Raw genomic sequence first — 60,948 nt, 5'->3', positions numbered from 1 at the left:
AAAAGAAACTGGATTAATTACCTTCCTCTACAGGAAGTGAGCAAGAAAAAACTCCAGCTTATGAGATAAATTAGCTCCTAAGCTTCACCATACTTCTCATTTCTATCTCCCCCTCTCTCTCTTGTCTCTCCTCTGTTGGTAAAATTAGAAAACCGTCGGCAGGAGTATTGCGTGAGATTGCGTACCGAAATATCTCGCAAGCAGGAAGGAAACTTGGGCATTTTTTTTCTTGGGCTAATCCCGCTGTGATAGGACTCAAAGTCAACTCTTCCTGGTCTGGGCTGAAAGAATTCCTGACGCTATCATCAAGCGGGTATTATCACCTCAACGAGGTCCCGTGCAAAACCCAATTTTCAGAGCGACAGCAGCCACTTTATAATGAATTTGCTGCTATGATGACAAACAGATAAATTTCATTGACAGTTAATGGCTCATCCAGCAATGAGTGATCTTCCAAACTCTTCCTCTTTAATTTTCAATCTGATTTCCACTCTTTTCCCACCTTACTTTTAATAGCTCACTACCACACTGGCCTTTTTCTTTTCTTCTGACATATCTGTGCACATACACATGGGTTAACGTAATATTAATTTAAGCCAAAACAAGCACTCGAAAGCAAAACAAAAACTAATATCCCTTTATCCCTTATGAAATCTGTACGGCAGTGAAAGTACTGATGCTGTATAAAAGTAATTGATTCCAAAAAAATATATATATACATTGTAAATACACTGTACAACAAAATTAGTAATTTGAGCACATACAAAAAAATCTCAATGAATACATAAGCTTGATTATTCTCTTTTTCATTTGTGAACATGTAAACAAAAGTTTATCTTGAATTTTTTATCAAAAATAAACAAATCAACATAAAGTAAGCATTTAATCAAGAGTATTTTTTTAACAGTACAGTAGTACACAGTAAGAAAAGTGCCAAGTTTCATGCCTACATTACACATATATATGCAAACATGAACTTGTATGCACTTGTACAAATTTTCACAACCCATTCTTTATTGTATTCAAATACATGTATATATGTACATATGTGAAAATATGATTATTTTTATACATCCAATTTTAAAGGTCAAGTCCACCTAAAAAAATGTTGATTTGAATCAACAGATAAAAATCAGCCAAGCATAATGCTGAAATTTTCATCAAAATAAGATGTAAAATAAGAAAGTTATGACACTTTAAAGTTTCGCTTTTTTTTTCAAAAAATAGTTATATGCACAATTTAGTCACATGCAAATGAGAGAATCGATGATGTCCCTCATTCACCATTTTTGTTTTTTATTGTTTGAATTATACAATATTTCAATTTTTACAGATTTGACAATAAGGACCAACTTGACTGAACCATATTTTAAACAATGCTAATTCCACACGTTCATGGAGAAATAAAACTTTGTTTCACAGGACAATAAGGAGAAAATTAGACTATTCCATATAATAAAATACAAAGAAGAAGTGAGTGAATGTCAGTGATGTCATCAGTTTCCTCATTTGCATACTGACTGGGATGCGTATATTAACTATGTACATGTATACTGTGAAATTAAGCGAAACTTTATTAAAATGTCATAACTTTCTTATTTTACAGCAAATTTTGATGGAATTTTCAGTGTTATGCTCATTGGATTTTTCTCTTTTTATTCAAATCAACTTTTTGTTGGGGTGGCTTGTCCTTTAAAGGCTATGCCTCATTGAATTTATTGACCAAGAACTTTGACCTTGATTTTGTGACCCTGAAATTGTGTCAAAGGTTGCTTGTTTTATTGGATACTCCTTACAAAATTAATAGAAATTAGAATAAAAGAATTTAGATTAAATTTAAATACATTTTCAAAATAACATAACGTATGTATTTTGCTAAAAATTGTAAGTTTGTTTATTGATGACCTCAAATGACCTTTGACCTTGTTAAATAGTAAAATGTTATTCATGACATGTGACTTAGTCCTTCCTTTTCGCAGTGGATTTGTAAAAAATTATTTTTGAAATGATAAATTGGCCTTCTTGTCTTACGTAATAGTCATATCCAAAATGAACCTAAAATAACCTTGAAAAAGTGACCAGAAATTATACTTCAATGATTGGTGTTAAACTGATGTCAGTACCCATGGGGTAGGAACTCATAATTTCAAAATATGCAAAATCTTATCAATAACCCTGCTGCATCAAATTACAGTATCACATTTAACGATGCACAAGCAACTAGAGTAAAAGGGAATTAGATAAAAAATCATGCCGTATAAAGTCCTTACCTGAATCTTTGACACGTTTTGACGGCGGGGGGTTTCCTTTGTTGGTTGAAGGATCGAGTAGACCAGTAGCAGCAGCAGCGGGCTCTGAGCCTTCCCGTCTGGGCTGAGGACTGGATTGCTTGCGTTTCCTGCTGTGCGAGGAAGCCAGGCTGTCTCCGCTTGCCAGCCCGTGGGGAGGAGGGGAGGAAGGGGCACTCATGGGATTGCCACTGCTGAATTCACCTTCGCCGGAGGTTGATGGTTCTGTGCCTTCCTCTGCACCTTCGTCCTGTGCACCACCGCTCCCGTACGCTTGCTGTAACTGCAGGAATAATGAGAATTATAAAATGAAAATGAGACAACCAACCAAAACATGTACATTTCACAAAACACATTGATACATGTACATAAAAGCTTCAGGGCCTACACATATTGGTGGCTACAGTGTACATGATTGTACAAATTTCTGAATATTTTGACAACATATTAAACAAAACAGTGTAAAAACAAAAAAATAACAAATAATTTGATTCAATGAACTATGTGAATATAGTTATTCAAATAATACTGCCATTTTCTATACAATTTGACAACAAAATCCCCAATGTACATGTAGTTACTAGGAGCATAACATCCCATAATAATCAACACTTTGATTGTGGGCATCAAAGACAAGACAATCCCAAGATAGTCTCCTCCCTGTCCCCCCCCCCCCCCTCCCCCAACACAAACCTGGCCTAAAATATACTTCATGTATGGTTATGGAATTGAAAAATTTACAGTTCTATACACAAGTTACCACAAGCCATGAAGCCAATGTGACTTCTTAAGAAAGAAATGAAATTAAACAAAAGAAAAGCAACTTTGCATGAGACCATTGCTTTCGTATTAGTTGCTGATTTAAATCTTCATAAAATTTGGCTTTGCAGAGTATAGGCTAAAGACAAATATCCTTCATAAAATAATATGAAAAAATTCCAAAATTCATAACACTCTCCCCAAACCCAAAATGTATGTATGCATACAATACTATACATGTACATGTTCCCCAACATTTGGCAGGGGGTAAATGTAGTTACTTGAGTTTAGTTGAGGGATATCACATTTTAACAAATTATTGTATTTCAGATGAAAAGGAATTTACAGTACCGGTAATTCAATTCAATTTCAGAGACATTAGACCTGCATACAGTACATGCTCTAGACTATTAATATAAACTTATGCATACTTTTTTTCCTCACTTATTAAAAGGAAAAGTCCACCCTAACAAAAAGTTAAATTGAATGAAAAATTTAAAAAATTCAACAAGCACAACGCTGAAAATTTCATCAAAAATTGGATGTAAAATAAGTTATTATGACATTTTAAAGTTTCGCTTAATTTCCCAAACAGTTACAAATTTTCACAAAGATAAATGACAAGTCTAGTCATTTATACAAACTCTGAAAGTTTGAAGAGAAGAAAAAGAAAAGACGAAGTTTAAAGTTGAACCATCAACACCAAGTGATTACCAAAGGAACCCCGAGTCCAGGCCCTGGCTTCAATATGCCCATAACAAAACAAAAAAAAAATTAAAGGAAGAAAAGGAAGAAGAATAAAAATAAGAGAGGGGTGGAACTCATGGAAGGCTGAGAAGATGAAGGGAAGAAAAAAAATTTGAGAGGGAAGAAGGGATAGAAAATAGTGAGAGAGAGAGAAGAAAGAAGTCAGTTGGGGGGGGGAAGAAATAATATACAACTCACAAGGGTGTAATAATTTTCAAAGAAAAAGAAGATCAAATGTATTTTTATAGGAAGAAGAAAAGAGGTAAAGAGCAAGAGCAAAAAGAATTGAGAGGGAAAAGAAGGAGAAGTAAAAGGAGATGAAAGGGAAGGAGAAAGAGGAATAAGAAGAAAAATAAGGAGGAAAAGAGGAGCCAAGGTAGGCAGAGGGGGAGAAAAATGAAGATAAGAAGAAGGGGGAGGAGGAGAATTAGGAGGAAGACAAAGAAGAAAAGAAGGAGGAGGATAAGAGGGGGAGGAGAGGGAGAAGGAGGGAACCAAACCTACTGAATTATACCTGGAGAAGGAAGCATATGGGGGGGGGGGTGGAAAAGGGTAAACCAAAATCATATTACAAACTGAAAAAAGAAATGCACAAAACCAAAACATAACTACAGCTGTAATGAAAACATTATTAAAAAATTAATTACCAAATGAAATATGCAGTCTTAACTGAAAGAGCACTGCTAAAAAGTGCTCAAAATATAACTTAGTGTCAGAATGAACACTGATATAATGATAAAAAAACTGCCTAAAAATATTAATAAAGAACATTTCATTGGTTAGAAAATAATACGTAGTTTAATTTCAGTCTCCCCAGTCAAAAAGGGATGTATAATTAACACATTCAAAACATGTTCATGTATACAATTCAACACGCAACTATTCCGTTTCAGACAAATCTAGCCCAATCCCAATTGTAACTAGGCGGCCAGCCCCGGCGCTATACCTGCCTTTGATATGGGGTTGCTCTTCCTCGGAGCTAATGTAAAATAATCATATTCTAGCTCTTCAGGAATTCAGACTTGATGAGCCATTATTTTTCCGTCGTTTATAATATGAAGATTACTTAAATCGTAAATTCACCTTCAAATTTGTTTGTAAGAGCCAACAAGATAATCTGAGAGATACACCTTTTTCTTTACCTGAGTTCGGCTAAAACTTGTGTCGGTATTTGCTGCCACCCATGCCTCCGCGAGATCTTGCACGGTTTGCTGCAGATCCATTGCATTAGGCTTAGCTGTCTGGCAAGATTATCGGAAACATACAAAATGTGTAGCTCGTTTTGCAACAGAATACTTCTCAGTGGACAACTCCAGATGAGCTCCTGTAAAACGGAGAATTCAAGTTCACAGGCAGTCGACAGCTCCTCGTGTGAAAATGAGCACAAACAGCGAATTTGTAGCTTCAAATTCAGGCTCTCGGCGGTGAATCCACGGCTTTGTTCGGTGATCAGCTAAGCTAAAGGTCGCTGAGATTACGGATTAACGCGTAGCACAGTCGATGCAAATGCGCGAAGAATATAGTCCAAAATAAAACTTCCAAATTCGGGAATTGGACGTATCAAGATGGAAATAATTGTTTCTATTTGAGACAATATTTTTTATGTACTCATTTAGAGCAATTGAATTCCATTATCGGTATATTGATCTTAATCATAAATAACCAGACGAAGTTATTTCATTGGTAGACTAATCTCACAAAGATGCATGGACATCAGCAGCAGCGGTGCTGGAAGTGCACCTGAGCCAGCCAACTCCCGAGCGCAATGTACGACCGATGCGATGGCCATGGCTTGGCTTGATGAATTGAAAACAACACGAAAGGAAAGGGATTATCTGTGATAAGATAATGTTCAATAAAACAAATATACTATACCACTATAAAATCTTTAAAAATATGGAGTTGCAAAATTATTGTCATTTAACTTGCGAATATTCCTTTTTAGAGTAAAAAAGAACGATTTCCCAGCTTAACATAACTCAATATGCACGATCGAGGTTGTAATATCACAAAATGGAGACTGTCGTGTTGGCCAAAATTGTCGCTTTGGCGACACTTTTTGAACTTGTTTCGTGTTCCGGGAATCATTTCAAGGATGGTGACAGGGTATATTTTGATGTTCATTATCACATATTTGTAATTTGCGTGAGGGATCCGTTTGGTCAACAGTTTTCATGCATTTTCCACCAGGATTCCGAAGTCGGCTCAAGAAGTTGTTGAAGAATTGTCAAATGTCAACACACGTCAAGTGAATTGAGCAGTGTTAAAAAAAATCAATGTTGGATTTGACTTGAGACTGAGTGAGATTGAGAATTGTCGATTGAGAATGAGATGATTATTTGAAGTGAAATCTGACTTGGTTGTTAATGTTTGGGGCCTTATCGTGAAATTTGTCACCTCTCTTCTTGTGTGTGTGTGCGCTCCTTGTGTTACAAAAAGTCAATGGGAGTGGAAAGAAGTCACCGCCGTTGACGAAATAAACGGCAGTGAATGGACTGGTGACAAAAAAATCCAATTATTGGCTGCAAAAAAAGAAGAATGAAATTAGGTCAATTTTCAGCATTTCTCTGCCATAGACTGTGTAGTTAAGAAATGGACACACACAAATCCAAATTTTTAGCTTCCGAGAGCTGTTATAAATTTATTATTAATATTAATGCCAAAAACTTGTCCATAAAGAGTCCAATAGGATTTTTTATGCTCTATCTGATGGTATGATTTTTATAAAGATTTGGAAACCAGATCACAATGAAAAATTGCGACAAAGTGAAAAAAATTGTGCAAAACAGAAATTTCATTTTCCCATAGAAAACGCATGGAGAAATGGCAATCTCAACACACACAAAAATAAGGGTTTGCAATTTATCTCTAAATCATTATTTGAAATGATCATATAAACTTGTCCTTACTGTCAAAAGAAGCCCCTGAATTTTCTCTTTCCATACATGCCAATCACAAGTTAATAATCAATTCAGATCACATTTTTCTAGTAGCCTGAACTTCCCCGAAAAAATGTGCCATATTTTCCCCTAAATCAGCCTGTTTTATGCTGACACTTTTCAGTGTGGCTTCAGACACCCTACTACATGTACGGACTATTTTTTTAAACAATTTTGTACCCGGTACTCTTTTGAGCTGAGTCTGACTCTGAGACTGAGTGACTGGCTGTGCAGTGTGAGACTAATGTGAGACTCAGACTGGTGTTTGACTTTTTGTCTTTTGACATTTTTTTTAAGGCTTTGAATTCTCTATCGCTGGTCGCCCATACTATATACACCAACAATACACCAGTCAGTGGACTGTACTTTATCAGAATAAGAAGAAGAAGAAGACTATCATAGTTCCATAGACATAGTGGTGTGTGTATAGTTTATTATAAAATTAAAAGCTCAAAGTCAAGTGTGGTTTTAACAATTTTGAGCAATTTGTGAAGTCACAAACGAACAGTATCAGGACAAATTACTAAAACAAGAAAAAGGGCAAAGTCCAATTTCAACATGCAATGCAGCATGCAGAGAAGTTTTTAACTGTCAGATCACTGAATATGATCTTGCAGAATTAAGTACAGTGTAGAAAATTCTTACTTAGAATGTCCAAGTACAAGTCCACCTAACATAAGAGAAGATTTTAATGTTGTAGATACAAATTGTTATTATTACATGTACATGTATTAAGAATCGTAAGACGAGCTACATGTAGATTAACACTAAAAATTTGATCAAAGATGGAGAAAGATAAAACATTTTGGAATCTTGCTTATGATTCTCAAAACAGTTTTTGTGGAATGAAGCAAAACTTTAAAATGTCATAACTATCTAAAGTTTACATGTACATCTGATTTTATTGAAATTTTCATTCAATAACTCACAGTGACAGTCCAGACTCTCACACTCACTTCAGCCCTTACGGCTTACACTACACTCACTCTCCTGAAACGACAGGCATGCTTGCCGCCCAAGTGCAATACTAGCAGTGACCAACTTGCCTGAGATGTAGTTGGATCCAAAATGAGCTCCAAATTGATGGGAATAAATATCATACGTATTTTTCGCAGGATGGTCATTTGAATTGGTATTCTATGCTGATATAACGATTGTGAGAAAAATTTGTGGAATATGAGTTATGTCAATGTTTGAGAATTAATCCTGATATGATTGATAGTCCATTATTAGACACAGGACAATTGCAGAGCACTGACTCGATAATAATAAATACGAATGTCTCAAATCGAGTTCTAAATTTATATTAATGATTATAGACAGGGCTCGACACTAGCGCCGGTCCGACGGTCCCAGACCGGTAAAAATCGCTGCCGGGCCAGTAGATTTTCAGAAATAGCAAGATTTACTGGTCCGACATGACCAGTAAAAAATATCATTTTCGGGCCAGTAATTTTTCCAAAAATAGCAAGATTTATGGGTCTGACATGACCAGTAATAAAAACCATTGTTGGGCCAGTAACTTTTCCAGAAATGGTCAAATTCACTGGTCCAACACAAACATAAAATATATTCCATGACTCAAATTGCAAACCATTTTCCTCCCGTTAAATTCTGCCATTCACACACAGAATACACACAGAATGAATCGCATGCAATTTTTACTAGGGTAACATACAGTGTACATGTATACCTAGCCGGCCAGCCACACAGCCCACATGGTAAATTTTCTACTGGCTGCACGAACGAAGCTTGGCTAACCTCTGGCAGAAATCTCTAACAGAACTGTCAAAATTAACATTTCACAGTAATGAAAAGCTCTTATAATGTCCATATTTCCTAAAAAGTGAGGTAACAGTAACTATGTCATTTGTAAGCAGTAAAAGGAGAAATTTTCACTTCCGTTTTAGTTCAAACAGATCGGGTTTCGAGTGATATCGTCTGAAAACATGATAGCCCCACATATGCATTTGTGTGTGTGTTGATACACTGGGTTCCTTCGTAGCTATATTTTGATTATAATAATAATAATAATACAGGTATATTTACCCAGGGAAGCCGCTTCAGTTCCGAAAACTGTTCTCCCAGCGGGCCCTGCTATTATTATTACCCCGGCTTTGAGCCAAAAAGAAACTGATTATTTATGATGATAGTTTTAGCTTTCTTCCTCTGTTTTCTTTCTATCTTTCTATCCTTTATTTCTTTGTTTCTTCCCTCTAATCTTTCAATTTTTTACTGTCTTTCTTTTATAATTTTCCCTATTTTCTTTGTCTTTCATTCTTTCTGTCCTTTAAAAAAATATTTTTCTCTATTTTTTTTTTTTTCTTTCTTTCTTTCTTTCTTTCTTCCCTTCCTTCTTTTTACCCTTTCTTTCCTTCATTCTTTATTACTTTCTTTGTTTTCTTCCATCCATCCTTTCTTTACCCTTTCTTGTTTTTTATTTCTTCCTTCTTTCAGCCCTTTCTCTTTTTCTTTTAGTTTCATTCCTTCCTTCCTTTCTTCTTTCTGTCTTTTGTTCTTTCTTTCTTTTTCCCCTTCGTTCCATCTATCCTTTTACCTTTTCTTTCTTTCTTATTTTACTGCTTGCTTCCTTTCTTTCATTTCTTCTTTCTTTCCTTCCTTTCTTTGTCTTTCGGTCTTCCTTTCATCTATTCTTTTACCTTTTCTTTCTTTTTTTATATTGCTTGCTTGCTTGCTTCCATCTTTCCTTCCTTCATTTCTTTCCTTCATTCTTTTTTCCTTCTATCATTTTTGTCTCACCTGCATAGCAGAGTGAGACTATAGGCGCCGCTTTTCCGACGGCGACGGCGGCGGCGGCGTCAACACCAAATCTTAACCTGAGGTTAAGTTTTTGAAATGACAGCATAACTTAGAAAGTATATGGACCTAGTTCATGAAACTTGGCCATAATGTTAATCAAGTATTACTGAACATCCTGCCTGAGTTTCATGTCACATGACCAAGGTCAAAGGTCATTTAGGGTCAATGAACTTAGACCATGTTGGGGGAATCAACATCAAAATCTTAACCTAAGGTTAAGTTTTTGAAATGTCATCATAACTTAGAAAATATATGGACCTAGTTCATGAAACTTATACATAAGGTTAATCAAGTATCACTGAACATCCTGCATGAGTTTCACGTCACATGACCAAGGTCAAAGGTCATTTAGGGTCAATGAACTTTGGCCGAATTGGGGGTATCTGTTGAATTACCATCATAACTTTGAAAGTTTATGGATCTGATTCATGAAACTTGGACATAATAGTAATCAAGTATTACTGAACATCCTGTGCAAGTTTCAGGTCACATGATCAAGGTCAAAGGTCATTTAGGGTCAATGAACTTTGGCCAAATTGGGGTATTTGTTGAATTACAGCCATAAATTTGAAAGTGTGTTGGTCTAGTTCATAAAACTTGTACATAATAGTAATCAAGTATCACTGAACATCCTGTGCGAGTTTCAGGTCACATGATCAAGGTCAAAGGTCATGTAAGGTCAAAGAACTTTGGCCACGTTGGGGGTATTTGTTGAATTGCCATCATATCTCTATAAGTGTATTGGTCTAGTTCATAAAACGTGGAAATAAGAGTAACCAAGTATCACTGAACATCTTGTGCGAGTTATAGTAGTTTTCAAAATCAGCACTGCTGCTATATTGAATCGCGTGATGCAGGTGAGACGGCCAGAGGCATTCCACTTGTTCCTTTTCTTTATTTCTTCCTTAATTCCTCTCTTCCTTCTTTCAATCCTTTGTTCCTTCCTTTCTTTCTTTTTCTTTTTTCCTTCTTTCCATCTCTCCTTTTGCCCTTTCTTTTTTCATTGCTTTTTTCTTTTTTTCTTTCATTACTTTCTGTCTTGTTCTTTCTTTCTTTATTGCTTGCTTCATTTCTTTCCTTCTTTTTTTCTTTCTTTCCTTCATTCCTTTATTTCTTTTGTTCTTTCTTTCTTATTTTGTTTTTCTTTCCTTCCTTCCTTTCCTTCTTTCTTTAGTTCTTTCTTTTTCCTTCCTTCACAGCTATCCTTTCTTTACCTTTTATTTTTTCTTCCTTTCTTTTATTCTTTGTTTCTTTCTGTCTTGCTTTCTTTTTTTACTTTCATTCCTTCATTTTTTTTTTTTTTTTTGGGGGGGGGTAACAAGAAAGGACAGCAAAATAAACTTGCGCCTTTTTTAAATGTTTTCTTTATTTTTTGGGACCAGTAGATTTTAGGTTCGGACCAGTAAAAAATGGAAAAACTGGGTATCTACTGGTCCGACATGAATAGGTTGGACCAGTAGAAAAAAAGGGTTAGTGTGGAGCCCTGTTATAGATGTAAATCATTGTAGAATTATTACGATTTAATAACATTCTATGGCCATGCTAAAAATATTGGTAATGTCCGTGCAAAGTTATGTTATGTGTGAGTACTCTGGACATCTCCGAGATAAAGAAGCACATCACGCAGGCGCGATTGATGAAATAGTTTTCCATTCATCAATTCAGAGCTCTAATTTCTAATGCGGAGTTGGGCACAAACAAGCTTCAAATTGATGGAAATGAATATCAAATGTAATTTTCTCTGCTTTGTCATGTAAGATTGTATTCTATGGTGATATTACGATCTTGAGAAGAGTTTCTGCAACGACGATGTTTGAAAATCAATCCTGACATGATTTAATATTTTTAGACAAGTGCACCCATCAGTCATTGAGGAATTTGTGATGTCTACATTAAAAATGGAAACAAAATACAATGTTTCATATCAAGCTCAAAATTTTCATTTGCAAATTATTGTTAAAATATTAAGATTAAATAATGTTCTGTGGTCATAATAAGAAATATTTTTAATGAAAGCAAGATTTATTTTACCTTGATTGCATCATGATTTTCCTTTCCGATCAATTTCGATCTGGTTTGATTAAAGCACAATGCGCATGCGCGATCAATGACGATAAATTCCATTCATGAATTAATCGTGCATAAATTATCTCAGCACGAACAGAGGGGGGGGGTCTAACTAGGATCAAAATAAACTTCAAATGGTGGATAGGCATCATAATTACAGAACAGGTTTCATTTTGAGGAAATATAAATATAGTTTTAAAGTAGTAGTTAAGTACTACGAAGGCGCGGCAAAAAGCTCATAGCCCATTGGTTTATCAAGCATAACGTCACTGTCTCTATGGTATGTTAACTTCATGCACGCTGCCTGTGCCCCAGGCCGGCCAAAGACAGATTTCAATATTTCATTCATAAAAACATTGTGAGGGAGCGCTGTGGCTTCTTGCGCAATACAGAACTTCAAGGGTGGGTATGAAAGTGGAATTTTAGTGATTAAATTTTAAAACTTGTGCAGCATCTGGGAACTTAGAATTAATGTGAGGCTGTGAGCATGGTAATAGAATTGTATTCAATTAAATAATTGTTCACTTGTTTACAACTCCCACGCAAGTTTTATACAGATGCTACCGTGTGCACGGTCATGGAATTCAGTACACGTGCTCTGACTTGACCGGGCGTGTACACGTTTACCCAAAACGGGCCTACAAAACTGGAATAGAAATTGGGTCATTCCTGTGCTGTGGAGTGGGATTATGCCTGTAATAATGTCATTGGTGTGTGTTGGGATGTAAATCAAGTGGTCATAAAGACTTTAAAGGGGAATCCAACCCAAATAAAAACTTGTTTTTATAAGGAAAAGAAAAATCAGACAAGTTGATAGGTGAAAGTTTGAACAATATTGGACAAACATCAAGAAAGTTATGAATTTTTAAAAGTTGTAAATATTGGTTATCACTATATCCATGGAGACTTCAAATTGGCCGCATATGGGATGTCATAGAGATGTAAGGCAAGGACTACTCTTCCATGTACTCCAATACATATTATGGCTAAAATGTCATTTTTCCCAAAAGTTTTATTCCAAATTATATTTTTCTTTCATGAGGACATAAAACAATATATACTACATGGGTTATATTTTTATTACTGCCCCAGGGGAATGGGTACTTAGGAGAAAACCACAAATCCCTGATAATAAAGTACATGGCCTATGGGAAAGTTGTCCTTGCCCCTTGTCATAATTTACTTACCCAGTTGCCAATTTGAAATCTACATAGTATTAATGATCTCAATTTTAAAGCAGCTATAACTTTCGTATTGCTTGTCCGATTTCTTTCAAAGTTTCACCATTCTGTTTCATTTATTTTTCTCCTTCCCCACACAGCATTTTATGGCCAAGGCTGGATTCCCCTTTAAGTTTAAGTCGAATTACTCATTGACCATTCAAAATATGGACACATTGCTGTACAGCTAGTACAGTGAGCAGTATATATTAAGAGCACTTTTTATGTTTTTTCCCTCCAGGTTCCTTTGTATGTCAACAAGGTGGGACCGTACTTCAACCCTCATGAAACATATCACTACTACCAGCTGCCAGTATGCAGACCAGAAAAGGTACCACATCATGAATGCTCTTTAGACTGGGGGTGACGGTATAGTTGTGCATAAGGTGCAAATGCACATTTGGTATTTGACTAATTGTTGACAATGCAGAAAGAAGCTTTCCTTGAATATAATCTGGCTGATTCAGTGATTTCTTAAATATTACACGTACAATCATGCAACGTTTTGCTTTTTGAGAAAACTCCTGGAAATGCATCTATTAACCATGAGCATGGCATTGTTAATAATGAAACCTTTTTGCTATTTTAAGAATATGAGCATGGTTTAATATTTTAAAAATTAAATTAAATTTTTGATGGAAATATGTATTGTAGGGCCAGATATGATTATCTTGCAATAATTCTGGTATTCTAGAGAACGGTACATGTAGATATGGAGCAGAGGCACACTTTCCAACTTTGTGAATCTGTAGGATTGATGAAATATATGATATGACTTTATTTGTCTTCAAATATTTCTAAATATAGCAATAGATAACTTGTCATGTGAATACCTACAACTTAAAGGAAATATTTGAATTATTTGACTCACATGTAGTCCATCTATGCAGGATGGACTCTGAATAAATACATTTTCTATATCATACATGTACATGTAGCATATCATAGCATTGGGGATACTTCTAAACAGTAATGTTGTGCAGTTTTCATTATTCACATCTTCATGATGCTACAAAAAGTACATGTACATGTAGGTATTAAGCTCTGTATTGATAATTTGTATTAATTGGAACATAGATTTCGTAGTGAAATTAATTTTGTCACCTCTATATCACAGGTTGAAACCAAAAGTCTTACACTTGGAGAGATTTTAGATGGAGATCGTATGGCAGAATCTATGTACCAGATGAAATTCAAAGGTTTGAATTCTTTTTTTATACAGTGAAATACTAAAATGTTGTGATAGGTCTTTGAAAATGTTATATTCACTTCTATATTTATACTGTAATTTGATTTTCAGTATGTGAAGAGTTGTAGACAATGTTTTTTTTTTTCATGCATTTATTATGAGATTGAGTGAAATATAAATATATCTTACAAAACAACTTGCATTGGAAGATAAATAATATTTGACAAAAATGTGCCTTAATGCTGTTTAATTTGAGTGAAAAAAAGCTTCAGAAAATTTAAAGGTCTAAATGTGTCTGTTGTTTTATGTTTTACCATGTAATGAACATTGGACAATCTACTCTTACAAATATTTGCAAAAGATGCATGTTAAAAGCAATGGCAAAATCCAACTTTGATATCTTGTGCAGGAATCCATGTGGTTCACAAAACTTGGTCAGTGTCAGTTGTTACCAGAGTGAGCTAAAGGTTCGTTCGTGAGAAATGTTTTTGGACCAACCATACACGAATAACAACTCTTTTGAGCACCTGTAAAAATTTGGCAAACTTATTGAAAAAGAAATTAGGTGTGTGATTTCGCCATTTTTGCGTATATGGAAATTTGCATTCTTCGCTAAAGATGTCTGGGAAAGCACACCCTCAATGTTTATGGAATATCTTTCATGTAATTGAACCCCTTTTCATCCAACTAATGATTTATTTTGTGTGTGTTTATGACAGAGAACACAAATAGTGAGGTGCTATGTGATATGAAGCTCTCGGAAGCAGATCTGAAGCAGCTTAGAGAGGCCATTGAAGAATTGTATTATTTTGAGTTTGTTGTAGGTGAGTTATACTGCATCCGGAAGTCTACATACAAATGTATATCAGGAACTATGTACACTGTACTTTCAGATATTGATTCATCCTATGTGTGAACTGTCACAAAGGCCCGTATTCTGAAGTCGGGTTTAACTTAAACTCAGGTTTAAAGTTGTGGTTTAAGTATGGATAGCCAATTGTTACATAAATCACTAACGGTAGAGATATGATATTTCACCTCATTTGGCTCTCAAATCATTCATAATTGTGTAGGAAGTATAAATAGATGATTGTTTTCACCATCGATGAATCAGGAAAGATCACAGTAAACATAAGAAACATACAACTTAATAAAAATTTTGACCCTTTTGGCTTCCCATAATTTTAGCACAGAGTTAGACCATGGTCTAAGTTGAACCCGACTTCAGAATACGGGCCAAAGAGTTTAGTGAGTGCATCATCGATATGTAACATGTATTTGCTTTTTTGTAAAGAGCAATTATGAAATTACATACATGTATGATCGTATGAATAAAAGTCACATTTATATTTTGTGCATTGCATTGAAATTTCACTGTACTGAACAATAAATAAAATACATCTGAATTATCAGTATACATTCATACAATATATAAATAGTTATGAATTTACTTACAAATGCATTGGTTTTTATATTACATTCAATTCAAATTCCAATGAAATATTGGGAAACAACTGTCTACATGTACACTTGATTACTTATATATTGATTAGTCCCAGATTACATAGATTTTAATAGATAATAATGTTTTTAAAAAATAATAAAAAACAGGGTTCCCACAGTCATGGAAATCCTCGAAAAATTTGTGGTCATTGAAAGTCAGGGAATTTGGAAAATTTGTGAAAAGTCATGGAATTGCATTTACCTCTTGGCTATGGCAGATTTCCAGTTTGTTGTGTCTTGCAACTCACATACTGTGTGATCATACTCTTCTATTATAATTGGTGTTCATGACTTCCATTTTTCCCAGTTTTGTGACATCCCAAATTCTACATAACTCCCGGGACCTCACGGGAAGTTATGGAAAGCAGCAATTTAGTCATGGAAAAGTCATGGAATTCTGTTTTCAAATTTCTGTGGGAACCCTGAAAAAAAAAAACATGTCCCAATTTTCACTGCATAGCAAAGGCTTTTTATTGTAACTCTGTAGATGAATCTTTTGTTCACTTACAGTTTGCATCAATTTGCTTGTTTCACTCTTGACCTGTGTTTTCTTTTCTTCCAGATGAAATACCCATCCGAGGCTTTGTGGGTCACTTCCAAGAGAGCGGTTTCATACCCCATACTCACAAGATATACCTGTGGGTTCACCATCATTTTCACATAGAATACAATGCAGATCAGGTAACATTCTCGCACTATAGTTTCAATATGCAGTACTAGTGAAGTGTATTACAGGGCCCCGTCATACAAAGAGTTACGATTGATCCAATTAATCTAAATTGTAGGGAAATCCATCCATATCATAATTTTTTTCTACAGGAAATTTGCTCAATATCCTAGTAAACAAAGAGTATCACACTGAATCTTTAAGAGAATAATGAATGTATGAATATACATCATACCTAGAAAATATTTGGAACAAACATGCATTTTAGATGTTGATGTTGCTAGCTTTCCATAGTTGAGATTGATAGGATCAATCGCAACTCTTTGTAACACTGGTCCCTGGTGGTTCTGCCTAAATGGTATCTCTAGGGATGACAGAAAATATCTGTTTGACTTCGGCGACATTCAACTGAGAAGATGTTATTAACACATGTTCTGCATATTCTGGTTTGAAGTGATGCCTCAGGTTAGGTGACTATTCGACCTATGGAATGTCGACTTGGGCAGTCTTCTGTAATCAATATACTCTTTCTGTATTTCATTGCTGATTACATTAAGTTATTGTTAAAAGACAAGCCTACCGAGGTTAATAAGTTATGTGGATCAGAAACATTGATTTTCTCTCAACATTTCTACATCTACCTTAGATATCAGCGGCTTCCCACAAGAAGGGACTTAGTGCGCATTTGTGCAAAATATACATTTTTGAGAAAAGGCAAATTATGTTTTGACCGTATTTTTGTGCTTTTAGCATCTAGTGTATTATTTTCTGACAAAGCAAGATTTGTTCTTAATTGATATTATGTGATTTTATTTAAAACACTCTAAACACCTTTTAATCTTAAGAATGAATACCTACGCCCATTTTCCAGGAATGAAAATACGCAATCCACTGATCAAGTTCCCAGAAAAATGTCGCTAACGCGAATGCACAATCCATTTCCCGGAAAAACATGGTTAGCGCGAATCGGTCTATGCGCTTAAGTACGTTGAACGAAGAATGTCTGGGAACAAAGTGCGCGATTCAGTTACCAGAAAAAGGATGCATCTATGCGCGTAAAGCACGTTAGAATGTTTTTGCTTATTACACCTTAATGAAGTCACATTTAGGTTCGAGAAAGGTACCAGAAGAAAGTTCATGACATGCTTTTTCCATTTCAACAATAAAAAAAAAAGATTTTTTAAAAGAAACTTTCGATAGGTCCCTTCTTGCGGGAAGCTGACGAGTAATCATTACAAATTGTTTCTAACATGTTTCTCTTTGAATTCCTTGAATTCTTTGAATTTCTTTGAATAATATTTGTGACCTGCCACCCCAAACCAACAATAATTCACCAAAAATGAACAATGACATTGAAATTTGAGCTTGAAAAAGCATATCCTTAGCTTTAAAATGATATATTATATAACTTGTGAAAATTGATCAGCAATAATCCACATGAGTATTTGAATTGAATGCAGAAGAAATTCACTGGGCTGCAAAGAATTTTGGAGAAAACAAGGTTTGAAGTTCGGGGTTCACTCAAGCATAAGATGTGCACATGGTGCAATCTTCTTGTGTGTAATTCATATCTTGGAATTGAAACCGGAAGTGTCCCAAATGACTGAAAAACGGACCAATATCCTCATTGGACAAACACAAAAAATCATTCGGCTTTCTCGATTTACTCCAAATGATCTATCATGGATCTGGGTCTTTCTTATACTCAATCAAAGTTTCAACTAAGAAATTTATTTTATGGGCCTGCCGTATGATGCTTGCTAACAGGTCTGTATATGTAGTGATAGGATAGTTGTTAACAATAAGCCAGTTCGTAGTTCCTTTCTGCGCATGATCAAAAGATTCTACGCATGATCAGAGGAAGGTAATTTGTACTAAAGTGACACGGTGGTTTAAAATCTAATGAGATAAGCACCAACTTTGATGTCTTGATTATTCATATATTCTTTTGAATTGTGGTTTTCATTTACATCCACCAAAAACAACAACGCGTCCACGAACGACTGGTTTTCACAGTTTGCCAAGTACATTGTGCAACATGCTATGATATGCATTCAAAGTAGGAATGCACCAAATACCTTCATAAAGTGTTCATTGGTGTGCTATTCTAGTCACCTGGTCTGTTCAATTTCTTCATCCTGATATGTAAGGCAAGCTTACGTAATATTTTGCTTTGAAATCTGCCTATCATAATGAAAGAAATAAAAGGTCATTTGACCAAAAATTGTCCATGAGTAACTACGAACTGGTCTATAGCCTTGGCCACAATATAGTCTTCCATTATTAAAACTTTTCTAACTTCATGTGTACATTTTTCTGGTTTTTCTTTCAGATCATATTTGTGAATGTTACAACGAGAGACAAGCAGCCCCAGAGCCTTGACGATGTCTCCCCACCTCTCCAGATAAAATTCACCTATGCTGTCACATGGCATGAATCCAAGATGAAGTACAGTGACAGAGGTCTCAAGCAGGTCAAGAACAACAGCTTCTTCCCAAGAACTCTGGAGGTGGGTTGAGCACTTATGGGGTGGTATTCTGACATCATGGTTTAGTTAATCCTGGGTTAATTTAGACAACTTTTATGGAATCACCAAGTAAAAATCATGGCAAAACTACTATATTTCCCTCGGGGCTTCGCCCCTTGGGAAAAATAGTAATTGCCAGACCAACCTTGGATGAATAATTCCACTATACTTCCTCAAAGCCTGATATATTTGTTTGATGTATTCATGAGTAATGCTCTTGAATACTACTTGGGAGATCTTAGGGCATCTTTTGAAAAGATGGACACCCAAAAGCATTCCAATTTGCAATTGTTAGAGGCGATTTTGGCTGTCATTACGGAGGAATCACTCGCTGCCCTAATGCATATCCTACTATTCTGTATTCAATATGAAGATCTGTTACAATATCAAATGACCAAATATTACATCATGTCTAGAGCAAATTTCCAAAACTGAGCAATCTGCTCAGTGGACTTGCGCTTGCATTTTAATGAGGTGTTACTGCAATAGTCCAGCAGAACCCGAACCTAATTATCAACTCGGGTTTCTATTCTGGTTTTAGATCTCCTGCCTTTCTTACTTTCGAAGTATATATAATTGTTTGTTTTACTTTTCCCAGGTTCATTGGTTATCTATCATTAATTCCATGGTGCTAGTATTCCTTCTACTTGGTTTTGTGGTCATTATTTTGGTAAGTATGACATTCTTATTGTACCAATATATTTGAATTTGTAAGGTTGTATTCCTAAGCTAGCAAGATTTGTTCAGAATATTCTTATATGACTTTTATGATCATATTAATACTTGCCAGGCAGTATTTATTTCAAGTTGTCAGCACTGACTGACTATATTGTCAGTTCCGTCAAATTTAGTAAAATCCTTGGTTTTGATTGTCCAAGAAGCAATGGTCTGTCTGTTGCTATGTCAGCAATGATGACAAGTGACAAGCTTCATTGAATGGTACCCAGGGGCCCATTTATAAAACTTGTAATAAAAATATTACAATAACGGTTAAAAGCTACTGAAATTCTTAAATCTGAATGGTTGATAGTGAATTTATCATAGAAATTGTGCATTTGTTATGATAACAAGTCTTTATGAAACGAGGGTAATTGTATGACAGTTTGATCCTCAACGCATAATCAATCATTAAAAATATCAGCAAATGTACAATTTTTCTTATTTCCAATTAGATATTATTTAAAATCCAAACATCTGAAAGATGACCATGAAAAAAAAAGATTGCCCAACAAAAAATGCAAGTTATTCAAAACCTGTCATTTAATCTTAATTGCGACGTCTTTGACTAATATGGTATTTGAGTTTCATTCCTGATGTTGTTTTGACCATGTGGATTTTTTATCAAATTGAAATATAAATTAGGATTAAACGTAAATATTTTTAGTCTCTTGTATGATTATTTATCATTTTGAAACTGTTAATGGTATTGTTCACCAATATGTTTTATCCTTCACTTCAGATGCGTGTACTGAAGAACGACTTTGCCAGATACAATCTTGATGATGATGAAGCCGATGAGTTAGACCAGGAAGAAAATGGCTGGAAGATTGTGCACACAGATGTTTTTAGATTCCCTCCATACAAGAGCCTGCTGTGCTCAATATTAGGTATACAGAGGCTCTGAGGAGGAGGAGGAGGATGGTGATGATGATGATGATGATGGTGATGGTGGTGGTGGTGGTGGTGGTGGTGGTGGTGGTGGTGGTGGTGATGATGATGGTGATGGTGGTGGTGGTGGTGGTGGTGATGATGATGGTGGTGGTGGTGGTGGTGATGACGGTGATGGTGGTGGTGGTGGTGGTGGTGGTGGTGATGGTGGTGGTGGTGATGATGATGATGATGATGATGAGGATGACCATGATGATGAAAATGATGATAAGTCTTAAAAATTAACTACTTTAATTGCATATTGCTAAACAGCTATTTTTGTGTGAAATATTTAAGGGCACAAAACCCTTGAAATGGTCATTAGATTCAGTCACACAGTCACATTTGTTTTAATTCTAGGGGTCTTTTAGAACTGATTTCAATCTTAAAGGTAACAATTATATCAAGTTCGGGGGGGGGAGATAAGCTGCAAAGTAAAGCCTGGTAATGATGGATCTTCAATATATATCTCCATTTTTTTTTTGGGGGGGGTCAGTATATTGTAATTGAGAGACTGCTATTCATCAAACCCATCCCAAATTTATACATTGAAAGTAAGAAAATTTACAAGCTTATAGCTCTTTTCTAGTTTTAGTAGCAAACATTGATAATGATCTGAAATGGAAAAAAGTATATGTTATATTGTCACCTGGTTTACTTGCAATATCTAATATTCTTTTCATGATATCCGGAGAAATTTAAAGTCAATGTGTAACAGAGATTCCTTTGACCTATGGTATGTGATTGCACAGCAATCCGTGCAATGACTGCATTAAAGGACAAGTCCACCACAACAAAAAGTGGATTTGAATAAAAAGAGAAAAATCCAACAAATAAAACACTGAAAATTTCGTCAAAATCGGATGTAAAATAATCTCACAAAACAGTTATATGCACATCCTGGTTGGTATGCAAATGAGGGGACTGATGACATCACCCACTCACTATTTCTTTTATATTCTACTATAAGAAATATGAAATATTTTGATTTTCTCCCCCTTGTCATGTGAAATCGAGTTTTATTCCTCCTGGAACATGTTGAATTAACATTGTTTAACATTATGTGGCTCAGTCAAGTTCTACGTTATTGTCAATTCTGTAAAATTTCAAATATTGCATAATTCAAACAATAAATAACAAAAGAAATAGTGAGTGATGGACATCATCGACTCTCTCATTTGCATATCACTGAGTTGTGCATATAACTGTTTTGTGAAAAATAAGCGAAACTTTGAAATGTCACAACTTTCTTATTTTACATCCGATTGTGATGAAATTTTCAGCATTATACTTGTTAGATTTGTCTCTATTGATTCAAATCAACATTTTTCTGGGGTGGACTTGACCTTTAAGGAAACTCACCAGATTTATGCATATTGATATACAGTGATTTTCATGTTTGTTACTTATCTTGATAATAGAATGTTAAGGCTTGCAGGGGAAGTTAATTATTGACAATCAGTATCTAGCGTGCACCGGTGAATAAGATAGCATATTCAATCTGAATCTTGACAAGGACAAAAAAAAAATGATAGCGTCTTTGTTTAGTTGTTTCTAGAACTAGAGACTAACCCAAATCATTTTCTTAGGTCCTACGAATTCTGGGATTCGAATTCATTTACAATGATCATTTTCCATATCATCTTGTCTTTACTAGGTGTTGGAATGCAGTTCCTTACCCTTGCTACTTGTCTTATATTAATGGCTCTGTGTGGCATGTTCAACGTCCATCGCCATGGGTCAATGAACACAGCCTTCATTCTGTTGTATGCCCTTACCTCATGTAAGTATAGTATGGCATAGCAGACCTGCCAACCAGTACGTTTTAGCCATATTTAGTACGTTTTTGCAACCAAAATACGGCAGTACGTTTTTTCTTTAAAAAATACGTTTTTTGTAAAAATCGTAATTTTTTGAGAAAAATCATCTCTATATGTCTCTATTTCATAAAGCGTACACAAATATGGTTATTAGATCAATGTGATTTCAGGTAACTTGTTTTGTTTTAAATCATTTTGTTAAAACCAGGGTGAGATATACACATGTTTCAATGGTTTGTTTTTTTCATCTGTAAGAGCAGTGCGCATTTTAGCTTGCATGCAGCTTGAGCGCCGTGATGGGCAAGTGCGCCAAGCATTTTATTATGAAATACACTTTTTGGGGGAAAATACAAAATATTTATCTCACACTGTAAAAATACTGATTTTTTGTCAAAATACTGATTTTGGGGGATAAGAATACTGAAAATGCAAAATACAACTTGGCAGCTCTGATATAGTATAGTATAGTATAGTATGGTATAGTATGGTATGGTATGGTATAGTAAAGAACTGGTGAATTGATAATGATTCACACAATCAGCAGCCAATGGCTAAAATAATATGTTTACAATTACATACAATAACATACAAAGAGTAAACAATACATGCAGTACATAAATTACACAAAACGAAGAAATCAATATAATAAATCAAATTGAGTAAAGGAGTTTTGGATGTAAATTAATTGTAAATCACATTAGATTAAATAGTGCATAAACAGAAAAGTCTAATGCATTTGATGAAATCAGCTGACAATGGATGGTTTACATCCATTTGGTCTAATTTGCCGTCCGGTCCAATCATCGCTTGGTCTACTACCCACTTGGGACATTTAGCTAATGATCAAATGTTCTATGTCGTATTCTTTTTCACAAAGTGTCCCGAGAGGTAGAGAGCGTTTCATCAACATTTTTGTCTGACATTTTTCCTTGATTTTGATTGGCTGAGAAGCACTGTTACTATGGTAACTGTCGGATGATGCAGGACATGTCGGATAAAATGTCCGACTAGTCCTTTCATGAAACGCTCCCCAGAATCCAAGATTTAAAGCACAAACAAACAAGTAGCCTTAATAGCGCTACCTCATTTATTCAACTATTATGTGGCATTCTGAGCTCTCTAGTCTTATAATATAGGCCAATTTGAATGATAGCACACTAATTCACCACTCAATATATTCATACCACACTAATTATGTTCACGGGTAGCAAAAAAAGTACTTTCCTCTCAAAATCTCAAAATGTATAGTTTTTAGACTAGCTATTTATAACACGCAGTCAATTAGGGACCACACAAATGATTAGTCAGTTCACTCCCCCTTTAAAGAAAATATTTAAAATAGACTGCCAAATGTCTGTCATGTCACAAAATTGCAGTTCTTTAGCAGTCTCACTCAATTCCTTAGAAGATACTCTACTATCATGGTATTCAGTTGAATTCAATCATATACTTTCATTTTTTCCAAAAGAGTATTTAAACACATTCATTTAAAAAAAGGATTCTGTCTCTTGAAATCATCTCGGGAAGTTTTGTGAAACGGTGACAATTTATGTTTGATTTACTAATTTTTCTTCTTTTTTCAAAAACCTTAAAACCACTTGGTCTTACCAGTTTATTTGTCCCTATTTCTGTATATGTCTCTGTGCAAGTATGGAAGCTACATATAGATATGATTCAATAACTGGCCAAATACAAACACCAGCTCCATTTCATTTCGTTTGAATGTAGTATTTGAATTGACCTTTTAGCAAATAGTGAAATATGGAGTTGAAAATTCACTGTTAGTGTGATACACACCCGTTTTGTTGTTCATATTATTAGGGTGAGTACATATGCTTAATAGATTTCATGCAGAAATATACAAACCATGGGATTGGATATTTTTTGCAGGTACCTGGTATTTTATCAACAGCAGGTGCAGTTATCATGCAAGGTCATCGTTGATGCTTTTTCCCAGAAAATTAACAACAGGAGGGATCAAGTGTCATTGAATTTACTATGCTCTTTAAACCATTGACAATAACAAAAAATGAAATGGTTTTATAGTGTGTCTGGTCTATTCCACGGTTACCCACGTTACATTTGGAGACACCTTGACTCATACTTGGAGCTGTAACTCCATTATTATTGATAGGAACTAAACATCTCTTTATCACAACATAGTACGCAGTCTGACTATCCTTTGTATAAAAACAAAACTTGGGAAATTTCATTATGCTCCTGGCAAACCTTTGAAATGTGTCGGTTACTCATGTTACATGATTTGGACATGCATAAAATGAAAAGTGGACATAAGTGAAAAGTGTCCTCATACAAGGCTTTTATGACAGTTGATTATATCCATTTCAAAGAAGTATATTAGGGAGACAAATTTGTATATAATTATTAAAAAAAAGAACACATGGTTTTCACTAGGGGTGCAGATAAAGTGGTTACTCACGTTACAGTTCAGATGGGCTATACAGTACAAAGACACATTGAGCTCATGTCCACCAACCTATGGAATTGCCCTGTCTATGAAATTACATTGAAAGATCTGTTGACAATGTGCAGTTGAGGCCAAAAGTTTATGTACACCATGGAATTCAGTGAAATTTGTTTGCTTGCCAAACAGCTTGAAATTTACTACATCTTCAGAAATTTAAATACTGTACCATGAAGAATTTGGTATCAAATGAAAGAGCGTATTAAGCTCTTTCACATGATTTGCATGCCGTTGGGATTTAAGTATATTTCAGGTGAAATTTTCTTTGAAGAAAAAGAGTAATATTCGTGCGAACTGTATTCTATTGTTTGTTACTTTATTTTCAAACATCGTTTCATAAATGTCAAATCTATGATGAATATTACATTTTCTATCACCACTGAACAAAACGGTGTAATCTGAAATGTTTGTGTTGAGAAGTAAATAGCACAAATATGAAATGTTTTTGTCAAATTTCTATTTTTAGGGGGAAAATGACACCTAAATATTTTCAGCTCCTGACGACAAAGCAATGTGATGAAGGGGCATGACATACTCATTTGTTTGACATCATATTTGTCATGATAGCACAAATATTTTATAAGATACAGTTAATTTTATGATGTTTGGCAAGTGTCAACTTTTCTTTGAATTTCCTGGGTGCACTCAAACTTCTGGCCTCAATTATGTGGGAGATGGCATCTTGGACACTCAATTGTCTATGTACGAAAATTGATTACTATGTCCCCAAATACTATTTTTTATGGGCGATGTGAAGAATTACATTTCTTCTGTGTTGCATGATGGGGGATATTCATAGTAATGATTTTAGTGATGTACATATGTTTCATAAATACCTTAGCCCCTATTATGAACTATGAGCCATGGTCTATGTAAATATGTGAAGCCAAAATGGCCAAATGTCATTATATTGTGTATTTCTCATGTTTACTGTGTATCTGGGCTATCTATAGGTAAACCCATTTGCATTTGTTATATATATATATATTCATATATATATATATTCATATATGATACTACAATACTCCCAGTGGATGTATATATTACAATATTCTTTCACAAGTTTATTACCTGAAGTTGTGATTTCGAATTTGTTTTTTACACAGGTGTATCAGGCTATACATCGAGTAATATGTACAAACAAATAGGAGGAGAGAACTGGGTTTGGAATCTAATTCTAACAGCTAGTATGTTCTCAGGTAAGTTTGATTTCATTCTTTGAATCAATTACATTTCCCTGGTGTTTTCTAGTCTACAGGCACAGACCCTGATTTAAAACTAATTATTAACAAGTGGGTCTTCACACAAAACTAGCACTATTGAAACTTTTTGTTTCAACCTGAATGAAAGGTGCCTTCTGTACGCAAGTCAGTGGCAGGGACCGTAGGCTGCATATTCAGGTCACTTTCCTTGAGTGAAGGGTTTGTATAGCTAATACTTCGGTCACATTTGCTCTACGGCAAGTCGAAAACAGCCGTTTTAACATTTTTTGCACCAGCTACATAAAGGTGGTTTGAAAAAAAAATGAATAAAACGGCTGTTTTCGACTTGCCGTACGGTCGCCGTAAAGCAAATGTGACCGAGGTATTAGTAGGTGTTTACTATCTAACCAGAATATCATTGGCATTCACTTACTTGATCATTCAAAGGATATGTTAATTGGAAATTAGGATTAGCCAAAAAAATATGCTCAGTTACCAGTAGTGCTTTCCATCATAAGGAATATCCAAAAGTGCCTGAAAATGAATATAACCTCAAATGCTTTGTTAAAATTAGTGGTAGATGTATATATGTCAGATTTTATCTAATAATTGCCTTATTTGCGGTCAAGTGGACTTAGAAGAAGATAGATGTTCAATATACCTCTGGCGCACACACACTTGTCAACAATAGGCAAGGTATGTTTTATTAGAAAAAAAGTTGCTTAGGTTAGATTACCTGTGCTGTCAATGAAATACAGTAAAATCCACAATGAATGTATCATAATTATAATTTTCATTCAAAAAATATTCAGTGATATTGAAGACTTACATGCTCTTTCTTATCAAAACATGTCATATTTAACAATCCTATCTAGACTGTATGTTTCCTTTTGACATTTACAATACCTATAAATTTGACTGTGTCTTTGGTTGACATTTACTCCTGCGACAATTGCTCCACTCTAAATTTAACACACTAATGGAATAGCCAACTTCAACCCTGGATTTAACACTATACACTACCCTACACCTAAACCTAACATATAACCTTATTGCAGCCCTAAACTTTAACCTTCATCTTAGACGAAATCAAGCCCGGAGCAATAGTCACATGAGCAAATGTCGTGTCACTGTGTCTATAAACAAGGAGATCACAAGTAACTGATTATCTATACTTTTTTTTTCAAATAATTTTTTTTTCACAGTTCCATCATTCATTATCTGGAGTATAGTGAACTCTGTAGCTTTGTACTGGGATTCAACGATGGCCCTACCATTCACCACAGTCCTCTTACTACTTATGATATGGATATGTGGTAAGTATTGCTTCAAAAATTAATATTACCTGTATATCACTTAATTATGCTGATTTATGCATATATCATACTCTTGATATCAATTACTACTTATGATATGGTTATGTGGTAAGTATCGATGCCTAAGGTTAAAAAAAATATTGTCTGTACGTGGGTATTTTTCCCGTTCTGTTTCATTCATTCATTTAATTGTTTATTCAACAGACATGTATCGCAGACATGTTTCAGGTCACATGATCATGGTCAAAAGTCATGTAAGGTCAATGAACTTTGGCCACGTTGGAGGTATTTGTTGAATTACCATCATATCTCTGTAAGTGTATTGGTCTAGTTCATAAAACGTGGAAATAAGAGTAACCAAGTATCACTGAACATCTTGTACGAGTTATAGTAGTTTTCAAAGTCAGCACTGCTGCTATATAATATTGAATCGCGTGATGCAGGTGAGACCGCCAGAGGCATTCCACTTGTTTAAACTTTTTTTTCTCTTTCTCTCATTTTTGGGGGCTAAATTTAGTGCAGAATGTTTTGGAAGCATATGTAGTTAAAATAAATCAATTTCAGCCAATGAAAGTCAAAATAATCATATCTTTATGAATAAGATAACTAAAAAGGTTCATCTGAATTGTGTGTAGACATGAGAAATATGATCTTTCTACACAATCACAAAAATTTACTTGTATTTGTTAAGTTTTGCTTGCTAGGCTGCAAGATTTGTCAGACCTTCGTTGTAGCTGGTGCTGTTGCAGTTGCAGCGCATATTTCTCTATGAATAAAGATCTGACAGGCTTGTATAAAAAAAGGTTTCACGGTCTAAGTGTAACAAAGATTTCTTTTTTTCTCTCATTCCCATGCCTGTATTTTATTCCACTTCTTTGACTTTTTTATTTTTCAGTTGGATTCCCTTTGACCGTTATGGGAGGCATTATGGGTAAGAACATGGCCGATGGGTTCGATGCTCCTTGCAGAACGAAAAACATCGCAAGGGAAATTCCCTCCGTGCCCTGGTATCGCTCCTGGCTCATGCATTGCATTGTGGGTGGATTCCTGCCTTTCAGGTAAATAACGACGACTTCCCCCAGATTTTCTCAAGTCCAAGCCTTGTTCGGGATTTATTAAGATGATTAATGACATGGTTCTTGTGTATTACATTTCAGTATATCGAGAAAGCTCTCAAATAGTTTAATTGTAGGTTGTTAAGGAGAACCATATCATTTGCTATGAATTAGGCTACAAGTGATCTATTTTCAAACTATATAATTATTTTCCTATATAGTATAGATGCTTGGTATATTAATTTATACTAACTTCACCTCAGAATATACAGAAATCATATCATATATTGCTTACATTATTTTCCTTTTTGTCAATATTTATTTGTTTTAATATTTATTTTTCTCAGTGCCATATCCGTTGAGCTTTACTACATCTTTGCAACTCTGTGGGGTCGGGAGCAGTACACCCTGTATGGTATTCTGTTTGTAGTGTATGCTATCCTCCTGAGCGTGACGGCGTGCATCTCCGTCGCCCTCACCTACTTCCAGCTGTCCAACGAAGACTACAGATGGTGGTGGAGGTCCATCTTCAGCGCAGGGTGAGTATTCTTTTATTTATTTCATTATTCATTCGTTCATTCATTCATTTACTCATATCCTGCTGCACTCAACCCAGGTGAGATAAATGGGTGACCCATGCAGCGGAATGCACTGAGCGCTGGAATCCTCTCGAGCTAAAACATGAGTCATAATAATAGTGTGCCTCGAAATAATAATAATACATGAGATTTGTATAGCGCACTTTCCATCTTGATTAGATGCTCAAGGCGCTTCAGAGCAGAACAACGAAAACTATTTACATAGAATACATGTCTTAACAATAAGTCAATGTCTATCAAAGAGCACTCTTATACAGGTATGTTTTCAGGTTGCCCTTGAAGGTGGTCACTGAAGTCTGGGTTTTCAAACTCTGGGAGAGAATTCCACAGGCTAGGCCCTGCATGAGCATAAATTATATCAAGATAGATGGCACTACATCTAGGCCTATGTCTGGAGGTTCTGAAAGTTTTCTGTTTGCTTTGTCTATGAGTTAGGCTCTATGGCTATAACTTTGTGTTGATTTGGTGCAGTTTGAAAGGATTGCTACAGATTCGTAAGTGACACGTCCAAAGGCACTTGAATCTAGTCATCATCCATCCTTTTATCTTCATGGTATCACAGGTCTACTGGTGGTTTTGTATTCTTCTATGCTATCTTCTACTACAACAAGCGCTCCAGCATGTCCGGAGGGCTGCAGACCATCGAGTTCTTCGGCTACACACTTCTCTTCTGTTACATCTTCTTCCTGATGCTCGGCACCGTGTCGTTCTTCGCCTCGCTGCGCTTCATCCGTTACATCTACATCAACCTCAAGATGGACTGAGATGGTGCTGTTTGTCGGTATCAAGAGGAGGCGATGAGAGAGGTGCGACGCTCCAACAGAGCCGTCAGATTCATGGAGCACTGAAGGCATTTTTTCCCCACAGGGCTTCACGTTAGGAGAGAACCGTCTTAATCTCTGTGAATTGACCTTGGAGCTAGCATGTGTGTCCTAACCCTCTCTCCCTCTCCCTCTCATTCGTAATATGTTCAAGTGTAATCAAATCTGTTTCAAAGAGGCTTTGAGCCTGTTCTTATAACCGGGGTTCCGTAACACAAAGGTTAGCGATTAATCGTATGCTTGATTATCATGATTGATTATGCGTGGTAGTCAGCATAATCAATTGTAAAAAAAAAGTTTTACAACGATTACTAAGCTTTGTGTTATAGGCCCCAGGGGGCCGTTTCATAAAGCTGTTCGTAAGTTAAGAGCGACTTTAAGAACGACTGGTAATCCTTTATTGTGGTAAATGGTATATTCATTGGCGATGGTTACGCGCGTAAGAAAGGTTCACCAGTCGTTCTTAAAGTCGTTCTTAACTTACGAACAGCTTTATGAAACACCCGCTGAAGTGGGTGAAGCACATTTGCTTGGTCCGTGGATTTGGGGACAGTATAGGGTTTTGTAACAGGTTTGATTGTTTTGTTGTAGAGTTGTAATGGGCGTCATTATTTATTGGACATTGTGACTATAACTGATTTAGAGTTATATTCATTAGAAAGATAGAGTCAGTCTCTTTCCCTTTCTCTCTCTCTCTTTCTTGCTCCCTCCCCTTTTCATAAAGTGAGTGATGATAAAAGTGCTGCATAAATCCAATGGCCCGTATTCTGAAGTCAGGTTTAACTTAGACCATGGTCTAACTCTGTGCTAAAATTATGGGAAGCCAAAAGTGTGAAGTATTTCGTTGCATGTTTCTTATATTTATTGTGCTCTTTCCTGATTCATTGATGGTAAAGACGATCATCTATTTATACTTCCTAGACAATTATGAATGATGTGAGAGCCAAATTAGTTGAAATATATCTCCACTGTAAGTGATTTATGTAATAATTGGCTATCCATACTTAAACCACAACTTTAAACCCGAGTTTAGATTAAACCCGACTTCAGAATACAGTCCAATGAGGCTGCCGCTGCCTTCAAGTTCTCTCAGTTAACAAAGTAAAGAAAGAAACATTGTATTCTGTAATAAATGAAGATAATAATAACAATATTCCACTTTTGATATAGCATTTAAAACAAGTACATCACAAGTTCACAACAACTGTTACATCTCTTAGTGGTTTACATCTTTGTACGCTGGTTGTTAGGTCCTCGCTTGTATAGAATGTATGCACTTTCTCTACTCCCTGGGGAGTATTCCAACCATTGCTAGGCATACTACATATGCTTTCACATCCTACCGGGTACCCATTTAACACCTGGGTGGAGAGTGGCAAAATGTGGTATGATGCCTTGCCAAAGGGTGCTAGGCTAGGTGGGAAAGGTGAGAATTGTAATTGTTACAGCAAGATGTTTACACGTCGAGGGCACCTTGTCGTTCTTCATGCTATACCACGACGTCTCCCGATGTTAGTATTCCGTTATTCACGTATTAAAACCTAACGCCAAGGTGTTAAATGGGTTCCCAACAGGGTGGGCGGGCAAGCCAGATTTTGATGACAGATAAGAATCCAAAGCACCAAGAAACTTTGCTGCTGTGGTTGCACTACGTGAAAGTGAACTTAATGTTAAATGCTTCATGAGCAGTCTGATTATAATTTTTGTTCAGTTTAGTAAAAATGTGTATATTGATGTACAAAAAAATGATTTTATTTTTTATTTGTTTGAACACCTTCCATATAAGCATTATATATTTTGTCTTCTAATTTGAAAGTGAAATGATGTATAATCAGGGCCCCGTCTTACAAAGAGTTGCGATTGATCTGATCAATCACAACTATGGACGGCCAGCAAAGTCAACATCTAAAATGCATGAATGTTCAAAATGTTTTCTAGATATGACGTAAATTACATACATTCATTGTTTTATTGACAATTTGGTGTGTTCGCCTTTGTTTACAAAGGACATCTTAAAATTTCATCTAGAAAAAATTATGAAACTAATGGATTTCCATAGAGTTACGATTGATTGGATCATTCGTAACCCTTTGTAAGACGGGCCGCTGATGATATGAGCTGTGATTGCAAATTTTCTTGTGTCTCCTTGAAAGATCAGTGTGCCTCCCTGGGATCATTCCACAGAGCAGTTTGTCTGTGATTTTGAATAAAGACTTGTTTTAAGCTACTGAAATCTTGACATCTGATTGGCTGATGTCATATTCATCAGTGAAAATTAATGACAAGCTGCATTGTGAAAATGCACCCCTTGGACATTGCTGAATTCATGGAAGAAAAAGTTGGCTGAAAAGTGAAAATGACTAATTCATGGATCTGTGGGCTTCGACCTGATTTCAGTGGATGATGTTCCTTTCTGTGTTTTCGGGTTTAGTGTTTTTCTGGTGTTGGTGTTTGAAGCGTTAATTCAGTTAACCTTCCCCAGCTCCATTATGCCTTATGTATTGACATCACTGCGCCGCCATCTTAGAGGCTGAAGCCATTTACTTGCATGCGTTGGTGATCTGTAGCTGGAGCATCTCTGACAACTCTGATCATGCGTATTCCTATATCCTCTGAGGGAGGGCGCTGTGAGATTATAACATCACATGCCTAAGGTCTATATCTAGTTTGAGTTGTCATATATGATCCATAATCACATTATTGGTAGCTCAACACCTAGCAAGGTTCATCCCAGGACCAGCCTCATTTAAAGTTTAGTGCTTTGCTAATGTAAAAGATTGCTCCACACTAGCGCCAAAAAGTCAACACCAAATAGGAAATCATCCAATGTGTAATACATTAATTATTTTGTAGAATTTTAAACCTTCACTTCGATCTATCTATCTATCTATATAAACTGTTACCTTTCATGAGGTACATGTACGTAATCATTTTTAGCAATGCATGCCTTGTATATAACTAAACTCAACCCAGGTGAGGTGAATGGGTACCTGGCAGGAATTTATTCCTTGAAATGCCCCAGGCTGTAAAAGGCTGCGAGGCTAAAGCCAGGGTAATAATATCCAAGTCCTTTGGAAGCGCATAGAGACGTTATTTATAATGTGTTATGCGCTATACAAGAACTGTCTATTATTATTATTATTATTATATATGGGTATTGGATAACAACCCATTTTAAAATCATGATAAGGTGATGTATCGCACGCACTATTAGTAGAGTTAGAGGTGTTGTGGCTCAGTGGATTACTCTCCGGATTCGAACCACAAGGTTTGTGGTTGGAATCCCACCGCAGCACTCGCGTCCTTTGACAAGACGTTTATCTTTATTTGCCACCCTCCACCCAGGTGTAGGAAATGGAAGCATTTGATCAGAGTAGGCATGCTAAAGCCATGGTAAATAGTATCCAGCACTTGTAGAAACATTGTAATAAGCGCTATATATTTGTTGCATATTATTATTATCAGTTGCATATCATCTTTGAAAGGACCATGTCTAATGGCTCTATTGAAATTGATTTACAACGATGTATGTTGTCAGTTGAATGAATGCAATGCTGTTTATAAGGTTCGCATCCCTACTAGAGGGCCTTGTTTCACACAGCATGACATCAGTGGCAAGTTGCAATCTGTTATAAGCTACCGACCAAAAACACATGTTTCTTGCATGTCTAGCTTCTGGTTCTAAATGTGTTTAGTGAAAAGGGACCCTCTTCTTGATTGAATGTATTATAATAATGCTATGATGTCAGTAATTGGTTTAAGAGTAAAAAAAATATATTAAAAAAATGAGCTGATACGTTGAACCTCTACTGTTAGAGATTTATGTAACAACTGGCTTTCCATAGTTAAACCACAACTGAAAGCCAGAGTTTAGATTAAACCTGACTTCAGAATACGGGCCTAAGACTTTAGAAATTGGCAAAAGTAAAGACATCTCTCCCATTTGCCATTTATTCTAATAATTTGATTGATTAAAAAAATGTATCTAACATAAACATACAAGATGAATGTACAATACATCTTTTGATCTTGTGAGGGCACACCAGGCATATTTTTTTTTACTTTTGGGGGCTACTTTTCACAACATACTGCCTTAATTCTGCTACATTTGATAAGCTTTAAAGGGATGGTCCGGGCTGAAAATATTTATAGCTAAATTAATAGAATAAAATTCACAGAGCAAAATGCTGAAAATTTCATCAAAATCGGATAACAAATAGCGAAGTTATTGAATTTTAAAGTTTATCAATATTTTGTGAAAACAGTTATATGCACATCATCATGAATATTCATTAGGTGGGCTGATGATGTCACATCCCCACTTTCCTTTTTCGTACGTTATTACATGAAATCATAAATGTTTCATTTTTTCATACATGTATAAATGGTGCGTCTCCATTATGATGAAATTAAAGTTGCGGCAATAAATAACTTATGCATTTAATCAGTTGTCAATCCATTGTTTTAGTTCTTGGTAGAAAAGTTTTAAATAAACCTATAAACCTAATTTCATATAATAAAATACAAAAGAACAAGTGGGGATATGACATCACCAGCCCACCTAATGAATATTCATGAAGACATGTCTAGAACTGTTTCACCGGAATAATGCAAATCTTTAAAATTCAATAACTTTCTGATTTTTTATCCGATTTTGATGAAATTTTCAGCATTTTGCTCTGAATTTTACTCTATTAAGTGAGATATAAATATTTCTAGCCTGGATCATCCCTTTGATATAACAGTGAATGGGGATTTCCAGGGATCTTTTGAGCTTTTTATGACACCTAACTCTGCAACCGTAAGTCACTTTTCAACCAAACTTGCGTGGTAGATGGACTTGGGGGACCTGCATCTTATGCTGCAGTCGGAGGTCACATGGTAAGGTCAAAGGCCATTTTCAGGTTAAAGTTTAAGTGCAAGGCTCTTATGACAAGTGTTATTCCATCCCAGTCATTTCACAATGAAGTTTCGATACAATTCTGTTGCGTGCCCTCGCAAATCACAATATTTCTGGTTATTTTCATAAGTGGGCGAGACAAAAAATCGCTTTTGCCTTGTTTTTCCATGGGGCAAACACAGTATTCTGAATTGCATGGAGGTCAAAATGGTCCTATTTTTGTATTGCTATGTGTTTTGATAAATGCTAATTTGTTTTATCATCATGATTTGTATTATATTAGTTGAACTATTGTTGTTATTTGCAATACTTGTGTATTAAATTTCACTAACATTTGATTTGATTTGATTTGATTTGATTCTTGCTTCTGAATTGTGTACCATTCTGTGATGAATATTTTGTATCTATGATGGAGGTTACCTTTATTTTTATTTTTCTAGGGGGTACATCTACGGGGGTGTTGCAAGAAAATATTTGCGATCAATTGCAAATATTCTGTTGCAATTCAACCATTGATAGATCAACATTAGCTGTAGCAAATCAGATTGAACTTCTTGTTTCAAGGAGCAGATTAGCAATCAGTCATTGATTTGTAATTAATTGCAAGACATATGATTGATTTAGGGACCAAAAATAGACTTGCAATTGATCGCAAGTTTCTTGCAATGCCTCATATGATTAGATATTAGTTTCTAACAAAAACCTTTTTTTTTTAATCTGAAAATGAGCTTGATTTGCTGTATGCAGATATGATGATTGGTTATTTGGACGTGATGATAATTATTTCTCTCAATGTTTGGTCACTACACCGGTGATGATTCTAGAGAGCTTCTATTATCTATATTTCGAGGGAGACCAAATGCTCACTGGCTAGTGTAGACTACTACAAAGCCAAATGCGACTGAAAATACATGCATAGCGCATTGTAAAATGTGCTTATAGAGTGTACAGCTTTGTGATAAATTTAAATCTTTAAATGTAATGACCTCAAACTAAGTACCAAGTAAGTTTTGGAGAGTCACTTCTGATATATAATTGAGAGTTACTTCCGTACGTTTTTCGCCATTCAAAAAAATATATTCATATTCTGCAATACACCAGAAGTCGAGTGACTCGGGTCAATTTTGACTTTCATACCACTAGTAGTCAATTTGACTAGGTTCCCATTGAGCACTGGCAAGATTGAAGTCAATATTGTTATAGATGCCAATGAAAATTTCCCAGAAATGTCAATGAGAATATGACCCACAAACACTTGAAATTATACATGTATGTTTGCTTTTTCAGAAGTCTGGACATTTTCACAAGTGCCAGAATTCTGACTCTCTTATTCTTAGCCAATCATATTGCACCATTTCAGGTGGGTGTTTCATAAAGCTGTTCGTAAGATACGAATGACTTTACGCACGACTGGTGATCCATTCTTGTGCTAAAAGATATCCCTGTATAATTGAGTTATGACCAAAGAAAATGTTCCAGTTGTGCGTAACTATACGAACAGCTTTATGAAACACCCACCAGGGTTCCGTAACACAAAGGTTAGCGATTGATCGTACGCTTGATTTTCACGATTGATTGAAACATTGTATTCAATGGAATCAATCGTGGAAACTTATTCTACGATCATTGCTAAGCTTTGTGTTACGGGCCCCAGGAGTATTTCGGCATTTTAGTAGGAGATTGTGACATGCAATTGATTAAACCTTTATTTGAAAGAGGGCCTATGTATGAAGTATGAATGACTTGATTTTCTTAGTGTATTTCAATATGTGACTTACAGTTACCAGACCTGCCAACCAGTACGTTTTTGGCGTATTTAGTACGTTTTTGCAACCAAAATACAGCAGTACGTTTTTTCTTTAAAAAATGTTTTTGTAAAAAAAAGTGAGAAAAATAAAAAATAATCTACATGTCTCTATTTCATAAAACTTGGTTATTAGATCAATGTAATTTCAGGTAAATTTTTTTCAATCATTTTGTTAAAACCAGGGTGAGATATACACATGATTCAATGTGTTTGTTTTTTTTTTTCATCTGCAAGAGCAGTGTGCATTTTAGCTTGCATGCAGCTTGAGCGCTGCGATGAGCGAGTGCACCATGCATTTTATTATGAAATACACTTTTTGGGGAAAATACATTTTTTTTAAATCACAGAATACATTTTTCATTCCCAGAGGTTGGCAGGTCTGAGTTACATTGCTTTTTAAGTGTGTCCATTTGAGTTTGGGAAAATTGTCCCATTTGAGTAATCCATAATAATTGCTCGCTCAAAATTGATATAGATCGCTTGTTACATTACAATCATGTAAAAGCTTTATGTAGTCAATGAATGACCAGAAGAAATATGCATGGAGATGTATATTGATTATTTATTTCTGTTAATAGTTCGAATGTTTCGGTGGTTTTATTTTCAATATGATTTTTTTTTAAAGTATTTTAGTCAAGTTTATAGTGCTATTAGTTTCTTTTGTCATTCTTGGCTGTATATTAGTGTACATTTCATTTATTGAAGCAAAAAGAAATAAAAAGATATCACATATTTAATCTGTTGCTTCCATTGACTATTTGTTTGGAATATGTACATGTATAAAGGGGGTGTTTCATGAAAGCTGTTAACACTGACTAAAATGTCAGCTCTGACAATTTCAGTGATATCCTTAGTTTTGATTGGTTGAGAAGCAATGGCCCGTATTCTCAAAAGAGGTTTCAATTGTACCATGGTACAACACCATGGACTATGTAGATTTATCTCATTAACGCGCTCCATTTTAAGCGCACTTTGCCGAAAGCATGCATTTAATTGGATTTAAATTTGTGTACGCGATGAAATAAGCGTAATTATGTTTTAAAATTCTGCAGAGTCCATGGTTTTGTACCATGGTCGGGACCATGGTACAATTGAAACCTCTTTGGATAATCTAGGCCATTTGGTCCCATTTCATAAAGACTTGTTATTATAACAAATGTACAATTTCTATAACAAATTCACCGTCAGCCAATGAGATTGAAGGATTTCAGTAGCTTTTAACTGCTATTGCAAATTTGTTATCATAACAAGTTTCATGAAAATGGGCTTCTGGTCTCCGACTGTACATGATCAATGACAACTTGTTGGTGCTGATAAACTCCATGAAATGATGCCTTGGGGAGCTTTTCATGAAGCACCTTTCAGGTTATGTTCACTGAATAATTCGCTATCAGCCAATCAGATGCAAGGATTTGCAGTGGCTTATAACATCTGTGGGTGAAAATCACTGACAAACTTTTTCATGAAACAATCCACCTTTTCTTTGTGGATGAGGAGGAGCAAGAGCCAGAGGAAGGAGGAGATGATCATAATATTTTAATTCTTTATTTTTTTAATGGATTGAAAGAGAAATGTATAGTTCTTTTTTATCCATATATATATTTGTTTTTCTTATGTGCTATGTCACTCTGATCAAATTTGAATTAAGATCAATCTCAGAGATGTCCTTAAGATCAATTGCATGCTTTTGATATTCACCTGAATCAATTGCATCTCACCTTGATCAGTTTTTAGTCCAGGGGACCGTTGCAGAAATGGTTGCGAGCAAAAATACTCAAAAAGTCAAATGTATGTTGATTTTCGACCAATGAAACGCATGTATTAGGAATTTGTGCTTGATTTTTTGAGCTGCGTCTTCTGCGACGGGCTCCTGATTGATCTCAAATATCTCAGAATAACTCGAGTTAATTCTTGTGTTGCTGTTCTTCTAAATCATTTGCATCTTACTGAAATCGATGTTTAGTCCAGATTGACCTGAAAGATCTATGAGTAACCTGGGATCAATGTCGGGCTGATGTTGACCTCAATCACTTGAATCTCATCTCAATCAAATTTAGTTCAGAATGATATCAAATATCTTTTAGTAACTTGAGATAAACCTTAGGTTGATATTCGTCTGAATCAATTGCCACACACTCTTGAATCAATAGGATCTCAACCCCAATCAAATCTTAGTTTAGATTGATCTCAGTAACCAGAGATCAATTTCATGTTGTATTCACCATCTCTTCATAACACAGTACAAATTGACAAAAACCTACAAATTTTCATATTTTTCTAGAGTTACTCAGACTCTCCACTCTCATAATGCTTCTCTGAACAACAGAGCTTGTTATCTTTGGCAAATCCAGAGCTTTCCCCCGAGATGGACATTGTTTCAAAAAAGTCAAAATTTATGAAAAATCAACAGTTCAGGTTACTTCAAAATGCTGTTCCCGGATCATATAAGGATTCAATTCCCGATGGAATTTTCTTTGATCATTCGCTTCCACTCAATAGTAAGCAACGGGAACTAACAGATATTGTACAGCAATGATAATCTCGTATTTGAGTTCAAAATCAAACAGCCTTGCAAATGCCCTTTGGAAATGACAGTAGACTACAATCATCCCCCTTGCTTGGCACTGTGCCTTAAAAGTTATTCCTCTTTATTTTGGTAATATTGTGATCTTATAGTTACTTCCATTATCTCCTTGTTTTTGATTGGCTGTTAAGCATCGTTACCATGGCAATATTGAATGGTATGCTAAAAGAGCAACATGACCTTATTCCCTCGGATATGACCCGAAGCTGTTTATCCCCTGGTTGTTAACTAAGAAGCATTCGTGCTTCTTGACAGCAGTCGTGTCTGATACCGCCATTTAGGGCGCTCATTCTAGGCCAAATTAAAAGAAATCCCTCTTAAATCAGGCTACGCATAAAATGCAAAATATATTAACTGTCGATCTCTTCAATTCTCGCTACCCCAAATAGGAACAAAAATTTCATAATGCGCGAGACGAGATAATTTTCACTTCGTCGGGTTGTCATCACCACTTCCGGTTCAGAGTTATGCTCGCGCGAGGTTCGCGATACTGAGTTTTCCACCACGCTGAAATCGATGCCAATCAGCGTAATATGTACAAATTAATACTTTTTATCTAATTTAGTCAGTTTTGATTCCATTTGAATTATAAATAGAAATAAAAAATATATTTCACGTGAAAATGTGAAAGAGAGGGTTGTGATCACGAACTTTCCGAGCGAAAGCGACGTTGTGTTGTTGTGCATGACGGCACTGTTGATCTGAATGGCAAAACAGTGCATTGGACTTCCGATCAGGAAGTTGTAATACCGAAAAGCTATCCCATAATGCAATGCGCGTTACAGGGATTTTCCCGGATCTCGGCGAAATCGCTATTTGGGGTAGCAAGAATTGTTCCGGTTGGTGACTGTTTAAAGTATCGGATGCAGCCCCATCCAGCTACATTATGTCGATACCTTTTATCATGCTAAATTATGTACAATAACATTAGGACAGTATCAAGTCATACATCACTTACAGAACAAATCAAGGTATTTGTTTATCTTGTTATTAATGACCCCCCCCCCCCCCCCCCAGTGGTAGGAGTATGTCTTTCCTGACCAATAGGCAGGTCGCTACTGGGGTAAGTAATATCGACAATATTTTGAAATGTTGTATTAGGTATTAATACAATTGGATATATATCCTAATTCTCGTCATGTAGCTTAAGCTGAAGTTTAAATGATGAAATGCGTCTATGGTTAGATTTGCAAAATGTGATTTTTGTTTTATTAATGTGACAATTTTTCTCCCAATTTTGTTAGCATTATACAATAATCATAGTAACGATGGAGATTACATTGTGAATTTTATCTCCTTTAAAAACTTAAGGGAAAACTTAGTTGAATCCTTGAATTACATTTCATTCTCGCACGCGACCGAACCCTCGGGTCAAGGCAAAGTGAGGAAGGGAAGTATATCGATAGCAGTGTCCTTGATACGATACCCCCAGACGATTGAACAAAATTGACCCGCGCCAAATCAAAACTTGGATTCCCACACGGTCTCGCGGGCATCTCGTGCTAACCCTAATTCGTCTTAGTCCGCTGTTTTCTTCACATTCGTGGGATTTTGCACATTACTCGTGTTTGTCTGTGCGATTTCATCTCTTACTATAAAATTGATTTAGGTGAGATTACTGTGAAAAGTACAGCTCAGTTTTTTCGCACCTAAAGGTGAGAATGAAATGCGGCGACGAGGGACGTTGGCTGGTCGGGTCTTTTTGATGTGAGCCACAAAAACAACTGGAATCAGCTCATTCAAAAGCCATATTAATTGACATTGATATTAGTTCAAAAACGTGGGAAGATTTGCCCATTTTCATTTTGTTCTCTGGCTGGATAATCTCATTCAAAAAGTTATTTTCCTATGAGTCCCTTGCAGTGTGTACCATGGAGCCTAAAGCTCTCATCTCGCATTCTCCCTGTATTTTCATCAGTGTTCATCATATTGAAAAGTATTTTAGTAGATTATGGTTGTGCGAAATAAAATGTTGATTTTTTTTTTTTGGGGGGGGTTGTGAGGTTGTTGATGGTGGTGGTGGCGGCATGCCCAATCATTTTTCAGGAGGTTGAAATATTCTTATTATATTGTAAACAGCTCACGATGGCGGTCTCCTGCATTCATTTAAACTGGTATTTTCTTTTAATTGAATTTTGCTTCTTGTTGATATTTATTTTTCATTGCTTTATTATGACTATTGCTCTATTGTTTTGTAAAACTTAAATGTATCACCTAAATGTTATGTTGCATATTTATCTTGAATGCAGAAATAAAATAAAATCAATCAAATCAATCAATAAACTGTTTTATAATTTCCCTTTTTGCCTTAAGCCGTTTTTAAAAACTCGTGACAGACTTGGCGGAGCTTCACAACAAGACATTTCAGTTCTTTTTTTATTCATTTTTTTTAATCGAAACGCATTCTTATTTTTTCGATCCCTTTCAATAGCACTTGTGTACAGATGGGGGTAGGGGATTGAGGGAGGGGCTCTCCCAAAAGTTCCACCGCTAAGTAAAAATAAAGAAAAGGAACGAGAAAAGAGGAGAAAATTAGACATGAAGAAGGGTGGAATGTGGCATCATGTCATTTTTTTGATATGTCAAAATCTAACACAATATTAGATTTTCATTTTAGAAAGTAAAATGTATTCGTTCGCTTGCGAATTTTTAGAAATTTTCCCACAAAAAAATATGCCACCCCCTTTATTTTGGGGGCTCACTACGCCACAGTTTTAAAACAAACTAATACCATTATATCTAGATTTATGACGAAGGTGACGTATTACAAAAATATATTGAAATATCTATGGCATATAGCTACTATAAGTCAATTTATCAATCAGTATTCTTGCTTTTATTTCCTCCAACTCTGTATGAACATGTTAATTCACAGATTCGACAGTCCTTACAATTCTGTATATTTTCCCCTCAAGGCAAACATATACAGTGACCTTCTCACGCCCTTCTAATATCATTAATGCTTCTAAAACGCCACCATCAATAACATCAACACCCTTATTAACCCCACACGAATGTCAAAAAAAAGAGAAAAATAATATAAAACATTATAAACGAGGGGACCGTCTGAATACGGGTTACACAGAGATGGGGGGTAGAGGATCAAATCGTGTGTGATCAACCAAATAATTAATCATTTTGCCCAATTTCCATTTGTACCTGCACTCATTTTGGTCTACCCCACGTGGTCTGCAAATTCAGTAAACAACCTCTAGCCGTCCTTTTCTTCTTTTTTTTTTTTTTTACAAACTCCCGTTCTGCTTTCTTTTCCACCCGTTCGTAACCTTCAGTGGTTCTCGTTTAGTCCTTTATACTTCTTTACCCTGAGGGGAGGGGTGCCGTTGACAATATCAGGTGCCACGCCCTTTTCATTTGTCCGTTTGTCTGAAATGTACTGTAAAAAAATGTTGTTTAAAATTCTAAGCACGTTGTTTTAGCCCGTCACTCTAACATCAACATGATCAAGTTTCTTTAACTTTTTTAAAACAACTTGTTAAAAAGTTTAAATAACTCGTGTAAAATTTTAAACGTGGGTACATTGTAATCATACTTAATCTCTTATCTTTGCGCCTTATATCATCTTTATTATTGTTTTTTTTTTTTACTGTTTACCATCGTCTCTTCTGTTGATTGTGGAATGATCTTTTCTTAATCTCCATTTATCCGGCAGCTTTAATCATAATTTGATACAATAAAATCCATACTGTAATGTCCAAATGTGCTTTCAGCTTGCTTGGTCTGTTCTTACCTTCTTATCCGAGCTGCATGGAGCTTTGTAAGACCAGCATCTCATAAAAATTATTTGACGTTTCCGAATACCATGTTACTTCTCATCCTTTAACATGGATTTTTACCCCCCCCCCCCCTCAACTTCGCACTCCGCATTATTGTTATTCAGCTTGCGAGATATTTGTGTATGAATGTTATTCATTGAAGTATGATTCATAAAAATATTAAATGTGTTAGAGTATTTCCTGCAAAACCAAATTTGTGCTCATAGCCCAATATTGAATGAACCACTATCATGACGATTGGATAAAAAAAAAAGCTTGGCCAAGCGCAATGAGACATGAAATAGCGCCACCTTCGACGTGTCTATCACAAAACTCAATAAACTTCTGATACAGCCAAGAAAAAAGTGAAGATACTTGAGCCACATACCTCTCAAAATGTTATCAAGAGAAGTTGGTACCAACATAAATATGAGCATATCTTAGACAGTAGTATTTGATGAGATAGAGTTATGAATTATTATATTACATTTAGGTCAAGAGAATGAAATTGTAAAGAAAGGATAGGGTGAAGGTTGGAAAGTATCCACTAGCGTACCTACGGGGGGGGGGGACAAGGGGGGCAACAACCCATGCAAAGGACGTATCCCTGCCCCCCTGACGAGCTTGAAGACCCTTTTTTTTTTTTTTTTTTGCTTGTCAAATTTGTTTCTGGTACAAAATCCTTTATTTGTGATTAAAGACCTTTTTTTTTTTGCTTGTCAATTTTTTTGGCGGACGGTTTTGCCCCCCCCCCCCTGTGGAAAATCCTAGGTACGCCACTGAAAGTATCTATTCGAAGCTTAGGATAGATAGAATGATAGGTAATTAGTTAAGTAGATATATAGATAGATGGATGGATGGATGGATGGATGGATGGATGGATGGATGGATGGATGGATGGATGGATGGATGGATGGATGGATGGATGGATGGATGGATGGATGGATGGACGGATGGATGGATGGATGGATGGATGGATGGATGGATGGATGGATGGATGGATGGATAGATAGATAGATAGATAGATAGATAGATAGATAGATAGATAGATAGATAGATAGATAGATAGATAGATAGATAGATAGATAGATACATACATACATACATACATACATACATAGATACAGATAGATAGATAGATAGATAGATAGATAGATAGATAGATAGATAGATAGATAGATAGATAGATAGATAGATAGATAGATAGATAGATAGATAGACAGACAGACAGACAGACAGACAGACAGACATATAGATAGATAGACAGACAGACAGACAGATATATAGATAGATATATAGATAGATAGATAGATAGATAGATAGATAGATATATATATATATACACACATAGATAGATAGATAGATACATAGATACATAGATAGATAGATAGATAGATAAATATAAGTGTAAAGAAAAGGGGTAACAAGAGGTATAAGAAACGCAGAATAAAACATATATTAGCGTACTTAGTAATCGTGATAATGATAAAAAGATAAGGTATAATATCAGGCAAGTGTTTCAATGAATAGACGCAGACCTATATTAATATCTTAACAAAAAGGTAAACATGAATATCATTAAGTTTCAATTTCAATTCAATTTCAATTTATTTTATTTCATTTTCAAAAGAACAAAGTAATGTGGTCGAAATAATTACAATGAACTTATACAGACAAAATAATTGAGGCATGTACAATATATAAGTAAGAGTAAAACAAAACAGAGTATTATATATAAGCAAAATATCATAAACATTATAAAATAAAATTATGAGAAAATGGAGGGATCCACTAAAAAGCAGTGCTTGTATTGTCATCTCGGTGTCATACATTTTCTTCTTCAAACATGAACATCCTGACAGTGTGTATCGGATGTTTCGAGGTCTTTTCTTAGAGGTGTTCATCTTCCTTAATTGGTTTACATAGATCTTCAAGGGGCAATCATTGGCCATTGAAGAGGGTTGTATTCTCCCCCAAAGAGAGTACTAGAAATGGGAACAAACTATTTGCAAACAAATGGAATATAAAGGCCGTACCATTTCAACATGTTTCACTCTTAATTGTTTATGTTCTCCTTAGTGCAGTACTGGATATGGAACACGTGGAATGCCATGTCATTGCTAAATGGAGGAAATGAACATCAGTTTTGCAGAGATCTCCTATTTGTTATACCTATGTAGTTTGCAATGAATATCAAATAAAGTATAAAATTAGAAGCAAAAGTTTACAAGTGGTATAAAATTTGGTTTAATTCTTACATTTACCTATAGCTGTGTAATATGTAAAAATAGGTTGACGTTATGAGGAGAGTAGTTGAAGAAGAAAAAAAGGATGAAGAAGAAGAAAAAAGAAGAAGAAAAAAGAAGAAGAAAAAGAAGAAGAAAAAAAGAAGGAGGAGGAGGGGGTGGATAAGGAGGAGGAGAAGAAGAAGAAGAAGAAGGAAGAGAAGAAGAAGAAGAAGAAGAGGAAGAAAAAGAAGCTGATGAAGAAGAAGAAGAAGAAGAAGAAGAAGAAAAAGAAGCTGACGAAGAAGAAGAAAAAGAATTAGGATGGTGAAAGTGAAGGGGGAAAGGAGAATACCTTAGGGATGAAAATAAGGAATATTAAGGGAGCTAAATATAAAGAATATTGAAAGAATTAATGAAGAAAAGAACAAAAGTAAAGACATTGAGAGGAATTATTTGTCGAAGATAGAAATCATTGTCAAGATCTACAAGCGCATGCGCAAACTTTTCCTCTTTTGTCTATTCTTTAGTCATAGAAACGAAGATGGCGGATGACATCGGATGTGGAGCTCGTTTGAAACAAGAATAATATAATTTTATCATCTTTTATTACCATTTCTTCAATAATAGCTGTTATAGTATGTAGTATTATAGTATTTAAAAGTTTGTGAGAATAACTGGAGACTTGTGATCATGGAGATTCGTTGAGAAAAGAGACATTTTATCAGACGGAATTCCGAGCCGCGGTTGGACAGGTAGATCGAAACAAACAATAACTTGGATGCAGTGATCACTCGTCGGACTTTTGTTGTTTTGATGTTGATTTTTCGTGTTTTTTGTCTCACGAGGTATCAAAAATACGAACTCTGATGAGAATGAAATAAAAATGCAGTGTTTCCTTTTTTCGTCCCATCTTTTTTGCTGTGTTTTCATAATAAAATCTGTTTCAAACTGTTTTGTCATTTTCTTGTTTCAGTTTCAGCGATCTACAGCGCTTGCCAGATGGACATTGTGATGTTTGTTTTTTACTTTGCAGTATTATGTTTTGTGAATATTGGGATTTTTTATGATTTATTAATTTATTATTGTTTTTTTATTAATATGTAAGTGCTGTTTTCTGTTCTTCTGCAGTGCATTCTAGTTTTCTTGCCGTTTTGATGTTTCTGCATAGCCCTTTAGAAGTAGATGGTGTTTAAACCATGAGCAGATCGATATAGGTATAGAAATTTTATTGTCCTTTAACAAAAGGCAGGCTCCGTAAAATTCCGCCATTTCGTTATCGATTATTTTAAACCATGAGATGAATCATGCAGAATATAACGTCACTTTCTTCTAACGACATGGGTAATTTAAACAAAAACGAAAAATATTACAGATGATGGTGATACAAGCAATTGTTAAAATAAAATATTTAAATCACAATTGTGAAATATAATACTCTTTTCAGAATCCTATGTAGATATTTGTCAAGTTATATAGATTTTTGTTTTAAACAGTTAAAAAAAGAAGAAAGAATTACTCGCTTGCTTCGCTCGCTCGCAGCCTTTTAGAAAATTTGTCCCACACGCCATGCCTGGTCCCTAAATTTTTTTGGCTGATTACGCTAATGAGCATTCCACATAGAATAAATGACTTTCCATTAATGGAAACAGCAGCACATTGATTATGATTATTTTCTTTATCTACATTTCCCCCATTTTTTCGTTTTGTTTTGTTTCGTGCTGATACAAAGAGATTATAACTATTAAGACATCTGCCAGCAACGTGATGACGAGGCGTAATTAAAAAAAAATAGAAATTTATACTAATTTCATATGAAATTAATGAAATTATAACGCGATTTTAAATACTTTTCCTTAATTGATTGAATTTTGATTCATTTACTCTCATTTCTATAGGTTAAAAAATCACCATGTATTATGATATAGTATTGGGATACAAAAATAAACATATAATTGGTTACAACATAGATTTTGTTAAAAAAGTTATGTATGTAACTGGTTAGTCGCCGAAGGGGTCGGCTTTGGGGAATTTCACCCCCCCCCCCGCATTTGTGAAATGTAGGCTCAAAACTATGAAGAATTGCATAAAAAGAAAGCAAGTGAGATCTAAAGGATGAAAACAAGGAGAGATGGAGGTAAGATGGGAGAGAGGGGGTGGGGGTAGGGAGAGAGAGAGAGAGGGGGATGGTTGGGTGTCGGTCTCTGTCAGTACAATATCTTTATCCAGTGGCGTACCTAGGGTTTTCCAAAGGGGGGGGGGCAAATTCTTCCGCCAAAAAAATTGACAAGCAAAAAAAAAAAAAAGTCTTCAAGTTTAAAGGAGGGGGCCACTTGTGGCTCGTCGGGGATCAGTTTTGACTCGTCAGGGGGGGGGGGCAGGGATACGTCCCTTGCATGTGTTGCGACTCGTCAGGGGGGCAATCTGCCCCCCCCCTTACGTACGCTAATGTCTTTATCTTATATTTATCTGTCAGTGCAATATAAAAATTTGTTCATGAAGAATGAGACACGAACAGAGAAGAAAGAGAGAGAGAAAAGGGAGAGAGAAAGTTAAAAATAGATAGAGAGAGGGAGAGACAGAAAAAGAAAAGGTCCTGGGGCGCCTCTTTATATATATATATCTAATCCATATATACACAGGCGCGTCGCTGCAGGGGGCATATGGCGACTGCCCCTATCATTTCTCAAGTCAAAGGTTAAAAAAGGGAGAAAAGAAGAAAATAGGGCATACATTTTTTCAGAAAAAAGATGGACGCACGTCATGTAACTATGATTACCCCTGTCATTCTATCAAGAAAAAAAGGTCGCCTCCCCCCCCCCCCCCCATTAAATTACCCCGCTGCCGCCCCTACATACATATGAATCACCTTTTACTGTATTTTTTTTATCTCACCTATAATTATCAGTAGTTCATCGCGCTACACCACCAATATTTCCATTTAGTAGCATATTTTATATTTTAATTCATTTTGACAGGGGACTGGGTCCACGTGGATGTCCAAAGCTTTATAAGTATTTGGACTTTTATAAGCTTTCGAATTCTTCGTGAATCATTTCTTTACTAATCATTTATACAAAAATAAGGTATGTTTAGCAAATTAGTTGTTAAATTGCTTAGGTTTCTTTTTTTTTAAATAGGTTGATGGCTGGTACTTTCCTTTTCATTTTCATTGTAGGTTCCATTGCGGATAACAACTTTTTAATTTTTAAATATCACGTATTCATTTAAATAAAATATCATTAGCCTAGGCTGATTGAACTTTCTTTCGCGAAGTATGGTGATTTATTTTGAAAATCACCCATTCCCTTCATTCACTTTATATGCATCACAGTTGAATGCGTAAAAACACCAGCTAGTGCCCCTGGAGCACCACACCCTGAGGTGTCAAAATTACACCCTAGAAAACATAACACCACCAAAGAGTGTTAAACCCACCAGGGCCCTAGGAACGATTTTTATTTTACAGGGGGTGCTGGTTTGAATTTGACAAGCAAAAAACATGAAAGGCCGTAAAAGGAACAACCATAGGTGTTGTAATAACACTTATAGATATTGAACTAACACCAAAAGTTTAATACCGGTGTTAAATGACCGGTGTCGGGTACTCTATGTTCATCAATCAGTTAGTCCACAGTTTTGCTGTGTGCACTTGTCATTTCTGCGAGATAACCATCTCTCCATTACTTGTGTCAGAATCTGTGACTCTTCACCAAATCATCGCTTTTTTTTTTATTTAGAACGTCCATATTTTGCATTCTTTCTCAATTCGATTCGCCTGTCCAAGGGATCGGTTTTGGAGGGGAAGATACTTTTTTTTGAAAACATTCGATATCGATCTTCCCGCCGCGATCACAATTGCATATCGATTTCACCGCCAAGCCGATTATTAAGATGAGGAAGATACAACAATGGCAAAAGTTCTTTCGTAATCGGGTAAAGAAAATAATTCCGTAAATAAAATGGTTTCGGGAGACAAAATACACCAAGCAGAAAGTTATTATCGGTACTGTTATCTCATACTTGCTATTGCATTGTCATCTCTTTTCAATGCCCCCCCCCCCTCTCTCTCTCTCTCTCTCTCTCTCTCTATCTCTCAGACTCTAAAATTTCTTCTCGTTTGTCTTCTATTTTTCTAAGTTTTATGGCCTTGGCAGATCGATTTTACCCCCTCTTCATTCACCATTTTACCATGCCTTATGCTGATCTCCTTTGCAACTTGTTTTCACCCATTTTTATACTCGCTGTTTAACTCCTTCTCCGGTATATTTTCCATACTTTCTTATAAATCTATATTTATTATCAATTTAAATTTATTAACATTTTCCCCCCATTTCTTCTTTCTTTTCTGTATATATAATTCAATTCAAGATTCAAGAAGTTTATTTAATTTCCATGACAAATATAAATCAAATACAGATACAAATCAAAGTATGAGTACAAGATCAATTTTACCTCAGCATAATTATATAATAAAAGCTTGTATAAAATAGTATTAGCGTGTATGGAAATGAGGGGATCCACTAGAAAGCATTGCTTGTCTGCTTGTAGAGCGTGGATCCCCTATAGCGAGTTGAAGAAATAATTTCTATTAAGAAATTGAGAAAAGGCTAAGTAATAACAGTTAATGAAATGTGGACATTCATTCGATTGTACAAAATGTACAAATATACAATATTATAAAATGGGAAAGTAAAATGTGATAAATATAAAAGGAAAAATATTTTAAAGAAAAAAAAAAGGAATGATCAATCAATATTGGATATTTTTAACGCGTACGTCTAAATAGTAAACTACAATATCAGGAGAACGCCCATGCCCTATATACACTGTACAATTTGAAACTTAAAAATTTACACCAGTTGATGTTCCAAGAGGACCACGCCCTAATGTGTTAAAATCAAATTCTAGAGATGGAACATGACACCAGAAAATGTAAAGGTAACAACCAAAATGTGTAGTAATAAATACCGTAGGTGCTGAACTGACACAACAACAATTTTAACACCATAATCAAATGACTGGTGTCCCCAATTAACACCAATCATTACCATATTTTTTTGCTGTGTAACTGTTATCCGCGCGCATTTTTTAGTCTAGAGAGTTAAAATTTCAGACCAAATCGGGTTTAATGGTAAAGAGTTCGAACCGCGATATATTGTATATTTAAGTGAATGTCGATGCTATATGCTTGTCAGAGGTATGTCTCATCATTCCACATAGTATATATAACGATCTGAGCATGCACTGAATGATGATCCTAAGCACTGTTTAAAGACATTGAAATTTGTAAGATATTTCCTATTTTTGAGCAAGCGCCATGAGCGCCCAGCTGAGGCGGATACCGGCGCTATACAAGAACCCATCATCATCATCATCAGCAGCGTGGTAGTATAATGAAACACCGCAAACAGTTATCAGGTGTGTATCATGTCTCCACTGCAAGGGCCATAAGCTGAAATTACTCCACAGGGAGTGGAGAAGGTGTATGACTGCCGCTGCGCATGACTGTAATGAAAGCCGTACAGAATCTTAATACTTAATATGAGACGTTACCATTCTTGCTTCGCAATGTTACCAAATTACCAGTAAGAGTGCGATTACATATAGCAATCTAAATAAAATAAGATACGGCTAATCCGTTTACCTTTATAAAAATGTTGAAAATAATTCAGAGTTCTACGTGATGGCAACAACCGTATAAACAAACAACCCCCAAAAGATGCAAGTTATGAGTAGGCCTATTTCATGTTAGACCCGAGTATATGAACATTACGAAATGGAGCTCGAAATGAAATTTATTTCATAATTGCACACACTCTCATTTTACCCACGCCCAAACCAATCCGACCCCACCCTCGCGCCCCTCGTATAAAACGTCTACAGTTCCTCGAATTTTACCCCCCCCCCCTATTGTACGTACGTGACAAAAGCATTAGAAAAACAAACTATTTTCAAAGGTATGAAACTGGATCTTCTACATCATTCCGGGAGGATAGACCTCGATATTTTCTCTTTTTTTCTCCCAGATTGAACTATGGAGACCAGTGATTGGTATCTGGTATTGGAATACGTGCAAAAAAAAATTGTTGGACATACTCTCTTTTTGTGGCTAGGTCCTATAGAAATGTGGTGTTGTGGTTCTGGCTCTCGCCTTTCAATCAGAGGGGCATAAGTTCGAACCCCGCAAACCAGGTTATTTTTCTTCCTCATTTATACTTCACACACATTATGCTGCACTCAACCCGGGTGTGGTAAATGTGTACCCGATATTCATACCTTGAATGAAGAAGTGAATGAAACCTAAAATGGTTCAATGATTGAACAGTTTTGAAGGGGCCAGGCATGACGCGAGAGAGCGAAGAGAGCGAGTGAAATGTTGGACCTATTTGGTCCAAATATCTAACCCTTTCCTTTCCTTTTCTTTCTTTTTTTTCATATTTTTCCCTGGTCTGGTCCATGGTAACCCACTGCACTATTACTGGATCTGTGAAGGTGGAGGTACACCCAAAGTCATTTAGAAGAGCGTAAATTAAGTGATTATTAGTGGCATTTTCGTTCGAAAGTATTTTATAACTGTTATTGTGTTATTGGAAGAACATTCTTACAATTTCATTCGAAAGTTGGTGAACTAATGAACCCTTAGGACGCGGTCAATCAACGATTTCGATTTTATTTGTTCGATCTTCACACTTCATTGGGCCACTTAATCGTGCCCTCCATATCTATCGGACAATTTTTAACGATGCATTATCTCACCAAATGCATACCCCATCAGCTTAGATGATAACGGCACCGGCATCATCGATCACTGTTTTTTTTTTTCACGAGGTGGGGTGGGTGGGGGGGGGGGTAGACGGAAATATGTATACACACTGCCGATTGAACGAATGTATCCTCGTAGCTAGCTGCCCTTGGCCATTCTTCCCAATTCCTCCAATTCGCTGGTAATATATATATAAAGTGATTCTTAAGAAATGTAAAGTCATTCTAAAAAATCTATTTGTGCCCCCACCCCTCCTGACATAATTAAATGAATTTGCAAGTATGCCACTTGTCTTGAGTTTATTTTTATTTTTTTAAATGTTATTTGAGTTATCAAGTCATGACTACAAAGGAGCATTTCATAATTAAAACTTTTAATAATTCATTACGGACGGAATCTAATGCATTTTGATATAGGAAATGACTTGAGCGCTAAACCGAATTACATTTGTTATTTGTGTCGATCAACGTTGATTAAAGCATTTGATCATAGGTATACATCAGAGTGAATTTTATATTTCATAATGTAATTTAAGTCTTTCAAAGACACCATTGAAGTAAATTCGCTCCTTTTCTTCTTCAGATTAATGAGGTCAGAAAGGCCCAATGTATTTTTCAGTACACATTCGAACGCTAGAACACAAGTATCGATTATAATTTGAGTGAGTTTGTAAACAACGCTATTGGGGGTATTGATCTCTCATTTTGATACATTTCTTTTTGGAATGGATTCGAACATAAACAAGAGCTTTGCAGGTGGTAAAATGGCACTCACTATAATTCACTTTTCATCAATGAAAAACCCACGAACAAAGACTGTCGATATTGTGCTTATAAACTGTCAACAAGATTTTCAATTCATTTCGTGTGGCATGGGTCGAGAGTAATTAGTGATGCACTTGAACATGAATATACCACCCAAAGTGTTTCATTATAATCGGAGATATGAAATGAGAATGGCTATTATAGTTTTTAAACAATATACCCGGAACAAAGAATGTTCGATCTGTTTTTTGTTTGAGATGTCATTAACAAGTTTGAATAGAGTTCCCATGCACAGACTCGTTCTGCCCGTGATAGTTCGACATCTTAAATTGTGGCAAATAATTTCGATTTCTAAAACAGGGGACCGATGAATCTCTGAATGAAACTTCACTTATATTATACTAAATGTAAAAAATATCAAATATCTTAGTTTGAAACCCTCGATAAAAGGGGGGGGTGTCTCCATGAAGCGAGGAGGGGGGGGGCGCTCATAGACAATATCAACACGCAAAGGGGACACGTTGCCCGCGTGCCCTCAATTTCAAACCCCTTGGTTTGTAATCACATTTTGTATTTTAATAAAAAAAAGGGCTAGATTTAACCAGTTGAGGTTGCTTTTACCTAACTACGAAAAAAATATGTGACGTTTTCCCAAGTTGTCAAAATAATAGTAGCCAGAAATATTATTCATTACACGTTGGGCGATTATGTAACTTTTGGCAAGTCTGTTTCAAATCCGTTTTCAATTTTACTTTGTCCCTTACAATGAAACACCGTATGTGTTAGATTGTTGTTAACTTTGACCCATTCGTGTTGTCTGTTTGAAAAGATGATGAGAAGGTCGTCATCATAGTCTTGTGAAGAATATCTTCCCGAGAACCGATTCATTGTAAAACAGAAACATTCGTTTACTTTTTTGTTTGAAAAAAAAAACCAACATAATGCGATATATTCAGGATTGGTATTGATTAACTCTTGCCAAGAGTGACAGAAAAAATCCCCTTCATAATCTTTTTTTTCAAAGAATGAGATTTTCATTTATCAAGTAAATACATGTTTTCATCATGTTGCTTTTACCAAAGTTCATTTGATATATCTTGATCTATTACATACCTTTGTCTTGGTTGCTATAAACATTAGATCATTTCCCATGATACCTTTGTTATAAATGCAGCTAAACATTGCATACAAAATGTAGTATTGCATGTATGTTACTTTTCAGGAAAGTGTAAACAAAACGGTTTTTTTCTTCTTTTTGAAAGGGTATTTTCAAATTATATATTAATATTTTCATTGGCGGTGTCACGGGGGGGGGGGGGATATAGGGGCATTTATTTTTAAACTATTAAGAAATGAAGTCTGGGTCTCGTAACTCTATAATACTCCTTTAATTCAATTGAGAAAAATATGACGTTATATTTAGGGCGTCTTGCTACCCCCCCCCCCCTCCAATTAAACAAAAAAACGGTGTCGCCCTTGAATCTCTTTGTGAGTTCATTAATACATGTATAACAAGTTCCTAAAACTCTTCTGTAAAAACGAACTGTAACAACACTATATAAATGGTATAAAAAACATTTGATATTCATCGAATTGGAAACAATGTTTCCATGGTAACTATCATTGCTTTCAAGCTAGTCACTTTGATGAAATCGTGCCCATACTATCTGTATCATGTGCATGTATTCTACTGATCAGAGAAGGATTATTGTGCTCCAATTGTCATTAGTAGATATACTCTGTAGGTGGGCAATATGTTCATCATAGTATATCACGATTAATAGGTCATTCCCTGAGCTTTAGTTGAATAAACAGTCATCATTATTCATTCATCATCAAATTATGATTTTTAATCTTTTCATGGGACACTATAGATGTCACAATATCGATTATTAACGTAAATTTCTTTGATTAGTTCAAATGATAAGAAAACCTGATTAATCAATGAACAAAGAGAAAATTGACAAAAACACGACCCTTGTTGTAAAAAACTGTGTCGGGTAATATTAGTGATGATATATTAGTCATATCATTTTGTATGCTGTTGTGATTTTTTTTGCAATTATGAATTACTTCGAAAAGAGAACAAATAGACTTAATCAATAAAGAGCCATATAACATACATGTTAGTATAGTATCTCAGATCAAAATTTGAGGAAGGAAAAACTTATTCTTACAGTATGTGTGGATACCAAATAAGAACTATTATTTTCTATTTCATACGTAAAAAATCTTTGAAAAAAACATTACAATATTATTCTTAAGGTATAATGATAAATCATGTTATGGAACTGTACACAGTAAAAACACTGTTTAAAAAATTACACTCGAAAAAAAAAGGTTTACCCAATATTGGGTGAAATGGGAACATGCATGTTGGTTGGGTAAAAAGATTTTACGCAATGTTGCGTTGAAATAGCCCGATATGGGGTTAAAAAAATACCCAACAAACATGCATGTTCCCTTTTTACCCAATATTGAGTAAAATTTTACTCAGTGTTTTTAGAGTGATATACAACCATTAGATTAGAAAAATTATCTGTTGTTTAAAATTTGTAAACACTTGTTTAAACTGTTAGATAATTACCTTAAAGTATGCTTGTACAATTGTGAAAATTGCCTTTTTTTTTTCTTTATATCTCACCGAGAGAGTGGGTGATACAATGTCATAAGTTCATCATGCCATCTAAATTGCATTTCAAAGTTGGCAGAGACAATGGTTGTGTTGGGGGGGGGGGGGTTGACTGATAACTTAGCAAGCGCCCCACTCTGGTATTCAATATCATAAACCTATTATGAATCAACGAATTTGATGCACATATGATTGGGAGATTCATATGTGTAGATTACAGCAGAAAAAGAATATCTGAGATTTCGAAATATAATCGGATGTTTACGAGGCAAGTTCATTGGTAGAAACCCTGGAAATATGTGTCAACGGAATATATTGCGTGTTTAAGAGTTCGCGTGGGGTCCCTAAATAAATTTGTTTCTGATCTGGGCGTTAAGGCTACGAAATTACAAATTTACAGAATTGTTTTTTCCCCTTTCTTTTCATCTCATTGTTTTCGACCCTTTCTCCCATTTTCCCTCTCTTTTTTTCAAATCTGTGGCAGTTTTACGGTCCGGGAGACCGTTAGAAGTACGTCACTAAATAAAACATGATTCGTCGAGGCGAACATGAGAATGTCTCTAGCCCGGCGTCTCTGGGGACGAAAGCGGAGAAGGAGTCGACAATCGGATCGAGTCAGGTGTTTTGCGACGCTGCTGGCGTGCGCATTGATGGAGGGGGGAGGGGCCGCTACCGACGGCTTAAAATGCCACGCCCATTTTTGTTTAATTTCACTCTTTCTGTATTTTTTTCTCTCTTCAATAGATTGTTTGATCTCTTCTATCTTGGCAACCCTTTCAACTTCTTTATCATACTATTTTAATTTATTGATAGGGGGATACTATCTCAAAACGAGTTCCAGCTATCTTGACTATGGATAATATACCGAAGAAAACTTGGTACAAACAGCGATAGCTGGCACTGTCGTGAACATGCTAAGGGTTATGACAATTTCGAATGGTCTTTGTATACAAACCAAACTGTAAATCCTGACGCATTCTTCCTATAAAATTGTCCAGAAGCAAATTTTCCACCCCAAACTCTGCCCAGAATGTATTTCGTAACAGAGATTTTGGTTTAAATTATGCTTTTAAAGTAATAGGAATAAGCGGCAAAGTAAGACAGTGGTTTAGTTTTATGGTTAGATAGTTTTATTTTGAGTTTAGGATAAACATCAAGATGACCTTGTTATAGGGTGTATTCAAACGTTTATGTTTTCTAGATTTAATGTTTAAAATGGTGACATGTATGGTTTTATTGCATAAAATTTGAATTGCGTTTTTCCCTTAGATGTGAATAAGAAACTGGATTCTCTTGTATGACGGTATATATGTCAGGGTCAAATCATGTTTTGTATTTTAGTTCTTGGATCAGAAATTCAAATATAAGCCATGGGTGACGATCTCGGTGGGTGGGAGACATGTCCTCCCGCCCTGGGGGACTGTCCCTTCTCCTAGAGGGACTTACACATGGACACGATCTTTTTATCGTTTACGAGGCAATGCAAAATTAAAAATGCTCTAACTAACAATTTTTTTTATCTCACAGTAGGATGTTCCCTTTTATGACTTATTCAGTGCATGAAGAAATTTACTACTTAATAAGAAGTTTTGCGATAAGCTATTATTAAGACAAACATTGCTTTTTCAGATATCTCTCTTTCTAATTATTCAATTTACATGAACAGACACCAATCTACATGATCTATTCACACGAGTCTCGTCCAGTAACATTGTAATCATTACCGTAGCAACTTCTCAGAGAAAACATGTGTTGCCATAGCAACCACTCAGAGAAAATGGGTATAATATGTTAAGGAAAACAAGGCGCACTTTTTAGCGAAATTTAAGTACCTCTCAGCAAAGGGGAAAAAGGGTGTAAAATAAGCAGGAGAGGGGTAGTGTTTCCAACAGAGATCTTTCATGTCGGCACTTAAAAAACCACGCTAGGATCAAGTGGGGTGCTTGCATGGAGGTTGCATAGGCTAGGATCATCCATGCTAGGATTGTCGGAATACCTCTCCCGAGTAGTTTTTTGTGTAATCTTGTATTTTTGTTTAAGAAGGTATGTCGGGTGTCACTCGCTGAGGTAGGCCTATAGACGTGCTTGGAGTAGTAAGAAGGATTAAATGGCAGCTTGGATATGGATCAAAACCTTCTCGATGTTGATTAGGGATTCGATTCGTCGAATTTATTTGTATTTTGATACGAGGGTGTAACATTAGGCATTTGATTGGTTGTTCGTATGCAAGTTTGCTACCTCTAATATATGCAGTTTTAAATAGATGATTACTCGCTCAACAAAATAAATTGGGTCAGGTACCGTCAATACACATAATCAATATTGATTCTAAGTACCCTTAATATTTGATTTGAAATGAATCTAAATGAAAATTGAATAACTTCCAAAATAATAATGTGAGTCAAATGTAATAATATGTAAACATTATTGAAAAGGACTTGATTTTGTTTTACTCTTATTTTATCGTGTTGTTCATTATAGTCAATGCAGTCATTCGTAATATGTCTCAGATCGGAGCGTTAACATGAATGGCCATTCACAATGCGCACCATATCCACTCCCTGGGGAGTACTGATAACTATAATGGTCACGGTTACTGCAAGACCAACTGATAGTGACTAATGGTTTCGGATGACGAAAGACCTCCTTACGTTATTGACAAAATAAGGGATATCGTCACCCCGCCTGGTTCTCACTTCTCTCCTGGGTGTGGGGTGGCAGATGTAGATCAATGCCTTGCCTAAGCTCTCTCCGAGAAGACTGCCACCCACTATCTCTTTAAATCCGCGGACTGGCCCCCACTTGCCCTCCCCAAAATGTTGTTCATGGCGCTGCTGCTAAGAAAACACTGGATATGATAGCGTGCAGAAACACACACACCGGGTGGACGTGGAGAGACCGCCAAAGAGATTATTGGCATTTCATTAAACATGAACTGGAAACCGTATACAGACATTCAAGATCATGAAGATGGTGTCATGTGACATGGTCACCTGATCGCATCTGTCCTCCGGTGGATGATGGGTATAGTAGTGGATGGATGAGAGGGGCGGGGCGGGTGAGGAGGAGATGTTATCGAAAGTGGGAGAGGAGGGGGAGTGAATGTGTGGATTGGGAAAAGGTTTCGAAAGATGGTGGGAGCTTTCGACACTCATGAATAAACTAGTGTTGACAGAATTAAAAAATGGTACAAGGATGCAATGCAGAGGAATGAGTGAGTAAGATAAAAAAATAATATATAAGCAAATTGATAATGAAATATGAGGGTCGGATATAGAGTGGATATTGTACGTGAACAGTCAGACCGCAGGTCCCTATGCTAATGAGCAAAAAGGCCAGATTCATCCAAATCATCTCGTGGCTGAATCCTCCTCCTTGCAAAATCTCGTGATTCGTGAGATTTTCTTTCTCTAATAATTTACCTGTTTTAACCTCTAGTTAAATGAAATATCATTGCACCATCAGATAGAGTAAATGTTATTCTTTCACATTGGTCATTTATTTTGTATACAATAGTTTGAGAAAAAGTGAATTTCTGGCCTGAAAATGTTCCTCAAAAATGAATTTTCTTCCTCTGTTTTCTTCTGCAAATTGTGCAAAACTTTTTATTTTGAGCCTCAATGATATATATATCATCATAAAGCTGAACTTCTGTACTTTCTCACAATGCCACTCTTGATATGCGGCACCTTTTAATCGGGTCAAGATCACACTTTTCCCACCAAGGTACAAGACGAGATTTCTGAAATTTTGTACTTGCATGAAATCCAGAGTTCTGATTGGCTGGATAAGGTTCACAGAACAACAGGCGCGGGTAGTTTGAGGAGATTACCACATGGGAAGTGTGACCTTCCCATGAGCCCAGGCAGTGGAACCGTTGGAATTTGCCAGTGTGTGGTCCCTTTGACCAATCAGAGTGCAGTATTCTTGTTTTCAAGCTGCTTTATGTACTTGGACAATGAAAAGTGTGATCTTGACCCGATTAAACCAATTCTTATTTTGAAACCTATACCATTTTAAAGCATACATATTCAGCTTTATCATGATATAAAAATCATTTGGGCTCAAACAAAAATAAAGTGTGAAAATAGCAGTTTTTGTCAGGTGAAAATAATTATTTTGTAGCATATTTTAGATCACAATTTTAACGTATATTACAAAATCTTTGAATGAATTCAAACACATGACCTGAAAGAATGATTCTTCTTCTTTACAATGATACCAGAATCATGAAATTCGATGCACAATTAGAGCAGCAATGACAGAATGAAAAGAGGTGTTTTGGTTCGCATCAAGCTCATTAAATATGCAAAACTTCTCAAGTCATGAATATCACTTGGATGAAAGAAGCCACTTTTTTGGGACCTGCCTACTGACTGTGAATGAAAAGATAATTTTTATCAAGCATCACTCCCTTCCAATTTCCAACCTAAATCCATTATTGAAAACTATATGATGTATCGTATAAAACCAGTTGAAATGTAAAATAGGAATACCGTTATTTGCTATTGTGCTGCTGCATTTTTAGTGTTAATCATCAGCACATTGTGTAACAAACAAAGAATTATATTCACTTTATGCTACAATAATGACAACAATGTCAATATTTTGGTTTCAATGTGCATTTCATATTTTAACCGTGTGTAAATATTCAGATTCAGATTTATTTCCAACAGAAATGACATAAATATTGATACAAATCATTTTCACACATTTATAACAAATATTTAAGATACAAATCATTGTCATTATTATTATATTAAGAAACATCAATGATAATTAACATAAAGATATATAAAAAAAAATATCGAATGTATATTGGTTTTAACCTTCGATAATAAGAAAGTTTTTTTCCTCAGCAGCAGTCGAACGACTGATCCACACAGTTATTTTTAGAATACAAGTATACAAGAATATCAATAGGAAAAAGAGATTATAAGATGATAACAAATCAATAAATAATTCAGCTTCTGGTGAGAGTTTTAGACTGTAGACGCACCAATGAAACCGACTCCAAACCGATCAAAGCGATTGCATTATGTTCAGTGACATACTATCGGTCGGTTTGCTATCGGTTATATCGATGTGACTGCGCCTCTTTAGAGAAGACCAAGAAAAATCAAAGAAAGAATGGGATATAATACGACACTCCTCCTATCAAAAGGCTGTATATAGACTGACGATGCAGTTTTATTTATGCCTTTATTTCTGCGTTTGTAATGCTTGTCATTTTGTTTGATGCGCTAACACAACGAAATGGGAGAGGCTATCCCCGAGTCGCCATTGTTTCTATAGGGGGAGCAAGCAGACAAAGATAGATCGTTAAATATTTACAAGAGCTTTGTGAAAAAGAACGATACCGGAGACATCGAGAAGGAATTAGAGCTGGTTTGGTATTCAAGACCTGTTCTATCAATCCTTCTCTCTCTTTCTCTCGCAGGAACTGGCTCTAAAGTCTGCAAGCCAAGTCTCACTGACATGTCCATTATAATCCATTATTATATTAATTTATAATGGCGAAGATGATGGTGATGAAAATGATGATGATGATAATAATAATGATGATGACGACGACGATGATGATGATGATAATAATAATAATGATAATAATAACAATAATAATGATAATAATATTAACAATTATAATAATAATAACAACAAAAATAATGATAAAAATGAAAATATTGATAAAAATGATAATAATGATATTGGAAATGGTAATAATGGCAACGAAAATAGTAAGACTCAATTGTGTTAGTGATTATTATGTCTTTGTTTTGTTTTGTTTTTGCTTTATTTTGTTTTTGTTTTGTAACTTCATCATTT

At 35.6% G+C, this 60,948-nt stretch overlaps 1 protein-coding gene and 1 pseudogene across 1 annotated transcript; one reads left to right on the top strand and one right to left on the bottom strand.

Moving 5' to 3' along the window:
* Window positions 1-520: 520 nt before the first annotated feature.
* Window positions 521-5,107, bottom strand: LOC129267233 (uncharacterized; annotated as a pseudogene).
* A 619-nt stretch (window positions 5,108-5,726) lies between these two features.
* LOC129262995 (transmembrane 9 superfamily member 1-like) lies at window positions 5,727-34,115 on the top strand. The gene is made up of 14 exons (XM_064103010.1): window positions 5,727-5,900; window positions 13,082-13,171; window positions 13,958-14,039; window positions 14,749-14,853; window positions 16,095-16,213; window positions 18,532-18,708; window positions 19,325-19,396; window positions 20,186-20,333; window positions 22,031-22,156; window positions 25,785-25,877; window positions 27,086-27,196; window positions 28,092-28,254; window positions 28,599-28,790; window positions 29,413-34,115. Exons 1-14 carry the CDS (start codon window positions 5,808-5,810, stop codon window positions 29,612-29,614), a joined length of 1,773 nt encoding a protein of 590 aa, XP_063959080.1. The 5' UTR covers window positions 5,727-5,807; the 3' UTR covers window positions 29,615-34,115.
* The last annotated feature ends 26,833 nt before the right edge of the window (window positions 34,116-60,948 follow it).

Source organism: Lytechinus pictus, chromosome 1 (genome assembly GCF_037042905.1).
Source record: "Lytechinus pictus isolate F3 Inbred chromosome 1, Lp3.0, whole genome shotgun sequence".
Classification (NCBI taxonomy): Eukaryota; Metazoa; Echinodermata; class Echinoidea; order Temnopleuroida; family Toxopneustidae; genus Lytechinus; species Lytechinus pictus.
Note: the sequence above shows the minus strand (reverse complement) of the source record. Positions and strands in the feature narration are given on the sequence as shown.

Bases quoted from the DNA above. Each gene is read 5' to 3' on its own strand.
- LOC129262995 (XM_064103010.1), top strand. From the start codon at position 5,808: ATGGAGACTGTCGTGTTGGCCAAAATTGTCGCTTTGGCGACACTTTTT. The intron at 5,901-13,081 runs GTATATTTTGAT...TTTTCCCTCCAG, and splicing joins ATTTCAAGGATGGTGACAGG to GTTCCTTTGTATGTCAACAA. The intron at 16,214-18,531 runs GTAACATTCTCG...TTTTTCTTTCAG, and splicing joins TAGAATACAATGCAGATCAG to ATCATATTTGTGAATGTTAC.